We start from the raw sequence: 72,089 nt of genomic DNA on the forward strand, positions 1-72,089 counted from the left end.
GGAAATCCCCACACTTTTCCAGGACAAAGAACCAACAGAAATCTGCCCTATAGATTTCTGTAATGGCTATCATGATGTAAATGATGTTTTCAAGTGTTTCGATGAGGGTGACACATTCTTCTCTGTACAAAAGTAAATATAAGCAAACTTAAAAGCAGCAAAAATAGCAGGGTGCTGGCAGCACCTGCCTTTCATCCTAGCACTCAAGAGGCAGAGGCAGGCAGATCTCTGAGTTTGAAGCCAGCCTGGTCTACAAAAATAGTTCCAGGACAGCCAGGAGTACACAAAGAAATCCTATATCAACCACCTTCTGCCTCCGCCCCCCAAACAGCAAAAAAATAATACAGAATAAATATGTAACTGTCTGATGGCTTGACTTGATCCAAGAATAAACCTTGAATTAAAATGGGCGTGTTCTCTGAGTTTGGACCACACTGAAATTCTCATGAAGTAATATTAGGGATTTGATAAGGGTTGTATACACACACTCACACAAATTTAAAGAGGGCACATGAACTGCAGGTTAAGAACTTTCATTGTTTAATGAAAAACCTCTTAGTCCTTCAAATACTACTTGACAAGTGTTATTTTGTGTAACTAAGTTTTGTGTAATAATATATTAGCTGGGTGGCAAACCGAGCGAGACTGTAGGTCCAATATGTTTTTATGTTAAAAATATTTTGCCCACTAAGGGAGGAACTCTAAGTCTTAAAAATCAGCATAAATTCTTTTTTCTATAGGTAAGCTCAACAGGTATCATAGTTTCCTGTAGGAAACAGTTTAGTGATTTTCATAATCTCTGTGCAAATGATTACAGTTTAATAGTTCAGTGCCATAAAGCACGACTATGTAATTTTGGCCTAAAATTTGTCTGAACAGTTGTCATTAATCACCCATAGTAACTATAAAAATGGTGTTTCATCAGTGATAACCATTTCAGCTTTAATTAATAAAATTAGGGGTTAGCCTTCCAACCTAAATTGACTACAAATGGTCTCCTCATTCTCCTAAATTATCTTCTGCTACACCGTAGGAGCATTTAGGCTGGGGAGATAATTCAGTGGGTAAAAGTGCTTACCACCACGTCCTAGCACTAGGCTCCTCATGGTGGAAGGAGAGATGCCTACAAATTGTCCTTCTGCCCCGTTTGCATGTGAAACACACACACACACACACACACACACACACACATTTTTAAAAAAAAATTAAAAAATAACATTTGCTAACATGAGTATTGTAAGCATTTTTAATTCTTTAGTTATGTTAAAATTTTCTCTCAGTAAATTGCCATGTCCTATATTGCTTGGACCTGGAAACCTGACTGGGGAAATATGGGAATGAAGAAATGACAGACAGACACACAGAAAAGCTAGGACTGGGTGGAGTGTGTTCCCTATGGTAGAACACAGCACAAGGAAGACTCAGCTAGGCTCACTGGAAGGCCTGTGTGCTGGAGCAGCCACAGGCTGGCTTTATCAAGAAGGAGAAAGCCACTGTTGATGCTTTCTGCACGTGGTCAATATGCACCAGCATTTTATCATTTTATCTATCTCTCTATCTCTCTCTCTATCTATCTTGTAGTTTGACTACTGTAGACTCAAAGTCTATTTCATGGGTTTGGGTTTATGCTAAGTTCATTTAACTTAACATAATTGGTGAATTTGCAAAACAAAACAAAACAAAACAAAAAAACCCTTAAGGATATGGAGTCATGGAACAGCTAATCTGATTCCAAAATACATATTTACTTGATTAGTACATATTTGTTTGAAAGCCTGAAATTTTGTCTCAGCTAAATCATGGAATAAAATAGACTGTCCATCTCTCAGAAAGGGCAGCCTAGGCAGCATCCACTAGACCTCAAGAGGAGCTTGTTCGGCATATGGAGAGAGAAAGAACAGCAGAAAAGTGTGATGGCCTCAGAGCGGTGGTGTCACGCTGGATAAACATAAGGTAGGGCTGCTGGAATGCCTACTAACTCAGCTCCAGCCCTTTGATCTAACAGTGCCTACAGTCTAAGTCACTCGTGGTAGGAGAAACAAAGTCCACAAAAATGTCCTTTAGATGTTTGGGGTAATTGATGGAGAGCCAAAAGTCCTAACTGATAAACGAACTTTACAACTTCAGGTAAGGGATAGTGGTGACAGCTTTTCTGATACATATGCTGGTGTTGTCAATAAAAATAAACTATATTATCCTGACTTTGATTTTTATAATATTTTACTAAAACACTTAATCTAAACGTTTGCCTTACATTTGTATATAAATATAAACTTAGCTAGAAAGTTCCAGGTAAGATTTATTTCAGAAGGCCGCAGAGCACATCAGATAGGGATGCTCTTTTTAGACTCATTCAGTGTCTTCACTTTCACCCGCTGCAAGGCTCCTCCACGAACAGGCAGTTTTTTAAGAGCAATGTCTGTGTCAGCCAGAGGTCCTCCCAGTAATCGAACAGGGGTGCTTTCCACTGTCACCACCCGACCCGAAGGTACCTGGAAAAGGAAAAGACAAACATTTAAAGATGAGGGAAGAAGGGGAGGAGGGAGGGTCTGGGAGGCCCTGAGGGGCTGGGCTACAATTGCGATGTAAAGTGAACAAACAAACAAACAAACATAAAATAAAGTATCTTTTTAATAATAGAAAAGTCCACATTTCCTATGCTTTGCTTTGAAAAAGAGGCCAAGCATAAGAGACAGTGTGACCTAGGAGAGTGATAAGGACTTTGGTGGCAGGAAAGTGGTCTTGTGTTCTTCCATTCCCTATCAGTTTGTGGGGGGAGGGGCACACACTGTGAAAAAGAGAGATCACTAGCAACACTGTGGCACTGGTTTACTTACAGGCAAAGGAGAGTTGTGCTTATCCTACAAGTGAGATGCAACCACAGCCTTGAGCAGAGCTGGCAGCGCCTTCAGAGGAAACCTGGGCGGTGGGGGAGGGGCTAGAGGGGATTCTGCTCTAATCTAGCACTAAGAGTGGGGATAAGGGAGGCAAACAAGTATCTTAGAGGTAAATATGCCTTCACGATGGGGAATTTGAACAGCAAAAGGCAAGATACATGAGGCAAACATAACCATAAAAACAACATTTTGGCAGCCCAAATTTTACATTTAAGAGATGTGGGAAAAAAAAATGATCTTACCGTTGTGTTAAGGCCTTTAATAAGTGTTTGGTGATATGTGGCATTATGTGGTCGTTCACTGTATTTAGAGGATTCTATAGCCTTTTCTTGAAGCCTTTTCGCTTTCTGAAATGTTTAAATTAGAAAGAAAAGAACATTAATTGCCAGGACAGCAAGGTCGACGATCTGTACAGAGGCTGTACACTTGTTCTCAACTTCCTCAATCTGCTGCTTATGCAAATGAAGCCCTTCAGTGAGAGGGCTCAGAAGGCAGAGCAGCTCTCCTGGGCTATCATCCTCAAGTTGTTCAAGAACATTTACTTCCCTGGCTTCCTAGTGTTAAGTCAAATGAAATGCAAAGCAGCATTTTTCATTTGTAAGCTGTGCTTTCAGTTGTCAGTCTAAGAAGCCAGCAAGGCTCTAACAGTGGTAGCATCCTACAGAACATTTTAGGAAAAATAGAAATGAATATTCCTTCTTCAAAAAACCTTTGTCCTTATGATTGGCAGGTTGTTGTGCATACTGCTAGGGCTTAGAAAATCCTACCTTTAATGTTTTGGCATTTGATGTTCTAGCCAAGAAGTTTTCCCATGACTTATTAGCCAGCTCTCTTTGCTTATGTGTGGCCTGTATCTGAAACAAATAAGAAAATTAGGAATTTCAGTTCCCATGAAACATACTAAAGGACTCAGAAGTCCCTGTTTTAAAGGAATCACCTCTCTTTGCTAAAGAAAAAATTGAGGCTGACTGGAAAATAAATTAAAACATATAACTTAATTAAAACATCAAGTATTGCTGGGCATGCTTGGGCAAGCCTTTAATCTGAGCACTCTGGAAGCAGAGGTTCACAGAAATGTTTCAGGTCTAGGCTAGCCTGCTCTACAAAGTGAGTTATAGGACAATCAGGGCTATCCAGAAGCCTTGCTTCAAAAGAAAAGTCTTAACATGAAAAAGGCTATCCATTTTGTGGTGAGACTTTGCATTACTTTCTGTGGAATGTAAAGCAAACTACTGAAAACAGTTTAGTAATGTCCAGTGCCAGCCAGACTGAACACTTCCCACAGTTCATGTTCGTGAAGACATACAGTCTAGAGGAAACTAAACGCAGGATGTGAAGAGAAATTCACAGGTGAAAAAAAGAGATTCTCTTGGTCAAATTTAGTTTAGGCAAAATTATGTCAGTAAAATTACTTTTAATCTGTGATTGCAACAAGGTAAGTGTTTCGTGAGACTGCTAAGTCCAGTGTGCTAGTGCTGTCTGTAAGGGGAGCTGCCAACCCACAGCTCTGTATTTCTTAATAGCCTTCCCATGCAATGTATGATCAGAGGCCACGTGCCATAGGTGTGTGTGCGCGCCATATAAATACACAGACACCACTGTAAATACAGTACTCCTAGTACTTAAGAATATGTGATTAAACAATTGCTTCAAAAAGTAGGAACAGAGGCATGCCAGTAACTATTCAGTCAAAATGACAAAGGTTCTGTGATTTAAACAAACTAACGGCCTCGAGGCAGCATAAGCTCCACGTTTTCTTCCTAGCTCTGAGCAGATCAACCGGCTTATGGCAGTATCCATGTCATAAAAACTTTGTGCAACCAGAACTTTGAAACAATTATTGGTGGGGTAGCACTCACAGGTGAATGGCTGCAGATCCTAAGCTATAGAGCCAAACATGCAATAGTCTATGTGGAAATATCAGGCAATAGACAACACTTCGGAGATCATCCCAAGGAGGTACAGTGCTTAGCTGCAGTCATAGAGAACCAAGACAAAGCAGTGATGCCTCCCTGTCGATGGAAAACGTTGTTTAAATGTCTCTTAGCTGGTAAAACAAATGAACAAACAAACTATGCTATAGCTTCTTGTCTGTGCAAAGTTTAAGGGAAATGGCTGTTTTCCTGACTGACTTCTCTGTTTAGCTGAAGTCAGACCAGTTTTCCTGGGCATGTATAAAAGAGATGCTCATAAGTGTTTTGGCATTCAGGTGAGGAAGAAGCAGATGGACACGCCTATAGTTGGCAAACAGTAAAGGTCTGTGACAGAAGGGAGGTGTGAAAGACAACCATATCTCCCTAGGAAGCTGTGCATTCCCTTACAGACAAGCTGTCAGGATGTATTTAAAGTATATATTTAGGGAGGTTACCCTGTTGCACATTTCAAAAACAGAAGTGTGTCAAGTATCTTTTTATCTTTATCTCTTTACCTTCTAAAATAAAGGAGAAAAAAAATCAAATTACAAGGCTGGGAAATAAGTCAGCCAATGAGTTGCTTGTTGTGCAAGCATGAAGCCCTGAGTTCATGTCCCTAGAGCCCACATACAAAGCCTGCTGTGGTGGCCTATGCCAGTTATCCCAGTGGTGGGAGGGAGGCAGGAGGATCTCTGGGACTTTCTGGACTCTCAGTGGAGCTAAATCACAAGATCTGGGCTCAGAAAAACCAACCAACCAACCAACCCATGGAGAGAGATAAGAAAGATACCCAACACCCACCTCTGGCTTCCACCTTTAGGTACACACCTCCATGCACATAAATATGTACACATGCATATACCACATATACACACAGAAAAAAGACACCAAAAAATAAATTGGAATACTAAAAGCAACACTGACAATAGTAATTGGGTTTTAAACTCTTAACTGCGTAGTTTCTTTTAAAATTGCACAATGACATTGACAATAACTATTATAGAAAGGAAAATGATTGAATGTTGACATATTTACAAACAAGACAAATATATTTATAAATAACAACATGTGCCTCAAAGGCTCTCTGGCATCGTTGGCTTACTTTTGCATATACTCTTTGTTCATTTTGCACATCTTGGCGTGCCTGGCTTTCGATCATCTCGTTTTGCAAGGAAGCAACCATCTTTCCAATATTTTCTGTTGCTGCTATAATAGACTGCAAAGATTTCTCATCGGCAGTGACTAACTTTAAGTTTTCCAACTTTACTTCTTCACATATTTCATTCCATATTTCTCCAACCTGTCATGGCAAAGTTTAGGTTGAGAAAGTTAGGCTAACAAAAGTAAGCGAAGCCATCTTACATAATTCTTTATGTGCTGGCCATTTTGCTCTTCTTGGGAATCAGTTAGATAGATGTGCTGAGACTGATAAGGCAGCAGCTACACCTGAGGATTCTGCCTTATAGCTTGTTCCTTTTCATGGCTGCAGATGCTGCAGTTCAAGCCTGGCTTTCCGAAGTCCTCATGCTATTCCTCCTTCCAGCCCTCTAATGAAGGCTAGGCCATGCTGAACTTGAAGGAACAGAGAGCCACATTCTGGGAGCCTGGGACATGGGAGCCCTAGAAAAGGGGTCCTGGTCTTCATCTACTCGCATAGGCATGTAACTAAATCTCAAGGTTTTAACTCATCAGTTTTATCATGCCAAAATCTATGCAGAGAACTAGAGAAACAGCTATGCCATCTAAAACAGAAATGCAACTTGATTTTTTTGTTGTTTGAAAAAAGACTTCTTTGTTAGTGTTAGTTTTAAAATTGCGCATACTGCAGTTTCTCTCTTAAGCCAGCTAGCGCCCAGATAATTGAGACTGGACTATTATTTATTTAACCAGATTTACAGCACAAGAACTGAGCAGAATTAATCTGTTCTCATCTTCTATGCTAATCTGGCTTCCTCTCAGTGTAAATCCTTGAGAATCTTGCACTTTGTGGCTTTCTCTGCTCAGCTGCTCTCTCCTGATGTCTCTCCTGGACATCCGCCTGTAGCTGAACCTCTGCTTCCCCTCTCTTCCCCGCCCTTGGCTGGCAGGGAGTAGAGCTCTATTCTCTCCCCTGCTCAGCAACTGGCTCTAAGCTGCTTTAATGGCATATCAGGGGACAACTGGGGAGCAGTGTTTACACAACACTGAGGCAGGAGGTTTTCAGAATAAGATTGAAGGCAGATATGGGGCACAGAAATCAGCATTTGAATCTTGACACAGTGCGCAATAACATTATGCCTACGCCCCTTCTTTTACAATATCCAAGTATATAATCCGAACATTAACAGAAATAAAATGTTTATTTCAGAGGATTTTCCTGAGATTTCAAAGACGTTCTACTCAGTTCACTTAGCAAAGAGCTAAGCAACCTAATTGCTTTTAAGTGAGATTTGATTTATGACATGAAGAAATGATAAAGAATACATCAGTAAGAATTAATACTTCAATAAGCAATAACTTGCTTCCCTCTAGCTCTACTGCTTTCCAAACAGTAAAGACTCTATTTTTAAAATCCTGCCAGGCTTCAGAATGACTCTGTCATGATATTCATCTTTTCCTACAAGCCAGCAGTTGGACTGACTGAAAATTTCATACATTCATATACTGAATTTATATGAATTTATATGCTCCACTCCCATTTCCTCTCCTCCAATTCCTCTACTACCCCACTCCTGACTTTTCTCTCTCATTTTCCTGTGTCTCTTTTGACAGCAATCCATGAAATCCACTAGTACTGTCAGTGTGCATACAGATGTAGGATCCACTACTGGAGCATGGGTAACCTATCAGGGGAGCAACACTCTAGAAAACAGCCACCTCTCCTAGCAGCTTCAACTGCCCCTAGCTTCTCAGCTAGCCGTGGGATTCCCTGGTCCGAGATGGGATGGCCTGGTTTTCTCTTGTGCAGGCTTTGTGCATGCAGTCACAGCCATTTGTCAGTTTCTATGTACAGCTACTCTGTTGTACTACTGTGAGGTACGTGGCTGTCAGTTATATAAAATCTTGTCTCGTGAAAGAAACCCAAAGAGTGCTATGCTTACTTGATCATAATATGAAAAATATAAAGAGACTACTAGAGTATTTAAACAACTGTCCCAGTTATGGACATATCTTTTATTTCCCAATCTGTTTGTGACACAATAGATTTTAAGTTATTGAAATAGTACTTACTTTAAAATCGAGATATCTGTGTATTATACAGAGGGTGACAAAATCTTCAGCAGACAGGCCAGGTAAATTTTCAAAATCTATCAAAGTTTGTACAGAGAGAATTATTTTAACAGTAGCAAATTATTTGAAGCATCGTATCCCTACAGTAAAAACAAATGCAAATAGATACTCATTCAACAACTTTTCCTGCCAGGTTATGCTTCCACAGTCACTAGCAGAGAACTCGTTCTCTTTCGGTCATAGTCAAAGAGATTTTTACTATCAGAAGCTAAAGAGCAAATGAGAACTCTTCCCTTAATAGGAAGCAAAGACTTTAAACATTGAGATAATTCAGAATGCCAACGTTTAAGCCTACACATCTGAATGAACTGCTCATGGTCCCGCTACACATTGCAAAATTTGAAATTTTGGTTGGTGTTATAACTTGGGCACTGAGGTCATGAGGAAACATGCATTTATTGTAGAAAGAGACTTTATTCCTGTGTGTCAGTGGACTCTGCAGCAAAAGCAAGTGCAGCCATACTCCTCACACCAAAATGCTTGTGAACTTCAGGGGTTTCTTACCTAGTTTGCCCAACACGGCATAAATTTTTGCTCGGATGTTCTCAGCAACCTCCATCACTGCAATTGATGGGCAGTTAGCAGGAAGGGGCATGATCTTTTGCTCTTCTTGAAAACTAGTAAACAGAGGTTTCTTTGTATCTAATCATTGGGTATTAAACATAGAAGGCAGAGATAAAAGCCACAGTGAATATTTGAGATTTTATTCAACATGTAAAAGGGACCAAAATACAAATATATATATTTAAAAATTAGAACAAAAACATAGTAGTGCTTTGCTATTTTTTTTTTTAATTTCTAGGAATCGATCCTAGGACTGGCAAGCAAGCACTGTGCCACTGAGCTCCCTGCAACACTGCCAGCCCATGGCTGCTACACTGCCAGTCCATGGCTGCTACACTGTCAGCCCATGGCTACTACTTTGAAAATATAATCAGTAATTGTTACTATATAGCTTTAATTTTTCTTACTTATGTAAGATAAAATGTTATAGATACATAGGGCATAATGACACACACCTTTAATCCCAGAATGTGGGAGGCAGAAACAATTAGAGCTCTGTGAGTTTGAGGCACTACAAAGAGAGTTCCAGGACAGCAGAGGCTAGAGAGGGGATGCTGTCTCAAAAGAAAAAAAAAGCCCCACAGATACAGTTTAAAATTTTTAAAGAATTTTACTTATGTATGTATGTCCGGGCAAGTGTATGCCTCATGTTTGCAGGTGCTAGGGCAGCCAGAAGAGGGCATTGGCTTCCAGAAGCTGGAGGTACAGGCAGCTGTGAACTATCTCACTTGGATACTGGGATTCAAACTCAGGTCCTCTAAGTGAGTAGGAAGTGCTCTTAATTGCTGAGCCTTCTCTGTAGCCTATAGCTAAACCTTCTCTAAAGGTGATAATTTAATGTAAAAAAGCTTGTCAAATATAAAGTTCTAGATCAATACTGATTCAACAATTTTGATTGGTTTCAATGGATTATGCCATAAAGAAAAAAGATATCTCAGATATTTTAGTTTACAACTCAGAGAACAAAAAGATTAGAGACAGAAATCATCCTAAGTGGTAGTATTTTAATGACTTAATATAGATATTACTAATAGTTTTACTAAACATGATTTGAATGAGAAAGGTTCATAAGACATAACATAGGATCACAGACTCTACAAGTCAATGACACATTCTGATATCATCAATCTTATTAGAATATGGCAGTTAAAACTTGTGAACATTTTACTTGTTTTTAGTAAAGTGCAATCCCGTTTGTGTAAAAAAAGGAAAATACATAAACACCACTACACAAAATACTATAAAGTATGCTGTCAAATATCAAATACCATTTATCTATCAAAAATTAACTGCTAAATGGAACATCATTGAATTTAGCTATAAAAGAAAAGAAAATAAGAAAAAAAAAAGAGAAAAAACCCCACAACTAAATTTATTTAGGAAGTACCATTACTTTCTGAGTTAAAGAATATAGTTAAATACCATGTTTTAAAATAGTCTATGAAAAGTGAACCCACTATTAACTTACTCAATTTTGTTCTAATTTTTCACAACTTATTTGTTTGGGGGAGGGAGAAGAGAGAGAGACAGAGAGGAGAGAGAGAGAGAGAGAGAGAGAGAGAGAGAGAGAGAGAGAGAGAGAGAGAGAGAGAGAGAGAGAGAGAGAGAGAGAGAGATCCGTTTGTTTTTGAGGCAGGGACAGGGTCTGCAGCTGGCCTGGCATACTTGGTCCTACGAGCTCGACAGTGAGCCCTGGAGATGAGCTTGCGTCCCCAAAGCCAGGATGAAACTTGTTTTTGTTCATGTGTTTGCTCTGCTTTTTGAGGTTCTGGGACAGAACTCAGGTCCTTCAAGCCCTTTACTGACGGAGCCATCCCCTCGAGACTCCAGTTACTCACAATTTATGACACAAACTCCCCAGCAGCTTGTTGTAACAACCTCACAAAATGAGGTAAGTAAGCATCCTGACATTCCTGTATTCTTTAAAGCTCTAGAGACATGCCTCTAACTGTTCCTCCTGAAACTTCAGAGCACACTTACCAACGATCCTGCCATTCTCATCACGCTTTACCCCTAGTTCCTTTTCTTCCTTTCTCCACAGTTTAATTAGGAGACTAGCAGCAGTCAGGTCTTTCTTCCCTCGCCAAGCATTAACATGAGCAGAAGTTTTGGGATTGTCACAAAATTCAACCATTATTCCAAGTATCAGATTACAGAATTTTTTTTGGTTCAGCTTTGCAAGGAAACAGAAAATGACAAAAAAATGGTAATGAATACTAAGAATGAGCATTTTATTGAAAGAGAAATTTAGATTACCAGCCAGGTCCTTCTGAGCAATCTGACTGTGACAATGTCCAGTAAGTCATCCAATGAGCATTTGCAAATACTACAAATTAAATCAATAAAGAGATTTATAGGGAGAAGGGAAGGATGACAGGATAAAAAAGAAGTAAGAGAGGGTGAGTGATGAGAGTGAAGAGGTTATATTGTATACATACATGAAATTGTCAAAGAACAAACCTAATAAATAATTATTAAGAAATCCCACCTACAACAGTGCGTTCCACATAGTACATTTTCTATGTAAAGCACTCTTTGTTGATAATTCCTCTGGTACAGAGGACACATAACCTTTTGTTTGAATTGCAAATGTGGTCAGTTTATGTGATTGCTATTCTTGGTTGTCCACTGACTACATCTGGAATTAACTAAAATCCAAATGACTGGATACACTTTCGAGGGATTTTTTTCTTAATTAAATATTTAAAGTGGGAAGATCCACTTAAGCTGGTCCACATCCTCTGCTGGCAGCCTGAGTAAAGGACATGGGAAAGGGAAGCTTGCTCTTTTTGCCCCCTTGCTCTTGCTAGCAAGTGCACTCTTCCTGATATTAGAGCCCATTTCTTCAGGATTCTGGCATACACTGGAAGACCAAAAGAGACAACCAGCCTCATGGGCTGAAAAGACTACAACATTCTTGGGCCTTCTACTGGTAGGCAGCCATTGTTGAACTAGTGGACCAGCCTGTAAACCATTCTAATAAATCTAACAAATCCCCTTTATAACTATATCTATATATCTAGGTAGATTTTTTTTTATTCCTGTGCTTCACTTTCAGGAGAAGCTATTGTAACAACATTCTTACATTTATTGACTAGATCCACACTAAGCACAATTTAGTAGCATAATCCTAGCAAACACATTACAATAATGTGTATAGGCAAATCTAGGCCAACGTAGCTTTGTTCACATATGTACCGCATATCCATGTACATATCACTGAGTTCACACACACACACAAACATACACACACACACACACACACACATACACACACACACACACACACACACACACACACACACACGGTCACTCATTTAACCTTCTTTATACTGGGATGAGACAGATACTTTTGTTATCCTGGTTTATAGAGGAAAACACTATGAATAGAGTAATTTACAAAATTCCCTTTCGAGGACATGGTAGGACACAGATAATTTTGGAATGTTTGTCAAATCAAAGTAGGTTTATTATTCTGTTAATAAAATAAGAAGTGTGGGAATTATATTGACATGGGTATGACTCTGCATGAATTTTTAAATTTTTTTTTCTGAAACAAATCATGACTTCCTTCTGTTATAATACTGACTACACTCCTAATTCAAGTCAATAGAGCTGAGATCTGCTCCCCACAGCTTCATGGTAGAGACTCCTAGCTCCCCCCTGACACACCACGTGGCCCTCATATTATCTCTGGACTGCAAACACTCCTTTAAAAGGGTCATCTTTTTCTAGGGTTACCCATAGCTTCAATATTAGGGGAAAACTGGAAGTTACTGATTGGTTGATAGAGGTTTGATACAGGACACAGAGTAGCTTGTCATAAACTGTTTCTTGGCAGGTAGATGGAACAGAAGAAAAAACATCTGCTTACTCGCCTTTGGGAACACTGACCTACACATACTAATTCCTTAACTGAAAGAATGTTCAGAACCCTTAATATGCTAGGTGTTCTGGGAATATCTAGGAGGGATTTTATTTAAAACAATGTAGCTGGCTGGGCATGATGGCACACACTTTTAATCCTCACACTCAGGAGGTAGAGGCAGGAGGATCTCTGTGAGTTCCAGGCTGGATGATCTACACAGTCAATTCCAGGACAGCTGGTCCTACACAGAGAGACCATGTCTCCTCTCCCCCTCCACCTCTGTCTCCCCAAAAAACCTCAACACAAATAACCCTCACTATATCTGATATGATTTAGGTCACGTTTATTCACAGACCCTGTTTTCTGCTACTTGGTTTGGACATATTTATCTTTCATGTTGGAGCACTGTGGATATTACTTACTGCCAATATATCCAAAAGGAGGAAAATCCCTTCCTCTTCAAGGAAATAATCCTCAGAAGTATAACACCCCAAAATGCAGCACCTTCAATGGAAAAGAGAGCAGTCATTCATCAGACATCTGCTGTTAGACTTAATTTGTTGGCCTTCTTCCTATGACAGCATTGTTAGGCAATGCTTTCACTTTATTCACTAAACCAAGTAGCTAACTCATTTTCACTTTAGACATGGAAACTCTGAAGAAGCTTTGTAAATGTAGTTTAATTTTAACTATTTTTTGTGTGTTTGTGTGTGTGTGTGTGTGTGTGTGTGTGTGTGTGTGTGTGTGTGTATGTGTGTGTGTCTGCACTTGAGGAGGCTAGAGGTTGGCATCAGGAGCTTTGCACCTGGAGTTGCAGGCACTTATGAACTTATGAACTCAGAGCTGGGAAATGAACTCAGGTCCTGTGGAAGAGCAGCATGCACTCTCACAGCCAAGCTGCCTCTCCAACCCTAAACTCGTTAAAAAACCAAAAAACAAAAAACTAATAACAAGTAATTCTTCTCTACAACTTTTTTGTTGCAAGTGGAACTTTCTCCTTTACTTTCATGACACTGACGACTCTTAACGGCCTCTAGTCAGTTGCTGTAGGAACTGTTTCTTCAAGTTCATCTGTTTACCATCTCTGTCATGGTTTGGTGCTGCTAAATTTCATGATGATTCTTGATGACATTCCTCCTTGCACTTAACATTTGCTACAGTGCCTACTATTCAGGTCCACGTGGGCTGCATGCAGAGGGACTGAAACTGCTTCCACGGCTACTGCTACTATTTTCCTCAGGTGGTTTTCTTAGTAAGCTGACAAAGCTATTGTCAATAGTAGTGACAATGATTTGTTGCAGGATATTTGATCCCATTGTGAACCCCAAGTTTGTAAACTGTAAAAAACCAGTTTCTTGTTTGGTGTAGCTCAGCTCTAACACACACCTTTAACCCAAGAACATTCTGTGTACTGTAAAAAAGTAGTGGAGGTGCGGAGCAGCCCTAGAACACACCTTTAATCCAAGAGTTTTCTGTAAACAGGATTGAATAAAGTTAACCCTAGGTCAAGAAGCCAAGCAAGCACCCAGCTGCAGGGATTAAACAAAGAGGAAGGACATTGAGAAAAGGGTATTTAAGGCATGGAGGAGGAGAGGAGGAGGAGGAGGAGGAGGAGGAGCTTTTGGCTTTTGGGCTTTTAAAAAAGATTTATTTATTTATTAATATGTGTACAGTTCTCTACCTGCATGACAAAAGAGGGCATCAGATCACTTTATAGGTGATTGTGAGCCACCATGTGGTTGCTGGGAATTGAACCCAGGACCTCTGGAAGAGCAGTCAGTGCTCTTAATCTCTGAGCCATCTCTCTCCAGGCCCAGCTTTGGGGCTTTTAGCTTTTGACTTTTTGGCTTTTTTCATTTTTGATGTGAGCTGAGTAAGAAAGGCTTTTTCCTCTGGGATGTGAGCTGAATAGGACAGCCAGCTGGCTGCTTTCTCTGCCTCTCTGAGCTACCAAATTTTCACCCCAGAGCCTGGCTTCTGAGTCTTCACTGGTGAAATCAAGTGATTTGGCATTTTTTGTTTTATAACAACAATGATGAGTCATTAGTAACAGACTGTTACCTGTTACTTCAATGCGTTAAAACCACCTAGGGTCAGCTTCCTGTTCCTTGGTTAAAAATGGCTTCCTCTTTAAAACAAGAGACCACCAGTTGGTTTGAGCAATCTGTGGGGGGTTATGTTGATTACATTATCTGTAGTGAGAAGACCCATCCACTGTGGGCAGCTCCATTCCCTGGGCTATCTAAGACTGGAGAAAACAAGATGAGCACAAGCATGCATACATTGATTCTCCCTCTGCTCTCAACTGTGGATGTATGTGACTAGCTGCTTTAAGTTCCTGACAGTTTGACCTTTCCAGTGATGGACTGGAACCTGGAACTGTGAGCTAAAATAAACTCTTTCTACCTTCAGTTCCTTTTGTCAGGGTCTTCTGTCACAGCAATTAGAAAAGAAGCAAAGATAGGTATTTAGCTTGTTTTATTTTTTTCCAGCTTAGAACTTATCAACCTTTATAACTGAGCCAATTCCTACAGTAAATATTCCTTTCCATATAACATGAATTAATTTTGTTTCTCTGGAGAACTCTGACAACACTTAACATATCTAAGTTGTCAACAAAAGCTAAGAAGAAAAAGGAACAAGGAGAAACAATTATTGTACCAAGTGTTCAGGTATATTTAAAAGTCATGATTCTGAAGACAACACAAAGCTACAGAAAGGCTAAATGGATGTCAATGGAACAGAACAGAGTGCCTAAAGGAGCCAACGTAATAGCACCACACCGCATGAGTCAGGATCGCTATGTTTTCCTACATGGCTGGACTGTGAGTACATCAGAACCAACAGCTAGGTTCTGAAACGAGTGGCTTCCCTGCTTGAGTGACAGGCTTCGGTTACTTCTCAAGCTCACATTCAGGCCATCTAACAGAAAAGGCACTGGCTTAGTGCTCTCGTGTGATTTCGAGGGAAGAAAACGGCAGCTGTAAACTCAATTTTCTTATACCGGGGTGTTCACTTGGTCATAGCAATACTCACCAAATGCAGTCTAAAGTACTGAAGAGAAGGACGTTGTGGCCTAGGCCAATCTGTAACTTCTTGTGGTCTGTCTTCATTACATGAAGAACTATGTCAACTCCTTCACTCCCAAACATTTCCTGTTGAATAGAGTTGGTTTTTCTTTAAATGTTTGTTATTTATTTATTTATTTATTTACTTATTGTATATGAGTGCTTTATCTGCAGAAGAGGGCATCAGATCACATTATAGATGGTTGTGAGGCACCATGTAGTTGCTGGGAATTTAACTCAGGACCTCTGAAAGAGTAGATGGCACTTTTAACCACTGAGCCATTTCTCCAGCCCTGAATAGAGTTGTTCAATCACTTCTTGGAATAAATATATAAGTGTTCTCTTCTCTACCTCATCCTATCTCTTAAACCTATTTTTCTACCTGAAAATAATGCTAGCAATGATTTGGTTGTTTTCAAACTACTTTGCTAGTTTCCAAACTAATACTTTTAATATGGTTAAAAATTGATCTCATTCGAAGCTGGAGGGGCGGTTCAGCAGTTCACAACACTTGTCCCAGAACCCACATGGCAGCTCACAGTCACCCGTAACTCCAGCTCCAGGCAATCTGTCACCTTCTGATATCTGAGGGAACCGAGGGCACATGTAGTGAGTGTATATACATGCAGGCAAAACAGTCACCCACATTAAATAAGTAAATCAACCTATCTAAAAAGTAGTTTGTTTTTAAGAAATTGGACTCATGCATCATTAGTTCTTGATGGTAAATTATTATAATGTCGAACACTTTAAGATCAACATGGGAGCTTAGTGATTTTAGGAACTTTTTCTCAGGCATCAGTCTGTACCATGGAAGATGTTATAATGTTCTCAAAAGGGGAATAAGTAGATAAGTGATCATAAACCTTTACTCATTTATATAAAATTACTACCACTCAACCTTTCCCCTTATCAATTATTTTTCTCACTCTCAAGTTGTTTTGTTCTAGTTTCCATTTAGATCATGATTATTCTAGACAAGCAGGCACAAGACAGAAAAGAATAGCACATTATATGTCAAGGTTTGGAACTAAACCAATTTTCCTTCCTATTGCCTCTCCTTAAAAATCTATTTATGGTAGTAGAGTAGTAATTAAGAGCATTAATTTTCTTTCCTAGGACGCATATTTGATTACTAATACCCACGTGGCAGCTTACAACCACCCCTAACTCCAGGGGATCCAATGCCCTCTTCTGACACTGAGTACCAGGCAATCATATGGTACATAGACATCTGGGTGAGCAAAACACATACACATAAAAATAAACAAATCTAAACAATGTTTAGATCTGCCAATTTTTTTCTAATTTTTATTTTTCCCAATTCTATCTCCTCCTATCTAAATCATCACCATATGACACTCCTTAGTTTACTATGGAGCTAGTAAGTATCAAAGGGAAGGAACTAAAGCATTGTTTTAAAGTTCTAGGTTTAGAAACAAAGACAATCCAAACTCCAAGCAATAGTTCAGACTACACAGGCTCCTAGGGATGCTATTTGCTACTGAAGGCCTTGTGATTAGTCTTTTACTGAGATGAACTGAAAGCATTACATGCCCCAAAAGACTGGCTCAAGAATGTCCACTGAAGCTTTAGTTCTAACCAGTCCAAATACAAACAGCCTAAGTGTCTATCAATACACTAAGATAAGCAGACTTTGATAGTTTATAGAGTAGCACTGAGTGAGAAGAAGGAATGATATACACAACAATATGAATGCATTTCAGAAGTACATGCTATTTCTTTCTGGATAACAAAAACACATATAGAAGAGCAAATACTGTGTGATTTTACTCACATAAAGATTGGCAAAACTGAACTATAGGCAAGTAGGGGTATGACTGCAGAGTAGATAAGTAAATGTCATACCGATAAGAGATTGTGGTGTATATTATATGTTCCAATTGGAGTATTGGCAAAATGTGGTATATATATTCAAAAACAGCTATTGAAATATATATATATATTCAAGCCCTGTGCATTTCATTGCATGTAAGTATACTCAGAATATTAAAAAGTATTAAAATTTAGTTAGGTTTTAAATTTTTTCAGTGTGTGTGTGTGTGTGTGTGTGTGTGTGTGTGTGTGTGTGTGTGCAGGTATGTGTCCTGCAGCATGTTTGGATGCCAATTACAAGTTTCTCTTTTTGTCATGTGGATTCCAGAAATGGGACTCAGGTTGCCAGGCTTAGTAGCAAGTGTGTTTACCTGCAGAGTCGTCCTCCCCTCCCTGACCCAAATTCTACAAGATTAGAAAAAAGGGGAAACATTATGGACACTTAAAAGAATGTATAGTATTGGGAGACTAGGAGCCTGATGTTGGGGTTTACATTACATACCTTCCTTTGAATATTGTGTTCACAGAGACCTGACAGGATCAGTAATGTGTCAGACTGGATTTCTAAGGCAATGGCCTCTTCCTTTTCATCAGGTCTGCTTATCATATTTTTAAAGATTCCTGGTATGAGAAAAGTTAAAGAATGTAATTATTAGATGCAATTTTTATTATTTTCTATTAGGACCTCCCCCCCCCTTTAGGAGGATTCTTCACCTTCCAGCCCACAACTGCAGCAGAATCCACCTGCTCTACCCGAGGCCTTAACCATATCCAAAACTGCAGCTAAGACCCCACCTCCAGACATCCAACACTTCCTCAGAACCTTCCCAGCATCTCAGAAGCACACCACCCCCTGCCATCTCCATATCTTGGTCCACAACTCCAGCAGAAGCTCTATGCTTTACCTCAGGCCATGTCAGTACCTGGAACCCCAGAAGCCACCTGGGACCTCAGAACCCCAGAAATCTCTGTTCTACCAGATGCTACACTGGTACCCAGATCCCTAGAGGGCACCCTAGCTCCTATACTAAAACCCCACCCAGAGGTCATGGAGGTCGCCAACCCCAATCAGAGACACCCTACTGGACCTGAGGACTCACCTGTCACCAGAACCCAGGCCTCTCCGGCCAGAAGACCACAAAGGACACAGACATAAAGGGAGAAAAAGCCCATCCAACAAAGGTAAACTCAGGAATTAGCCTATAAACTTATAGTTATCCCAAACCCAGATGACTAAAGGCCAGTAAGAAAATACAATCAACAACAGCCAGGGCAATATGGCGCTGCCAGAGCCCAGCTATCCTACTACACAAGCCCTGCATATTTCAACATAGCCAAAGCACAAGAAAATGATCCTAAAACAAATTTTATGAAGATGATAGAAGCCCTTAAGGAGTACTTAAATAAATCTTGTAAAGAAATCAAGGAAAACAAAATTAAACAACGGGAAGAAAACAAATATATCCCTTAAAAAAAAAAAAACCAAGAGAGCCAGGGAAAGACAAAGAGGTGAAGGAAATGAATAAAATAGTTCAAAACCTGAAAATGGAAATAGAAGGAACAAAGAAAACACAAATTGAGGGAATCCTGAAGATAAAAAACCTCGGTAAGAGAACAGGAACTGCAGGCAAAAAAATCACCAACAGAACACAAGAGACGGAGAGAGAATCTCAGACATAGAAGATACGATAGAAAAAGTTGGTACATTGGTCTAAGGAAATGTTAAATCTAAAAAAAATCCTGACACAAACAGCCAGGAAATCTGGGATACTATGGAAAAAACTAAACCTAGGTATAATAGGAATAGAATGAGAAAAGGCCAAACTTAAAGACCGAGTAAATATTTTTAACAAAACCATAGAAGAATTTTTTCCTAACCTTAAGAAGAACATGCAGCTAGGCTCAGTGGTGCATATCTGTAACCGCAGCACTTGGGAGGCAGAGGCAGGTGGATCTTTGTGAGTTCAAGGCCAGCCTGGTCTGCAAAGCAACGTTATGCAACTTTATCTCATCGCACTTGTCTTTATAAAACTCGGCCTCCACTGATGCCCTTTCTGAACACGTCATCTTGCACATTTCAATACTGTAACCCTGCTCATGATACCACTTTGCTTAAAAGAACAATTTTTCCTCTTCCTAAAACTATCATCCATTAGCGCTCCAAAGCAGGAGGGGGAGGAATGGGAGGACACAAGGGATGGGATAACAATTTAGATGTAATCTGAATAAATTAATTAATATTTTTTTAAAAAAGAAGAGAACAACAACAACAACAGCAACAGAGTGCTCCTGCTTGGCAATAACTAAGTCTCTTTAGCTTTTGTAACATCTACTTTCTATGCTACCCATTAGGTCCCTAGCTGAGGGCACAAGGTAAGGCTGCTTTGTTCTCGTTGTTCTCATCAGGGCAAGGTTCCCCAGCAGTCTCATTGATACAGTTTTTAGTCTGTTTATGGAGAAAGCATATTTACACGGACACTGTATTTGCAATGTGCTTTCTACGTATTTGAGGCTGGAAGTACTACAAAGCCTTGCTAGGCTAAGAGAGAGAAGGTCTCCATATTGTGGGACCCACAAGGAGACTGTGCTGCCTATCTACTACATCTGAGCGGAGGGTCTAGGTCTTCACCGTGCATGGTCCTTGGTTAGTGCATTAATTGAGGGACTACTTCTGTCATGGACTCTGACCTCTACACACTTATCACTTCCCCCTGGTGGGGCGACCATTGCCAAGCCACAGAGGAAGAGGATACAGGCAGTGCAGAGGAGACTTGATAGGCTGAGGTCAGATGTTAGGGAGGAGGGCTTCCCTTTCTGAGGACAAAGGGAGGGGTTAGAGAGTATGAGAGAGGGTGGGTGGATTCGGGAAGAGGAGGGGCCTATAATTGGGATGTAACGTGAACAAATTAAAAATAAAAAAAATTTAAAAAAAAGAAAGAAAGAGATGGTCCCTGCATCTAACAATTATGTAATGAGAGGAAAATGCCCTTAGAGTGCTCTTGCTGTTTGCTTCCTCTGACACATTCCATCAGCTCAGCAGAATCACAATTTCTCCTTGGATATACAAAGACTGCATTTGCAGCTAACATGGGGCATTTGGACTGAATTTTGTGCAATGGAATGCATATAGTTATGATGAAAATGTACGTTGTGTTGAGTCATTGTAAGCCCATTTGGAACAAAGATAAATGTTTTTACATAATGCCACTTTCAGTTTGTTTGTTTCTAAACAGGGCATGTTGGTACACACCTCTAACTCCATGGTTCAGGACACAGAAGCAGAGGGACTGCTGTGAGTGTGAGGCCAGCCTTGTCTACACAGTGAGGTCTTGCCTCAACATATATGCTTTTTTTTTCCTCATGAGTGTTATAATTGGAGGCTCACTATCTCTCTTCTAATTATGGATGAAAAATATTTTAATAAGCAGAGGAGTCTTTTTAAGCAAATTGCAATTAGTGTTTCAATTTAAATCATGAATGTCCCTCGAAGGCCTATGTGCTGGGAAATGGTGCGAAGGTTAAGGGGTGGGGCCTATTGGAAGAGAGGATGATGGGAACCTGGTCCCTTCCCACTTTTCTTTCACTTCCAGGCCACCATGACATAATGCTTTACCACAGGCTCCAAAGCATTAAGCCAAATTACCATGGATGAAGAAGAACTGTGAAACTGAGCCAAACAGTTTCTCCCAGGTATGTGCCACAGCACCAGAGAGCTAGCATGAGCAGAGCACAGGAGATGCCAAAATCCAGGGAGTCTAGCTCTTAGCTGTGTATATAGTCTTGTATACTTTGAATCACCTGCAGATTACCTATTATTCCTAAAACAATGGAAATGCTGTGCTAATATTTGTTATAAACCACAACTTAGAGAGTAATGAGAAGAAAAGTCTTTCTGCACTCAAACAGATAGTTTCCCCGCTTTTCTGTAATGTTGACCCATGGATGGTTGAGCATGTGGCTGCAGAAAGCTAGGCTGTACAGGGCCAACCACATGACATTTACAGGAAGTAATGCCTGAGACAGCACTTGTCAAGACCAGGGAGGAGAGGACTAAGGGACTATGTATTTTCAAATAATAAAGGGCAAAGAAGTGTAAACTGGAAGTTGACATTCATGAATTCATTTTAGAAAAGAGACCGCTGGATACTTTTCTCTATGCACGCATGTGCCTGTTGCTCTGAATGGGAAATGTAACTTTATCTTCTTTGAATATGACTCCACACTGCTCGGCCAGAAGTGGCAATATCAATACAGAAAAATGAGACATAACGACAGTGCACTTAAATTCAAAAGATACTGCTTACTTGTATGGTTTTCAACCAATACATAGTCATAATCAGTATTTTAACTAAATTAGGTAACAGTTTCATCACTCCAAAATATGCTCTTATGCTGTTTCTTCATAACAAACATCTCTTTACTCTTACACTCTGGAAAACAGTAGCTTATTTATTTTCTTTCCTATGCTGCCCTTCCGGCAGAGCTTTATAAATGTAATGTACAAGAATATGCTCTGTGAATCTGATGCTTTTCATTTAGCATAATCCATTTTAGATTGATCCATACTGTTTCAAGTCTCAATACTTGGTTGTTCTTAATTGTTGAATCACCTTCTATCAATGAACATACTCAAAATCTATTTATTCACTGCTCAAAATAAGGGCATTTAGGTGACTTCTACTTTGGGGCCATTATATATAAATAAAGATGCTGTAAACATCCATATACAAGCTTTCATGTGAACTTAAGTTTTTTTTTCAGTTAAAAACCTCAGGTGGGATTTATTTAAACAATTAAAAAAATACTTCTTAATAAACACTTAAAGGATTAATGGTCATGAAAGAGAGCTGATTGATATCAACAGAATGAAACAAAAAACCAGGAATATGCTCATTCATAAAAGCAATTTATAGGATATTTATTTCATATGAAGCTCTTAGAATTATAAACACCTAATTTTCACCACTGAGCTGCCATGTAATATTTTACCTATCAGTTGATGAATAACCCCCTTTTCACAAAGATCTGTGTTCACAGTCTCATCTTCAAGGTGAACCATGGCTCTGAGGAGCCGTAAAGTGTAACGCATCTGGGCAAACTTGTTTCCACGGCCACCTGTACCATGGAAACTGTTACCATGAATGAAGAAGTTATCTGTGGAAAAAAATAAATAATGTAATTTATACTGAGAAATCTAAAGCTTAGGACATTTCAAGTGAATGTTTTCATTTATAAACAAAACAACGATAAGATATTTTAGATATCTATATATTTAAAAAGATGTTAAAATTCAGTCATGTTTGCTTTGTTTTCTTTTTTACAGAAATATTATCCCTTCTCGTTCTCTTTCTAGGCTTGGAATGGAAATGTGCCTCCTAAAGTTTCCCCCAAAGTTATAATTGTTTGTGTCTTTTGCAACATTCTTCTGTTAGTAAATCCCATGTTTTAAAAATTAATCACATTAGGGCCAGAGCAATAAACAATGCATATTGCACTTTCAGGTGACCAAAGTTCTATTCCCAGCACCCACAGTGGGCAGCTCACAGGCACTTGCAATTCTAGCTCCAGGATACCTGAAACCATTGGCTTTTATGGACAACTGTCTGGTACTCAGTGGATGCTCAATAAGTGTTTGTTGAATATATTAAACTATTGAATAAAATATATTAAACAGATTTATTTCCTTTCTAAGTATAATTTTTGTATAGGCCTCATAATATAAGAATTTAAATAAAATCATATATAATTTCTTTTAACTATTTATTAATTATATTTAAGATCTTTATTAATAGCAAACTTTGAAATCTGAATGTTTTAAAAAGATTTGTCTTATTTTTAATTATGCACAAATGTGTGTGTGTGTGTGTGTGTGTGTGTGTGCATGACTGCAGGTATATGAAGAGGCCATTGAATCTCCTGGAGCTGGAGTTACAGGCAGTTGTGAGCTCTCTGGCCTAGGTGTTTGGAGCCCAACTCAGGTCTTCTGCAAGAACAGTATGTGTCATTAACTGCTGAGTTATCTCTCTAGCCCTAAAAATCTCCATGTTTATGAAGTCATATAAATACAATAACAGAATGAATACAATATTTTTATTTTCTTCAATGTAACTATTTATTTCCTATGCAAATACTAAGAGTTCAGGGGAAATAAAGAATCAGATCCTTATAAGGCCCTGAAGAGCACTCACCCTCGTGATCACACCATTCTAGAAATGCAAGGATTCGAACATTGCCCTGGCATGACATATACTCTTCTATTAACAAAGGCGCCACTGAGGACAAGGTGGCAATTGCATGCAGTTGTAGTTCTTCGTACTGTGCTGCAGACCACTCGATAATTTTGAGTCTCTCAGGCTTTTTGACGTAGGTAAGCAAAGCCAAAATAACCTTGCCATCGATTAGTAGCTGTAAGGAAGGGCAAAATATACTTTGTTAGCAGCATAGTTAAAGTACCTTTATTTAACTTAGCAAAATTAAGTGTGATATTTCAAATTTGATGTTTTAGTGATAATTCCAAAATATTTCTCTTCTATCTGTGACAGTACCCCAAACACATGGAAACAAAAAAGACAACACACTACCACCGTCAACAACAGCTTTATAACAGTAAGAGTACTGATTCTCTGTCCTGGGGTGTGGGCTCTTCAGATGACAATAACAGAAAATACACATTAATTAATTTTTGATGCTCATCTATTTGTGAGATGCTTCTTAACAATCTCTGTGTTTTGATTAGACCTTACCTGTACAGTAGTTAGATCTTTACATAGGATTACAATCATGTTGAATAACAATTTCTTCAACTCAAAGTCTTCATAGGAATTAGAAAGCTTAAGATTTTTTACCAAAGGATTTTGACTTTTAACTGTGAGACGAGAGAGAGAGTGAAATGAAAGCTCATACACAAGACTCATTGAGGCACTTACAAAATGCTTAAGATGGTACAATTTTTACCTTCATTAAAAGTTGCAAATAGTATCAAATCCCTGGTAAAGCCACATTCCTATTACAAACACACAAAATAAGCAGAAAGGTGAAATTGGAATGCCAGTTAAGCTACAGGTGCCCATATTTGCCCACTATTCAACTGTTGCTATATAATTTCCCTACTGCAACTCATTTGAATTTAAACATAAAATAATAACAAATAAAAGCAAAGAAGCAACAGCACATGCCTAGTTAGCTCTAATGCACTTACTGTAAATTGCATCCGAAGCTTCTAAGGAGTATTCTACATTAGCCTATGCATATTCAATGTGATATGTAAAGTTAGTGAGAAGTCATATAGTCTACCCAGTTACTGCTGTGATTCATTGTCTATACCTTTAGATGATACCATAGCACGTGAACATCCACGTCTTTTCAATAGCTATTCTTTTCAACGCTCCCTTTATCTCAGTCACTTGCATTAAATCAAAGGACAGCCAGGGGGGAGCAAAACAGTGCAACTTAACAGGACACCCCTGAAGAATGCTCAGACCTGCAAATACCTCAGCTCAGGTGACACGCTCCTCAGAGCCATGCTAATTGGTACCTACATATGGCAGACTTAACTAGGTGCTATCACAGATTGCTCATACATTTTTACAGTATGGATCCCATGACTTTTCTTATGTTGGACCACTTGATGTACACTGACAGGTATAGCTAGTCCTTTGAAACCCAACATATAAAGTAATATGGCTGATGTGTGAATATTGTTGCAAAATCTATTCTAAGATTTCAACCATTCAGGGATTTGTTCACTATATAGTAGAGAAAGGGGCTGGAGAGACTGCTGAGGAGTTAAGAGTGTGCACTGCTCTTTCAGACAGCCTGAGTTCAGTTCCCAGAACCCACTTCAGATGGCTCACGACCACCTGTAACTCCAGCTCCAGGTGTTTCAACTCTCTCTAGTGCCTCCGAGGGCCACTACCCTCACAGACAAACCTATATTCAGTCAGACACATGTACACAAGACTAAAACAGTAAAATAAATGTTTAAATATAGGTAGAGTTAGCTTCTGATATGGCTGGGTATTATGATAGAACAAACCTTTGAAAATAATATAAAAAGCAGCAATCTTGTGCTCAAGAGAAAATAGACATTGGAAGAAAGTTGGAACTCTGATAAAGACCGTGTAAATTCTCTTATCGACTCCTTTTAAAGCTGGCGTTCAGTCTGACAGCAAATCCTACTCTACACCTCGTGGGGATGCTAAACTCAAAGGTAAACCTGTGGTCTAAGTGGGACAGTGACTGAGGCAGCCACAGCCACGAGGATGAAAGGTACAGTCTCATAAGGGAGAATGCCAGAAGGCGAACTCAGATGTTCACACAAATGATTCCCCAGTCTTTCACTGCTGCCTGACTTGTTCAAAGACAGATCTACACATCATAACCAAAGCTAGAAGAATCAATTGAGATTTGAGCTTTATCCACTATAGGGATGAATGCAGACAAGTTCAATATCTACTACTAATAAAACTGAAAAAGTATTCCTCAGAGGCCTATGCCAGAATCCATAGTGAAGACACTCCTAATGAGTGGGAACACAGGAACTCTGAATAATAGTAGAAATGGTAGAAAGGAATCAAAGGGGACTAGATGTGTAGCTCAGTGGTAGAACCCTAGCCTACCATGCAGAAAACCCTGGGTTTGGTCTCCAGAACTGAAGAAAAGAAAAGGAAACTCTAATATCTGAAATACAAACACACTAGAAAGGATGATCAGTACAAGGCACGAGTCAGGAAAAGTCAGTTAGTTTAAATATACAGACCAATACAATCATCCAATCTGAGGACTAGAGAGAAATACTACTAAAAACAGTGACCAGAAGCCTTATGAGACAATGTAAAAACAAAACCAAAGTACGAGCAATGGAATGCGAGAACAAGAGAGGAGAAAGAATTCACTAAAAAGTATTGATGAAAATAATTGCCAAAATAATTGCCCAAATTTGGAGAAACATTATGTATGTAGAGAAGTTTATAAAATATAAACAGAAAAGTGACCATGCCTTGGCACACTGTAGTGAAACTGCTGCCCAGCAATGATGGGTGTGGGGGAAGGGAGTGAGGATCTTTGAAACAGAAGGAAGCAAGAATCCCAATAACAAGTACTTACCAGGGACAGCAGAGGGCAGAAGACAGCAGGGCATTATCTTTCAAGTGCTAATAGAGAAAATTTTTTTTCAACCTAGAATTCTATAGTCAATGAACATAAATTTCAAGAATTAAGGTGAATTAAAAATATTTGTAGATAAAAGAAACCCAAGAGACTTTGTTGAGAGCAGGTACCACAAGAAATGATAAACAACATTCTTTCACTGAAAAAGAAACAAAACTAGATGGACAGGAACAAAAGAAAAACAGCGAATAGGTTAGTGATAAAATACAAAAAAAGATACCCGGTGTGAAGAGGAATGCAACGGAATGGCAGAAGGGAAGTCCAGCAGGGACTCTCATGAATTAAAATGCAGCTCGCCACTGCAGTAAAACACAGAGGTACTAAAACGGAATGTCGAGCACCCCACCACTGAGGTTAATACAGTCTGATGCATACTTACAATCATCGGCGCTCCGGGGTTCTGAGCTATAATTGTGGTGATAACTAAGATGTCATTTCTAAGTTGACGTTCATAATGACTATGGCCCCTTATAAACAGATTTTTAAATACTTCCTTCAAAGCCCTAGAAAATAAAATTTTAAAAATGATAGTTATAGGCAAAAATGTTTGTGCTTCTTTCAAAATTCACTTGCTAAGCCCTTCCCTTCTATGAAGTGTATTGGGAAGGTGTGTTTAGGGGAAGAATATAGACCACAAAGCAGAGCCATCATAAAGGAATCAAAGTCCTCACAACAGGAACCTCTGAGAGCTCTCCTGCCCCTTCCTTCCTGTGAGATCAGAAGTCCGAGTCCTGCTATCTGAAAGAGCATGTTTACCAGAACTCTGCCATGCTGGCACCTTGAGTTGATTTCTAGTCTCTAAGACTGTGAGAAAAAGATTATTGTTGCTTATAAAGTACAGTTCTCTGAATCTTTGTTAGGGAAAGCTGAACTCTGTATTCCATAGAAATATATCTCTATGAAAAAAAAATCCTACTTTCACTTTTAGACTTTTGACCAAAGAATTTCTCATCTTCTTTATCCTTCCGAATATTCTTCTATGTCATGACAATGTGCCAGATAAGAGCCCACTAATTTAAGCATACACAGCTGTCAATGTGATCACTCTACATGATTTAATCATGGCATGCCAGAGCCACTCAAAGCCTCTCCCTATTCTGTGGATAAAGTCCTCTGTTCTTAGCAAGCTTCCAGGGGCTCTGATATGACGGCTCCTGCTCTCACTGTAGCCTCAACTCAACCAGCCTGCCCTCCCGACTCTTCTGCTCTCCTCATACTAAACTTCTTTCATTTTCCCCCCAGTGAATCTGATGTCTACTTCTTTCCCAAGTATAATGTTCTCTGCCAATGGCGTTTCTGTATGACTGGTTCAGGAAGCATAAACCAACCCCTCACTCCCAGAGCAGGTTCCTTCCGTAGTACATAGTCGCTGTTTGTGCCTCTTGGGATCCATTTGCAATTTTCTATATAATAACACTCTTCTTATTTTTTATTTAGGTATTTGCTTTCTTTAGTTTGTGGTTCTACCAGGATGAAGGAGAGCATCAATCAACAGACAGGGAAAAGCCAGGCCCTTGCATTTGCTGAGATCTATATAAAGTGGCTTAGCAAATCAGCTTTTCTTTGTTTTGTTTTGTTTCTTTAGTTGCATGTTCATTAGTCAGTGTTTTAGCTTCCTACTGCTGTGATAGAACCAACAGCCACTTAAAGGAGGAAATGATTTATTTGGCTTACACTTCCAGGTAACAGAAGTGAAGTCAAGGCAAGAACTCAAGCAGAAAATTGATGGCAGAAACCATGAAGGAACTGTGCTGGCTGACTCACTCATAGGCTCTTGCTTAGCTAGCCTTCTTGTACAGTCTAGCACCACTGACCAGGGAACGGCACTGTCCACAGTGGGCTGCAGCATCTCATATTAGTTACAATAAGACAACTACCCAGAGACATGCAGACCAATCTGATTTGACCAATCTTTCAGTGTCAACACTCTTCTAAGTAATTATAGACTGTGATAAGCCAATAGTTAAAGCTAATTAGAGAGTTGGGTTGGTTTTTTGGGTCACTTAAAAACAAAAACATGTTCATCCATCTTATTCTGAAAAAGATGCAATACCTTGCAAAAATCTCCTTATGTTAATTATACTTTCTTTTAATTGCTTATGTACTTGTTTTTCTCTGTAAACATGAGTAGGTCCATGAAATATTCTAGTTTTTAAAATTAAAATTTTATTTTAGAATATATATATATAATTGAATGTTTTGCTCTTGTAAGTCACATGTATGTGTGGTACCCATGAAATTCACAAGAGGGCACTGCATCCCCTGGAAATGGAGTTATGAGCAATTGTTAGTTGCTATGTGCTGAGCCATCTCTTCAGTTCTTTTATTTTATTTTATTGAAATAGGGTCTCACTGTGTAGCTGTTTGGCCTGGAGTTCACTCTTGAACTCACAGAGATCTGTCTTCCTTTGCCTTTAGGTTCTGGGATTAAAGGTCCAGTAGTTACATTTTTAATGATCTTGGACTGACCCTAGCATAACAGACAATAACCACTTATAAAATAAGTGGGTAAGCAACTTGAAAACTTATTCACATTTACTATTTTAAATATAGAACTAGAAAGGTAGGAAGTACTAATCAGAAATCTAATGAATAAATAGTTCTAAAAGTATAGTTTTTACTTTATCTATCTCCTAAGGCATAATTCAGCTATACAGTAAGACACTTTTAGAGCATCCTAAGCAGGCAAGTGTGGTTTCTCCTGGGCGTAGTAGTACACAGTTGTATGTAATTTCACTACTCAGCCATATAGGAAGTTCTAGGCCAGTCTTACTACACAGGACCTATCTCAAAACTCACAAAACAACAAAAAGTATAGCTTCTTATTGTGGAGATTTATTTCTACAATGGCATGAAACAGCCATCAGATGAATCAAAACTTTAACTGAAGACAATTCAAAGTTGTTGGTTATCTATCATTATCTGTGGTTCAAGGTAAAAGACATTGCTATCTATCCACGCACACTTACAGGAGGCATTCCAAGTTACTAAGCTGGTGTATAATTTCAGTTTTTGAAGATCTTTCCAATAAATTCCAAAGTATTTCTGATGAACGAAATAGAAGCTGTCCTGAGGGATCTGGGTCATTGAGGTGAGCACAGATTCTGCTGGCTGCTTGCGCTTTCACCATTAAAGTGCAATTAACTTCTGAAAATTAAAGTTAGCAAACTATTTATATTGCACAGTCTGTTAGAGCACAAGACAAACAGCAGACAATGATATGTTGAAATTCAGCGATACTATACACACCAGAAGTAGAGAGATGCTGCAGAACTTTAAGAACCCAAAGTTTCTCAACAAGCTGATTTTCAAGCAGGAGAACTGACTCAACCACTGCTTTTGCCAATCCTCCGATCTCGGCCATTTTAATCTTGTATGAGGAGCTAACTTGCTGGTAGCCTAACACCATAACAGGGACAGTTATTTCACATAACGATCATTTAACAACAAAAACAACTTCAAAAACACTTTAAAGAACACGTGGCATTTACAACTTGTACAGTACAGGGATGAACAAAGTTTACTATAAAGGGCAAGGTAGTATATATTTAATTTTTCCAGGTTATCAAGGTCTGTGTTTCAATTATTTAGCTCTAGATGTTATAGCATGATACAATAGCAAGAAGAAAGCCATAAGTAATGTGAAAACAAATGGAGATGGTTATTTAATTTCCAGTATCCCAGTTTTTTCCTGGAGGGCCCATAGGTTTTTTTTTTGTTGTTGTTGTTTGTTTTGTTTTGTTTTTTGCCTTGAAATACACAGAATTTTGGAAATGCATCTTAGATTTTAAAAAACAAACCCCAAACAAACAAAAAAAAAGCAAAATCAACAACAAAACAAACAGATCCAACTATCTGTCAATAAGTAGTAACTTTCTGTAAAGCCAAACCGCATGGTTACAAATACTTTACACTTTCACTTCATGGGACAGTGCGCTGAGTCATCTCTTTCAAGAGATAAGAATTACATCTTATCACCAGTAAATGTGGGGGAGTAGTAAATGAGAATATAGGGGTATTTAGGGCAGCTGAATAGCATGCCTTTACAAAAACTTCATTCTTTTATAGGTACTATGAGGCACAGTACCACTTCTGCGGATTGCACAGATGCCTGCTTAATTATGTTTATGCACATGGATTAAAAAAACACCACAGTGAGGTGAAGCTAATTTTCCTCAGTGATCTCACTTGTAACTCCCTGACATCTCAACTCTTGAAAGCAACCAGATTCTTTAACCTTGACATAGTTCTGAGATGTCTATCAGTTTGCCTTAACTTTCTGAGTTTGATGTCTGGGCCATAGACAGTGTCCTGTCCACTCCTGGGATAGGTTATCGGGGGAGTATGCCCTACACATTCACTGTGTAAGTTTCAAAAGTACAAAGAGGGCTGGGGAGATGGCACACCAGGTAAGGGCACCACTGCTCTACAGGCATAAGAGCTTGAGTTTGAATCTTTAGCACCAAGGTAAAAAGCTAGGTGTGGGCTGCGCATGGTGGCACATGCATATCTCCATGAGTTCTCTGCTAATCTGGTCTACACAGAAAGTACCATGAAAGCCAGAGGGACATAGCAACACTATGTCTCAACAACAACAACAACAAACAAATAAAACTTGACAACAAAAATAAACACAAAAATATCATGGCATGGGTACACACTTGCCTGACCCCAGGGCTTGGGGATAGAGTCAAGTTAGTAAGCTCGCTAGGGTTTATTGGCCATCAGATTAACTCTGGGCTCAGTAAGGATTAGTCTCAAAGGATTAGAGAGTGAGAGAGCAGGACAGCCAACATCCTCAGCTACCTATACCCATATATTTATTGCTGCTATTTTTAATGTGTGAATTGTAATAGCACATTCCATATAGAATTTTAATCTCTACCGTAGCGCACTGTTTTTATTGTGTTTTCTTAGGATGAAAAATACTTTCCCAACTCATGATTTTAGTTGCATAACTCTTTCATACAGATGCCCCCAAGTACTTTACACATGGTATTTTTCCCCATTGAGTTTATATCTTTATAGAAGGACACAGTAACACCCAGGCTTATGGACCTGTCTCCAGGACTATATATATTTCGATGCACTCTACTGAGGAATTTCCAGCTCTGGTCCCAGACATCCAGCCATGCCCATCACTTTTAACCAACTGAGCTACACTTAGTAAGGGCATTGTCTACAATTCTCAGTTTCCACAGTTTGATCAAGGTTACACTTCCCTGTACCTCAAAACTTCTCTCTCTTAACTCATGCAACATTGGCTTTCTTTTTGTTTTAAATTAATTCTCTTTCTCTCTCTCTCTCTCTCTCTCTCTCTCTCTCTCTCTCTCTCTCTCTCTCTCTCTCTCTTTTTTTGGTGAAATCCTGTGGCAATATGTGCCATCACCGATGCATGTTATAGCACATGTGTAGAGGTCAGAGGACAACTTGTGAGCCAGTTTTTTTGTTTTTGTTTTTACTTCATGGGTCCTGGGGATTGAACTCAGGTTGCCAGCTTTGGCAGCAGGCATCTTTACCCAATGAGCTATCCGCCTAGGCCTGTCTTTTCTTTAAAAGGTGTCTCTAGTTTGCCGAGTTAAGTCTAAGCTTCTGCTCTTAATTATGACTTCTCATGTATACTTTGAAGATTTTGCTTCTCCATTTCCCACACAGGAGCTTCAAGCTTGTCTGCCTATATATAAACTTTATTTCCATATCCCGAAGCTAATAACAAACCCCAAATAAGCATTCTTTGATTTCCTACCAGTTAAGCTGTTCCCCATTTCTTGACTTCTTTTCTTTCTTTCTTTCTTTCTTTCTTTCTTTCTTTCTTTCTTTCTTTCTTTCTTTCTTTCTTTCTTTCTTCTAAGTACAAGCCTGTATTTATGAACTGCCCTGTTTCATTCTGAAATGACTGCTTCTGTTCTCACAATCCTTTCATATTGCTGTAAGATCATCTTTGTCAATAGATAGCAGACATTAACTACAATTTCCTGGGTATGGCATTAGCTTGAATTTTCCATTCATCCTTACATGAGCTTCTTCAGCACTGACAGACAGCAAGACCACATTTCTTCATTAAGCATTGCATTCATTAATAAATACGTGGTGGGCTTTAGGTTTCTTCCACTGATAAAAACAAATGAAATTATTTCTCACCTTTGAAAATTTCCGTCAGGATGAGTATTTTTTTTTATTTTAATATAAAATGCTACATCAACTACTTTGCTTCAAGCTTTTCCTTGTATATTCTTATTCTTTCTTCACTAAAACTTTTCATGGGATATTGACATGACTTGTGACAACTGACAGTGTTATTTTTTCACACCCACATAAGCCAGAATAGGACATCCTTATACATAGCTCCAAAAACACTGCATATTTCTCCTATCCAAGGCTTCTCACCACAGTATGTTCTATCTGTGAATTAATCATGATAACTAGAGTCGTTACATACAACTATGTTAATACAGGTTCTCTATAGTTTGCATTCTCATGGGTACTGGAAAGTCAGTTATACAATGATGAGCACTTCTTATGCGTGTGGCTAGCGCCCCTCCCAGTGTGAGCTCTTTTAAGTTTGTGACAGTGCTGGGTTGAATAAAGGCTTTTCCACATCGCTTATAACAGTGGGTTTCTCATTTTTGAATCTGCGCATGTCTTCAAAAGTAAGTAGAACAACTGAAGGTTTCACAACAGTGCTTACATATGAAAGAATTCTGTCCTCTATGAATTTTTTCAATTAGGCAAAGGGCCCTGCACCACTCAGGAATCTTCCACATTGCATCTATCTATCTATCTATCTATCTATCTATCTATCTATCTCCAATATGAGTTCTTTCACGTGTTTTATCACAATGCTTACACACATAAGGCTTCTTTCTCTCCAGTGTGTTCTTTCATACATTGAAGGGGACATGAACGATTGAAGATTCTGACATTGCTTACACGCATAATGTTTCTCTTCAGTGTAATTTCATGCATGTCTTTGAATAGAATAAGATAAAACCACATGTTTCCCCACATTGCTTACACTCACAGACTTTCTCCCCAGAACAATTTCTTTTGTTTATTAGAAATAGAGTGGAGCAGCCTAAGGCTGTACCACACATCTGACATTGATAAGGTTTCTGTCTCCTGTGTGTTAGCGTGTGTGTCTGAATGCCTGGCAGAGTCATTGGCTTTCCCATTTTGTTTATCTATATGTTTTCTGATCATCATGTGTCCTTTCATGTTTTGGAAAGTACTGGATATTGTCAGGTTTCTGTGTTCTTCACATTTATTTATACAGCTTCTCTTCTCTCCTGATGCCCACCTGCAGGCAGGCTGAGCTTTGGATGGCACATTTGGAGATGAAAGGTCGAGATCTGTTCCACAATCCAGGTTTCTCATGCCAGGAGAAATTTTCTTGTTCGGAATAAAGCCTAGAGACTGGTTTAACATTTCCGCACATTGGTTATACGTTTATGTTCATAATTCTCTACCGATTGGCCCTTGAGGTTTCCCTTGAGGTTCTTGCTTTCTCTCCAGTGCTCTGGCTTTCGCCCTTTGGTCTGTCAGCTTCCTGGTGTTCTAGGTTCTCGCCACAGCTGCTCTCTCTTGCAGCCTGTTCAGATCACAGCACAACAGAAGCCGGGCATCCCAGGCCTCAGCAGCACACGTGGCATCTCAATGCTACCAGTGCCAGACAAAGCTCGTCCTCTTTTTGAACCTTCCTACTGTTTGGATTCTTTTTGAGCCTCCCTTAATTCTTCAGGTTGTATTTACTAACTCTCATCATGACCACTCTCCACAGTGTTCTTCGTGGTCCTTTGCTGTTCACAAGATTAACTTCCTGCCTAATTCAGCCTCTGACAGTTTCAATTTTCATTTCTCCTCAGCAAATTTCAGGCCTGTTTGTCTGATTCCTGCTGTGTCAGTGTTGAGTATCTACCTTCACTGAGCTCTCCTATCTGTCTGAGACTTTACACATAATAATATCATTATGTACTTCACTAGTTCAGGTATTTTCTCATGTTCTCTTTAGTAATACATTTTTAGACTACCATAGACTTACTTTAACCTATTTAAAAATAGAACTTTAAGATATTGTTTATTTATTTTTTCCTTACAATATTGATTACAAATTATATAATCAATGAAAGTAAGAAATGTCTGAAACATTGTATCCTCACAATGGTAATGTTTAACATAATCTAGTCACCATTTATATATTTCCTAGCTATAACATAGAGAATTCTCCACAACATAATAGAGAATGGCACAATATTACTAATTTAACATCTACTTGGGTGGGCTGATATTACAGTTATAATATTTTATTTATAATGCTAAGCAATACTACTGGCAACAATTAAATTTAGCTATGGCTTTATCAACTGGGCCATAAATACTTACCAGAAGATAAAAATTTGATATAAACCCTCAAACTAAAAAAAAAAAATACAGATTTTAAAGATAACTAAAGAGGTCAAAGATATGCAAAATGTGTGTTTTTATGTATTAAATTCATGAAACCCCGTGTCTTCAAAGTTTAGTGAAATATGAGATGCTTTTTGTTTGTTTCCCAAAGATACAGGTTTTTGCTGAAAGATCAATGAAAACTTTACCTGGAATGTGCTTTTTTGGTGGCTCTGCATGATAGAAGTCAATAATACATTTACAAATTTGTATCCTTAATTTAGAATTTGGTATTTTCATTAATTCACCTGCCAGAAGGATAAAGGAGAACAATGTAATAACATGTTATAAGTTCATTTTAATACATAAGCATATAATACTGATATTATGCTGATTATTTTAAGACACTGGGTCTTTCAATTGCATGTGTGATCACGTGTACATCATCATCACTTCATATGGGATTATTTTCTGAATAATTTTTGTTAGGTGTTATTTTTATATGAACTCTTACCTAAACATGATGTTGAATTAGCAAAGAGACAAAAGAACAACTGAGATACACAGTGAATATAAGATGCAGCAGGTTGCTGCTGGCCAAGAGTATACAGTTTGATAGTTAACTAAAAAAGAGTGACTGGTAAGTACACTTGAAATGATAAAATATAATCAATATGTAACCCAGGAACACAGTGACTTGTCACATACCAAGTGTTATGTGCTGTATATACCTATATTGCTATATTTTCATATAACTAGCAATGAGGAGTTTGCTTATTCCAGCCTCACTAGAATTATGCCATCAATAAGGGATAGAATCTTTGGCTCCACGATACATTTATAGGACCACGATCTTATATACGTTCTATTGTTGGGTGAAGTGAGGCGATACAGTGCATGATAGTGTATGTGAACATACATGCATACATACATACGTGTCTACACAATACTTTGAATCTATCCTTTTATATTCAGCATTTCAATCATTTCAGCCTGTCATTTCCAGAAGGAACATAATTATACTAATAACAAGCATACTGGAGCCAAGCAGTCTAAGATTAAATTCTGGCTCTGCTACATACTCCCTGTGTAATCTATTACCTTGTTTTTTTCATCATGAAACAGGCATAATAGTTATTACATTTAAGATTTCTGTAAAAATTAATGTCATATGAGACAAGGACTGAGAATAATGTTTAGCATACTCTTAAGTGCTACATGCGACAGTTACTGTTTGATAAAACAAGGTTAGTACTCTTCCTAACTAGACTCGAATACTTGTGTTCTATAGCGCATTCTTTCCTTAAAGTTCCATCTTAGCTTTGCTCTCAATTTGCTGGCAGACAGAGAGGAATCTGGGACAGTCTTTGCCTCAAAGGCAATAATTCTATGTTCAAGTTTTCTGGGTGAGGATGAAGGACACAGTGTTCCTTTTCAGCCTTATCTATACCATTATTGAGTTCAATTGGGCTAACTCAATACTTCAAGCTAGACTGCATTCAGTCCTTTGACGTCTAACAAGAATGTTCCCCAGGGATTCTGAAGATAATGTGCAGAGCTCTGCACTGACCTGTGCTGTCTGGATGCCTAAGGACAACGAGAGTCAGTAGAATCAGCTTTGAGATGAACGTGGATCAGGTTAGAGTCTCTGAGCATAAAAGAGCAAAGAGTCCCTTTAAGCCAAGGCTTTAATTTGGGGCCAGTGTCATATTTACTTCCAGTCGAATGGCAATGGTGGTGAAAGTGCAGGGACAAGGAAGAGCACAAGGCAGGCCTCATTTTGATTTAGCACCATCGCATCCAGAAAATAGAGCCGTAATAATGCCAAGAATAAATATCCCCTTACATGTCATTTGGAGTTAGAATGTCACTGTTTGTTAAACAAACAAACAAACAAACAAAAAAGCAAAACAAAAACCCAAAACCCAACAATGACAGGCAAGAGGAACAACTAAACTAGCTAAACATAAAGGATGAGAAACTTTCTCATCTGCTCCTCCACCCTTCCAGCTCCCACAGATTAAGATTATTCCTTATAGCTTCCTGCCTTATTATTGTAAGGCAGAGATCAACTTTTTCTCTTATTTCCAGAGCTCTTCTCTGGAGCTAGAAATATCTGCACAGCATTTGAAGAGGCCATAACAATTACTAATACATGGGAGAACCTGGAGGTAGCAGTAATGGTCACAAAGATATTTTATTCAATACTTCATACTGTGTATTTTCATTTATTTCATGTTTCCCGCAATTTAAAGCAGCAGGATCTGCAGTACTTCATCACTGAAGGGAATTCATAAGCCGTTAGGAGTGCACACTGTCCTCAGTGGCACAGTAATGTACTTTTACTAACAGGCTGCCGGTAAGCAAATAATAATTGGATGATAGATCATGGATTATTCTAGAATGTCTGTCAGTTTCCCAAAAGGCAACATTTTACATACCAGGGCCAAGAGGACATTAAAAATAATGTTACCAACGAAACCTGCATTTTTTTTTAATATTAGCAAGTCATCTTTTAGGGTGGCTTCCTATTTAACTTTTTCACTAATGAAAAAATTGAAATCTCCCATTACTTCCGAATCTCTTTGATTCCTGGTTTTTTGTTTTTTTTGTTTTTGTTTTTTTTGTTTTTGTTTTTGTTTTTGTTTTTTAATTGTCCATGCTTCCTCTAGTCTTTGTGATACTTCCTTTGACTGTTTGAGCTGAAATTTAGTAACTTCTCTCTGTGTAACTACAGTTGAAAAAGATGAAATTTAGACAAAGTAATTATAAGTAATATTTAATATTAAAAAGAAAATGTTTTTATTCACATTAGTTCACCCTCTAAAATCATTTTTCATGGAGTATAGTACTTGGAAAATAAACTAGGCAATTAATTTTACAAGTTTATCAATCATTTATCTATTATTTCAGTTTTACAAATAAAGACATAAATTAGTAACTATGAATTTAACAAAACATTCATTTGGAAAACATCATCAGTCCCACGGGCAGTTTATCAGAAAGCATTTCACATGATCTCATTTCTTAGGAAATTATTTTCTCATTTCTAAAAAAATGAAAAAAAATAACCCAGATATAAATGCATAGTCTCTTATGAAATTTTTCATATTTGATTTGGAGCATGCAGTGAACAAGGAAGTACTCAATGGTTTCAGCAACCCAATATATGAACTCAAATGTGAAAACTTTTTTGTGACTCCGAAAAGAACACCACATATACTAGATGAGAGTTGGGCATGAAATTCCTCCCCTTGCCATGCACCAATAGGCAACTGGGAACTGGTGGCAGAGGAAACACCGGTGGTGAAAGACCAAAAGTTCAAGAACATTTGGGCAGCACAAATTTGTCTTAATGGGGGAAAAAAGGACAATGCAAAGTTGGGGGTAAATCTAGGAAGAGTTTGGTGAGGGATAAATATGGTGTATGAGCCTCTCAAAGAACTAAGGAAAGGTCATCAAACATATACATCAAGTCAAATAAGTTGAAGAAGTAAAATCCAGTTTTTCAACATAAGGAACAGAGACCTTGCTGAAATTATGGAGCATCTCAGGAGCAAACAGCTCCAGAAGTATCATCAAGCACACGATGATAACTCTCAACTAAAAAATAAGGAAGACAGAGCCTCAGTGTGGAAGGTAACATTAAGGAGACAGTGAAAGCGGACACAGATACACGTTCCCCATGTTGGTCAGGCTGTCTTATACTCCCCATCTAATAAAATCTTAACTTACCCAGCAGAGCAAGTGAATTGGCAGTATCTTCAGTATAGGTTATTTCATCTGACACTTCTTTTTCAAAAATGGCAAGCTTCGATAAGAATGAAGAATGTCAGAGTAATTTTTAATGGGTTCCTTGATTGATACATCACTTATAAAAGGGAAAATACTTATTTCCTAATGAGTAAGGGACATTCCCTCCTATCTTACCTTATTCTTCGATGTAGAGAACTAAAAATAATCAAAAGAAAATTGTGTGTCTAACTAATCAACCAGGGGGGGGGGGAAACACATTCATAAGAATAAACATGGAGGGATATAAAAGGCATGAGCTAAAAGAGCAAGCTTACATCACTGTTAAAAATTACTTACAAATCATCTTTCTGAGGGCAAAGTCATAGTGAATTATAGTTGTAATCAAAGTTCAGGGGACTCAGCTAAAACTTAGAAATGTTTAATGGCTTTTCCTGAAGTTTGTAAAGCAGGAGATACCAAATTAATGTTCTATTTCTTTCCGAAGGTCAGTTCCCCCTCCTTATTAATTGGATTAGGAACTATTCACAAAAGAGCAGAATACTTTTGGGAACAATAACTATTTAACTTTAAAAATATTAATTATATTAAAATTGCAATTCACAGTTACTATAATCAAAGTTATCTGAAAATATTCATTTATAAGTCACAAAAGAAGACACTTGTGACTCCTAGGTCATCTTACTAAACTTCGCAGGACAGATAAAAATTACTTCTTTAAGCTGGGTGTGAGGGCTTAGGCCTGTAATCCCAGCACTTAGAGGAGGCAGAGGCAGGTGGATCTCTGTGAGTTCAAGGCCAACCTGGTCTACAAAGGCAGTCCAGGACAGCTAAGGCTACACAGAGAAATCCTGTCTCAAAAAACAAAATGAAACAAAAATTACTTCTTAAAACAAATTGTAAACCATTTGAATACCCTGTGCTGTTTGGTGATGCATGTCTTTTGAAACATTTACCAAATGGTAGGAAAGTGGCATTGAAAATGATCATATGGGCTGGAGAGATGGATCAGAGGTTAAGAGAACTGTCTGCTCCTCCAAAGGTCATGAGTTCAATTCCCAGCAACCACAAGGTGGCTCACAACCATTTATAATGAGACTTGGTGCCCTCTTCTGGTGGACTGGTGTTGCATACAGACAGGGCACTGTATACATAATAAATAAATAATTTTTTAAAAAAGAAAATGATCATATGTGGATATAAAACACACAAGTTAATTTGAATTTAATAGTATATCCAGGAAAGCAAAAAGAGACAATTTTATAATTTCTGGGGGAACTAATTCCTATTCTCTTATAATTAAATTTTAAAAAATCATCTAGTTGCCTGATGGACAGCTAAAGATCTCAAAACTCTAAATATCTTGTCTGTTCCATTTTTATATTTTTTTTTCTACCAAAGGAGACTTTTATAGCAGAAAGTATTGGGGTGAGAGGTTCAAACCAAAAGGTTCTGCAGGAAATAAGAATGTGCTCCTGATATGATGAAAAAGCAACTACAGACCAAAGCAGAAAAGTTTGATGTATTTTCAATGTTTTAATCTCCAAAACTTTATTGAAAAGACAATCAAGTGAGAGCTGGATATACTAAAGTACTGAATATAGATGGAAATTTAAAATGTAAAAAATTTAATAATGTGAATAGTTTCAAAAGGAGGAAAGGGCAATTGAAAAGATTTGGAATGTCACACAGTGAGACATTCCACAGACTGAGAACAAGCTGTATTGAGCAGACACTGGAGCTAAGATTGTGAGCCCAGCTCTTTAGACCCTGACAGCCCAGCCCCCAACTTGAAAGGGCTGTCCATAATACAGTCTCATATCCACGTGAAAACTTAGTTCTCTGAAAGCATTAGAGCAATCATTTCTCTGTTTACAGCATCTCTATTATAAGATAATACCAGATATAAGTATATGGTAAATTATTTTTCATTATGTTAGTATGATAATTATTAGTTTGATAAAAATTAAATGTAAATAGCTATAGAATTTTTTATTTTATTGCTGCTAAATCTAAGAGTTGTAATATATATATTTGTATATATACACATACACATACATAGTCATACTAACAGTGTTACTTTGCTGTTTAAAACATTAAATTAATAGATAGGTTTAGAAGATAATTCTTTCCAACTTTAAGAAGCCTCTTCTACTACAATCTATTAACCTGAAAGTGGCTATTTACATATATCTAGATCAGCCACTATGTGGCAGCAAAGAAGCATTTTATATAATATAAATATTATATGTATATAATTGAAAGATACTCTCAAAATACAGCCCTTTGGCTTCATCTGTTGCTTACCAACACATCAGAGTGCCTACTTCTAAGAAATTATTTTATATATACTTATAACTTCTGCAGCAATCTGAGACTCTAACATTTGAAATAGTAACTGCTCAAATCCTTTCACCAACTTGTTTAAGTTCTGCTTTTTAGCTCTACTATTATTCTGATACACTCTATATCTAACATCTTAGTAAAATAAAATAAAGCAAAAAGCAGTACAAAGTAAGTTAAAGAAGAACAACTTACCCACACAATTTTATGAGGTCAGATGCAGGTTCAACAAAACAGGGCTGCCTTTCAAGTTTTTCTGCACATAGACTCAGAATTTTAAATATCTGTGCCAAATCTCTTAGAGGCTTTAATATTTTTGTTAAGAAATAAAATTATCATTAATTTATAAACATATTTCTTATAGGACTTTACCCCAGAAAGTTTACAAAATTCTGTCTATCTTGTTATATATGGTAATTTTTATTTTAATTATTTTGAATATAATTTACTTTGAAGTCTAAAGAGAAAAGTTTATAACTTTAATTCACCAACATTATTTATATTTTTTATCTCAGTGATCTTTATTTCAACCCACAACACAAACAGACATAGCTCAAATCCTTTTTAATGTAGTACTTTATTTTTTTCAGACACATTTTCTTCTAATTAACATTAACTTGTTTGGGATTTTCTTTTATTTAAATAGCTCACATAAAAGCAAAATGAAAATCTTCTAGAGCTTAAAATAATATTAATTGTATTTTGCCTTAAAAAAAAACACGATTAATACAAAACCAAATTTCACTGATTTTGCGTGATGGCTAAGAGGTCATGGTAATTATGACTCCAGGCTCTTGGTTGTCCTGCTACCTATTGTCTCTAGATTCCCAGTAGGAGCGTCTTAGGCAGGGAGGAGGAGGCACACCTCTGTTAACTTGTTCTGGAGCAATTCCCTCTGAATTGAAGCATCCCATCCTGTAAGAGGCTCATACGCCTCCAGAAGTAAAAAGCCTTACAAGTCCTGGAAAGTTGCCATTTATGACTGGGGGAGCTGCATACAAGTTTCAAGGATGTAGTTTTGTGAGTTCTCATGGCTACTAATGACGGGGTGTGCTTTTTAGTGATGCTTCTTTCTGTGAGTCATCCATGTTCCTGTCAGTAATGTCAATAAAGTCAATGGTTCACTAAACCATTAGACTTAGGTAGAAGTGAAGATGAGTTGGGCCAGGGTGATTACATGGCCCCTGCAGTGTGTGATGGGACATGCATCTATGACTGATCAGAGTCCACGGAGGACAATCCCATACGGGTTCTCTTCTCCAGAAGATAAGGGATGGTGTGCCTCCTTGTTGTATGGAAGTTCCATGCTCCCTGAGACATGTGACAGGTCATGCAGCCAAGGTGGGGGTGGGAGGGTAGGAGCGGGGAGATCCCTGTTTGGTCATCGTCTTTACGTAGTATGAGAATGGTGGAGCTCCTTCATGAGTGAGATTCACTGCATGTGTAGACACTGAAAACAGTTCAAGAGCTAGAGACTGCATGGAAGCCCCCCACGAGTAGCCCACATGGGACAGGACTGTAATCCAGCTGCGGTGCCCTCTGCATGTCCACTGCTATATGAAATAAGATGTGTAAAAGAGGCAGACACGCTGCTTAGAGGAAAGTGCTCGTTTAAAGGAGGCATCACGATGGGAAGGGGCGTACTGCGGTCGCCCTCCATGCGAGCCTCTGACTAGGTGGGCACTTCCCGCAGCACTCCTTCCCAGCAGCTGGAAACGACAGGATTCGACCAAAAGACGCACGTCATGAAGAGGAAGGGGAAGGGAAGGAGCATAGGAGTTAAGAGCTGTACTGGGGGGCGGGGTGTCCAGAAAATTAGAAATTGTGGCAAGAAGCCAACAATGATGAGGACAAGAATGAATCAGAAGTGATAAAGGGTACTTCTCAGGTCTGCGCTGTAATAGAGATGAAGTGGAAAGCCGTGATCCAACATACAGATAGGGGCCTTAAAAATGGACAGTGAGCAAGGACACAGCCGAAGTGATAGAAGACATCCTTTGGGTCTGACCTTCAATAGAGAAGGGAAAATCCTTAACAATGAAGAGCAAGGAAGAGATCATGGTCGACATGATAGAAGACTTCCTCCAGGGTTGACCTTTAATAGAGAAGGAAAAACCCATCACTCAACACGGAGACAGGAGTCTTCACAAAGGCCCAGTAGGAAGAACCTGTGATACCATGTAATTCCCAGCACTTCAACTGCTTCCATTGGGAAACCCTTTTACATAAGCAAAGGCAGCCTGTCACAGTGTGGCTCACAGGATTATGGGATGTGGCATGGATGAGTTCAACCTGAGCAGTGTGGATGTGCAGAAGCTGGGTAATGTAGATATTCTTCTCTGAGAAAAAAGCTGCATCCTCTGAGGCAAGGTGAGAGAACCAGTTCCTGCTGGACTGACTCATGAACTATTAGGGATTAGAGCTGTTTCAAGCGCCCATGAATAGCGGGGATTGGAAGACAACAGACAAGCATTGCTGAGGGAAGTGGGTGTCAAGTGTTATTTGCTGCCTGGTTCACCAGGCCAGATAGAAGTATGTTCAATACTGCTTAGAAAAGGCTGATTTAGTAGGGACCTCATGTGGCTTTCCTGAGCCCTAGGTGAATATGGTCTAGAGGCTCTCGTGAATCTGACTTATGTCAGCACACAGAATGGGATCTGACATGCAGCTCATGTCTGTAAAGTGCAGAACAAAACACCAAAACCTAGAGGAGAAGAAAGCAGACATGGGGTAAAGGGTACACTTGAGACAAGCTAGCATCGCGAGGGATTAAGGAGCCACAACTAAGGAAGTGCCGTCATGAACTGGTCTGCAGGCAAGTCTGGGTGGCATTTTCTTGATTAATGATTGATCTGGGAGGGCATAGGCCACTGTGGGTGATGTGACCTCTAAGCATGTGGTGCTGAGGCATACAAGAAAGGTAACTGAGCAAGGCATGGGGAGCAAGCCAGTAAGCAGCATTCCTTCATGATCTCTGCGCCAGTTTTTCCCTCTAGGTTCCTGCTTTGAGTTGCTGCTTGAATCCTCTCCACGATGGCCTGTAAACTGTAATCTGAAGTGAACCCATTTATCCTCAAGTTGCTTTTGGCTAAGGTGCTTTATCATAGGAAAAAAGTAAACGAAGACAGGAATGTTGTACTAGATTATCCAGACATGTTCAGCTGTAAGTACTAGGATTCTTTAGGCGTGTCGGAAACAAGTGGATGAGGTGCTATACCAGGGACATGATGCCAGTTTACAAACCAATGGCATGCAGGAAGCAGGGTGGAAAGTCAAGGAAATGAGCCCCCTCGCCACCTCCGGACTCTTCAGTTGTACCAGTCCTTGCTGACACCTTGGCATTAGCCAAGTGAGATGAACTAAGCTTTACTCTCTAGAACTATCCAACAATAACCTTACATGGTTTGTGACCCCTTGTTACCATGGCCATAGGAAGGAATCTAGTCTGTTTTCTAGTGTTTACACATGAATGAAATAAACACACACATACAGGAAGGATACAAATCCATTCTGATAACAGTGTACTAGTTTCTTGATGTAATTAAGTTGTTTTTCTTCTGAGTCATCCTAAAACAAATGGTCTATTAATTTCTTTGTTCTATTAAATTGGTTAAGGGTTTTAAAAGTTCATTCTGTGTATTGACACATTAAAAATACTAAGTAATTGTTATATAAAAAACAAATACATACTTGGGTACAGTATCACATAAAGAAAAGAGAACAAAACCAGGCGAGGTGGTGGACATCTGTAATCCCAGCACTCAGGGAGACAGGGGCAGGTAGATCTCTGTGAGTTCAAGGCCAGCCTGTCTACAAAGTGAGTCCAGGCCAGCCAGGGCACCAGAGAAACCTTGTCTCGAAAAACCAAAACCCCAAACCAAACCAAACCAACAAAAAGAAAGAAAAGAGAACAAGAAAGGCCAAATATGAGGGGAGAAGGAAGAACTGAATGCAGTAATGGACATGAGTTATCAAGAGGAAATAAAGCAAATTGTTTTTCTAGTAATAGAGTTTGTTCTTCTGGTGATGGATAAAATATACTGAAAACAGAAACAAAATCCTATGCAAAGCATCACAGCTTCTGTTCTGAATGTCAATTCTGACTGTATAGAAGTTTCCTGAATCATATAGATTTTGAGTACAGTTAATAAACATCTACACAGTAATGTGTTCTTAAAACTCATATATCAACAAAAACAGAAGGCCAAACCATGATATGTTCTTCCATTTCATCTTACTTTCATTTATTTTGTGTGTTTGTGTCTACATTTTAAAATTTCTTTTATATGAGTGTGTGCACACATTTGTGCATTCTATGGCACATGTAAGGACATCAGTGGACAATATTCAGGGGTTTGTCTTCTTCTTCTACCATGTGGTTCTAGAGATTGAACTCAAATAGTCGGGTTTGATAGCAAATGCCTTTACCCAATGCACTATCTCCCCTGACTCTGCCCCATTTCAAATTAAACTGTTCATGAAAAGCACTGGCATCGTCTATATTTTCCACTGCACCTTAAAACAAAAACAAAAACAACTAATAGGAACTACTCATAGTTGTGTTTTGTTTTCCTAATGTGAATATATTTGCAATTTACATATTTAAACATCATAAAAATCAGTCATCAAAAGATACATTATTCTTGATAGTTTTTATTTTTCTTCTGTGCAAAGAAGTAGAGACTGAAGATGTTAAAACAATAGCTAAATGTTTGTGTTTACAGATCATAGGATGCTACTTTTTTTGGTGGCTATCTCTGAGATGATCTATTTTCTATTTATTAAAAATGTGCATTCATCTTTGAAATTGACTATAGGTAATTCTCGAGTGGATGCTATCTCTGAAGTACTTACCAACACCTGGGTAACAGGAGGAGAGTGGTGCGTATGAACATGTGTGTATACGTAGTTATATCTTTTCCCTATGCAGTTTTGAGTCCTTAAATAAGAAATATTACTTTCTTTGTATTCTTGTCATTTTCCTCAGGACAAGTCATCTATGTATGTGCATAACTATGTTACATGTCCTGACTCAGATGAGAAATTTTCTATTAGTTCATTGACGTCCCTTTGCTACTATATCTCTTCTCCAGTCCTATTTGGCAAGAATTATTGGCAGGACAGATGGCTCTCTCTACTCCTGAAGTACTACCTAGACTAGACAGTCCTCTCTCTACTCTCGCAGATCCTTCTGATTACAGTCAACATGGGTGGGTTGACCCTCTTATGAAAACAAACTGGTTTTCATCCTAAATTCAGATTCCTTGAATATAAAACAAACACTGTGGGAAAAGATTTCCACACACAGAGATGAACAGGACTTACATTGGAGGGGATGCCCATCACTGTTCAGGGGAATATGAGTTTCTAAGTGACGTAGCAACAACTTCTTCTCAAGGTTACTCACCTGCTCTTCAAGGAGTTTGATGATACGATTGAGGTCCATTGGCTTGAAAATACCCTGAAAACACACAGCACAGGGGCATCACTCCACAGCATGAGAACAAAGAAATTAAGTTAAGCACACCTCCCCCACCCCTTCCACAACCCCATACATGTCTTTAAATTTTTCATAGATGTATATAAGGCATCTTAATCATATCTGTACTCACTCCCTCTCTCTACCTTCTCAGCCTCCTCTTCTTTTATTATAACACACTGAGTCCAGTTAAAGCCACCCACATGTACATGGCTATGACATTATCAAGTTGGACATGGGCAACCTGCCAGTGGCCACCCCTCAAAGAAAAGTGACTCTCAGGCCCATAGCAGCCATCAATTGCCAAAAGCTCCTCACCCAGTGGTGGGGCCTTGGAGACCCTCCCAACTGATAAACGTAACTATTAAATTGTTAAATTTACCATTAACAAACAGTTTGGTAAACAGAATTTTAATAGTTTTTATATTAATAATTTTAATAGTTTAATAGTGGTTGTCCCCTTTCTCTTTCTCTTTGAAAACTCCTATGTTTTCAGATTTTATGAATACAGATATAAGTGTAGGCAAGGAGAGTAGCCTTTTGTGTTACAATTTGTGAAATACTTTCTTTAAGGGTTAGATGAAGGTATTGAAATGAAAACTTGGCACATGTTATTTTTTTTTAAATCCAGTTTCCCTTCCCCAAATAACCCTTCACAAGAAACAGAAAGCAGTAAGAATCTCTTTTGTATTTATCCCACACTATTGCCTTATGTTGCTCTGTATAAATTACTTTTTCTGAGTTTCCCCTTTCTACTTTGCTAGCCTTCCATGAGTTTTAAATGTCAGGCCCTATGTCTCAGATATGACAGGCTTATTGTCCTGATCTTGGGTAGCCACTGAAGGTTTTGAGACTGAATATATAAATGGACAATGACCAGACTCGTGTGTTGACTATTACTTATAAAGTCCAGCTTGAATTCAGGCCCAACCTGAAAATTCCACAGCAATCCTTGAACATGTACCATAACATCTACAGAAATCTGTTCAAAAAGTCAAAGTGTGGCCAATGACTTCCACCTGATTTCAACTCGGTTCCAATCAGAGAAAAACGAAAAGGAAACATCAGCATAAAGCACACAATCATGGTTCCCACTGCAATTACTTTGGATGTCCAGGCTCTAGCCTAGCTCTTGCTTCTCCATGGCAACCATCTCCAAGCATCACAACACACCCTCCCTATCAAGCTCTTGTGCCAGTCTTGTATTCTCTGCCAAAAGTAAACAATGCTGCATGCCTCCCTCCTAATGGCAAGTTTACATTGAATTGTCTGACTGGAGTAGTCTTCCACACGACTTAGCCAGAAGAATGCAATAATAAAATGATTACTTTTTCTGCAGTGTGGTGACCTAATTAAGAGAGAACTACATTGGAGGTAGAAAACCAGTGTATAACTTTAGCAACTGATACAGACCTCAGTAAATGAACTTAAGACATCCAGAAGGTTGAGTCTGCAGGATCTACTAAGTGACTGGATGCAGAGGGAAAGTAGGGGAAAGATGAGGAGGAGCATCCACCTTGAGAAATCGTATATGCCAGACAGTGCTGACTAGAGGTCCGTGCTGGGGCTGAGGATGAGCTCTTTCACAGGTTTCCAGTGACATCATGCTGCTGACTAAGGACCACATTTTCCATTGTGACTAACAAGGCTTATCATTTTCAGCTGCAGAATGGTGTGAACATCCAGACAGCTGATGGAACCTGGGCACCGGCTTCTGAATCATAGGCTCAAGGTCGTAACCCAAAGTCTGGGGTAAATCAGACAACTAATCACAACCACAATATTGACTGTCCACACGGCATTGCTCTAGATGCTGAAGATTTGAAAATAAAAGACAAAATCCACTGGCATATTTTGCTATGACTTTGCTATGAGAGACATTAAATCAGTAAGTTCTATTGCACAGTGGAAGATGACAATGTTCCGGGGAACATTAAATGGTCATAAAGTAGTGGCTTGCAGAGCCAGCAGTCAGTGAAGGACTGACTCTCCGAGACGGTACCATTTCAGCAGAGTCTTAGAGGAGGCGAGGAATAAGCTGTGGCGAAGGAAGGGCAAAAGCCCATGCAGTGAGCACAGCAAGTGCAAAGGCTGTGGGCTGGAGCACTTCGCAAACTTGAGGAGAAGCCAGAAGGTCAGAGTGACTGGCGCACAGAATTGCTTATAAGCTAGAACTGAGCCCTGAGGAGAGGAGCTCGGGCAAAGGCACAGGAACACAGAATCTAATGGACGCCATCTAAAAATGAAGCAATGACTAACATAAAGTAAGCTATAACTGGGTAAAAAGTTGCATGATTCAAAGCTAAAACTATTCCATTCCTGCAGAGATAGATAGATGAGGGTGAAATTACATGGGAAACACATGCTGTCGGAAGAACGTCAGTGTCTGAAGGAAGGGAGGGTGTGATTAGAGAAATCCACATGAAAAGAGGCCAGGCACTCAAACTAATACCACTTCCTGTGTGCTTAGGCATTGCACTGGGAATTACACTAAAATACTGCAGAAAAGGACTAGGAAGATCTTGTCTTCACTGAGGTGAGGTCAAGCAGAGCATCAGCTCTAGATACAGAGACGGAGCTTAGCCAGCAGCAGCTCGATGATTCTGGTGCTTGAGTGGGGCTTGAGGGGACTTTAAGGCCCACACTGGAGATTATAGCTGATTAAACGTGCAGTGGGGCCCAGCTGTGGCCAGCGTTTCCCAAAAGCTTTCCCAGAAGATGGTGACGGTCATTTAGGACCACTCAGCAAGTACAGGCTGCTTTCATAAGACAGGGGGAAGCTGGAGAAGGTAAGTAACTTTAGAGGCCATTTTCTTAGCTTCAGTAAGCAACAGGACCCTGAAAGGAGCCGAAGGTATGTCTAAGGGAGGAGGAACGAAGTGTGAAATGATACCTAAAGACAACACAGACCTGGGCAGATGTGAATAATGGGTAGGCAAAAAGGCTGACAATCCTGGACTGTTGTGATAAAAGGAGAGCAAGCAGGTCTTCTGAAACCCATTTGGAGCCCCTTACTTTAAAAAAATAATCTAACCCTGCCTGGTCGAGTTGAGGGGAGGGCTGGAAATTTGTCTCATTGCTATTGTTTTGTCATTTTGAAATGCAGGAAACTATTCCTGGCAAGCTTTCCTGGAATTAGTTATGAAAACTGATTTGTTTATACCATCCTGTCACTATGATGCATTAAGAGGTGCTTGCTACTCAAGAGTGGGACATTGGTCCCTCAGCTAACAGCACCAGAGTTCCCTGGTTATCTGCTGAGGAGGAAAACACAAAGGCCCACCCCAGAGGTGCAGAATGCAATCTGCACTTTCATAAGAGCCCTTCTTCTTTATGCACACTGAGTTTGAGAAGCTCTGCTTTGAAGGGCTCTGTGATCCTTTTTTTATTATTAGTTTATTCATATTACATCTAAATTGTTATCCCATCCCTTGTATCCGCCCTCCCACTTCCCCCCTACTCCCCTCCCCTATGTCTGTGATTGAGGGGGACCTCCTCCCCCTGTATATGCTCATAGGTGTGATTCTTTAGAATGAGGAAGGGCAGCACTGAGGTGGATCCGAAAGAGACAAAGGGTAATCGGCTGCTCCTGATTTCCACTCCATCAAGGACTACTGCACTGCTACTCTTATCCCCTTCCTCAGAAAACAAGGACTCACCTGTACTGTCTAAGAGCCCTACCTTCTGATGGATGAACAGAGCTAAGAGCCCTGGGATTGTTTCTAGGAAAGGAACCTCACAGCACCGGACCTCATAAGGGTTTAGTCTCCCTGTAAACATCATCGGAGTTGAAATGGGACAAAAGTGGAAAGGAAAAGCCATGATTAGAGCCATCAATAATAATCGCATGGATCCTTATGGTATGTGTGATGGGCATGGTGCTCAATGCTTCACAAATCTTCCTTAAAATAACTCTAGAAGGTCATGAATCTCTCTCACTTAGAAAAGGAAAGCAACTTCACCAAACAAAAGAAAGAAAACGATCACCAAATTCAAGTAGGAGTCTATTGTTTTGAAATGTTTTTAAAAATTACTGTTTTCTGAAAGCTTTAATAATCATTATTGTGGGCAGAGTTAAAATTCTTATAAAATTAAAATTGGAATATCTATGAAAATCACAACAAGAAAAAAAAGAACACAATTAAAAATCCAAACTCTTAAACAACTATTTTCCATGTTTACTACTGCCTTCAAACTCACAATCTACATTTCCATAATCCAATTTTAAGGTTAGGAAGATATAACATTCTGAAATACATTTTGTGAGGATTTGGTGAATACTTAAATTAACTATTGTCTCCTACAAAGCTTTTTTTTTTTAATTCTGACTAACACTACTCCTTGTATAAGTGAAGTATGCACTTTAAAATGTACAAAATAGAGCTGGAGAGGTGGTTCAATGTGTAAAGGCACTTGTTTCCAAATGATAATACAAGTTCAATGCCTGGGACCAACCTGCTGGCAACTCCTGGGACCAACTCCTTCCTGCAAGTTGTCCTCTGACCTCCACACAGGTGCTGTGGCTGCACACCCTTCCAATGTCTCCAAACACACACACACACACACACACACACACACACGCGCGCGCGCGCGTAAATACATGTACAAAATATCCTGCATATCTTTTCTGTTCCTAAGTAACAACATTCAAAAGCCAAATACTTCAAATTTAGGTCTATAATGAAATAGCCCTTAAAAGCATAGGTAGAAAAAAAAATAGCATCTGCATAGCAGGAAATCTTTAGCTGCTACTTTAAAATGTCATATACTCCATGAGTTTTAATGACAAATAATACTGCAGACTTTAGTTGCCTCCCTGAATAAAGAATGATGGTGAAACTGAGTATTTGGCACTATACAAGTTTTCCATGTACACTATTTGTTTAAGCATTTTTAAGGGTAGTATTATTTATTTATTTAGTATGGGGAGGTGGGTGTGGAGGTGAGAGAAGCTGTGAATTCTCCTTGTAATGTGATTTTGGGTATGGAAGTCAGGCTACCTAGCACCCATATCTGCGGAGCAGTCTCTGAGCCTTCAGCTAAATACAGTGAACATCGGGACTACCATAGTGTCCGTTAGTATCAGCATTTACCTTTGATTTCACAGCTGGCGGAGTGGCTTAGGCTGTCTCAAGTACAAGCAAAAGTGGAATGCTTTGAACGGACTGGGAGCTTTAAGTGTCCAAAGGTCTTTCTCTGCTGAAGTGAGCAGAAGGCTAAAGGTTATCATCTTAAGTATTACTAGGAACACGAGGTCCCACAGTGAGTTAAGAAACTGAGTGGCTCCAGTTAATTCCTGGTGGATTTAAAGTCACTTATTTGTAAAAGCAACCACAAGCAAAACATCCGAGAGATTTTTTTCCTAACTCTGAGATTTCTCCTAACTCGGAATTGTTTTCTATTCCATTTATTTAGGTAGAGATTGCCTTCCCCCCCCCCCGCACCCCCTGCCTCAGTACTTTCTAAAAATGTGAATACGAGAGACATGTACAAACAGAAGACACATACAGCTATGTTACTGCCTATGTTACAGACTTTTTTTTTTTTGCAACGATCCATTGAAAGTATCTCTCAGTAATCCCGTTTGTCTGACTACATCTCATGTAATCTTTGTCCAAATAAAAGAATGAGAGCCAAACTCACCTACTTTTTAGTTCTGCTTACTGCCTAGGAGTATTAGTGGCAGTTCTGAGCTTCCTTGGAGCCCAGGGAGTGGAGAGCTGTGGTTGCTTACACTTTTCTGATCTTGTACAGAAATACCTCCACAAAACTGATTAGGTAAATTCCCCGGGCACCGTGTCTTTATGTAAAAGTGCCGTGTCTCTGCACGCTGTTGCGTAAATGTGTGCCTGCCCTCAGAGAGCTCAACCCAATTCCCACAGAAGGAGTCCCAGTCAACTGGCTGCTCCGAAGTAACTCTCCAAGGCTCCAGGGTGTGAACGCAGGAGACTGAGATCCTGACGCAGCTGGAGACTTGTGAAACCTCAGCAGGAATTCCCACAGTGGCCCCCACACCATTAGTGTGGGGCAAAACAGAGGGGTTCCTCAACCCAACTTTAAAAAAAAATAAGCTTTGCAACCAAAAATAAACACTATAAAGAAAAATCAATTTTGTCCCCAGCTTTCCAATAGCACCTTGCCTACCAGTGAACACAAGCTTTCAAACAGCAGAAAATTCTGCAGGAAATAAACCCAGGGAATGCTACGTTATAACGGATTTATAGACAAAATCTCGTCACAAAAAGTGACCTAGTTATCAAATCAAACGTCACTAAGAACGATTTGTTCCCTTCGTGGCCACTCTACAAAACAGCAGATAGTTTTTTCAGGAGGACCACGCGGTTAGAGTCCCCAGACAGGTTGGTTGACGACATCCAGCCCCCTCGCTGTCCCCCAGGGACCAGCTCGGCTATCGTTATCTCCGTCCCACAGGCTCCCGAATCCTGCTCGGGTTCTCATTCCACGCGGTTGTTCCGGAGCCTCGCGCCCTTCCCCGCTCCCGCGGCAGAGCGCGAAGGTACCTGCATCTCGTCATCCCGGATCACCGGCCCGAACACCGGGATCGTGCCGGGACTGCCGGACTTCGTCCTGCCACTGGGCTCGACGACGTCCGCCACGGCCAAGGCCTCCGCAGTGGACATGGCTGGAGGTGGGAACCTGCGCTCCTAGGTGTGCTTGCAGCCGCAGGACCCACGAGGCCTGGGCAGAAAACACGCAGTGCGACCTGAGCTAGGGAGGAGAAAGACCCCCGAACGTTGGGCTGTGGCCCCGCCACAGCAACATAGCTGACATCCAGCTGCCGCCACTGCCCACGCGCGGACCGAGGCGCCGGGGCGAGCTCCAGTTGTTAACACAAGCCAGAGTGTTGCTAGGGGCGGGGCCTACGGAAGCTGGGAGAGCCAAACTTTCCCAAAGGATGGTCTGCGGGAGTGCAGCAGGGAGACAAAGGAAACTAGTGACTTGAGATCAAGGTATGTATGTACTTAGTGTTTCAATCTTGTACTGACGGCTCTTGCTCAATAAGTGCCTGGGTGGGGCGGAGGAGTATGCACGGAGGGGGGATGCATTCTGAGGGATGTGATTGGCATAGTGTTGAAAGCTGAGCGCTTTTTGCAAAAAAAATAAGACAGGTCAATGTAGCCTAAAGTCCAAGATTTTTACATCTTTTCTTCTACTTCAGTGGTCTAGCTGGAAAGTTACAGAAACAAATAAGGCAACGTGCAGAGTGTTGAAAAGCTTTCGAGCAGGAGAGCATCGGCTGGCTGCCTAGGAATGCTGGCAGCGCTGGCGTTAGGTGTCCAGTGTGGCCTAGGGTGGGGAGTTCACATTTCACAACCAGAGAGAAACGTTGCAATTCCTCACAGGACAGGTTCTTCTACTTGACAAACTAACAGTCCAACTAAGCAATTTTTTTCCCCCACGATGACACATATTTTATTCATTGGTAGACTGAGAAGCAACGGGAAAGGAACTTCTCAAACACTTGGTGCTCAGTCACCTTGGGGATCTCTGGCGAGTACTGACTATGCAAGCCACCACCTTCAGAGAGCTAACTCCCTATGAAATTGGGCCTACCTGATCTTTGCTAGGACACCTGTGTTTTGTTTTGTTTTGTTTTTGTGTGTGTTGGATGCCACGCTGTGTGGCATGCTTCCGCCCCCCCCCCCCGCCTCCTTCCCCCCGCCCCTCGGTGATATTTACTGATGAAGCGGCCCAATTATACTATACTATAAATCAAGGACAACTAACTAAGATTTGTACCCAACCACTCACGCCCGGAGAACGCTGAGCAAGGGTGTAGCTACGTATCCTCGGCCTGTGAGGTGCTGGCGATGTAGGCATGGTGTGGACACCCCATCTGGCTCAGATTCGCATTTATAGAGAGTTCCCAGGTGATGCTGATCAGTTGGTCTAAAGACCATACTCTTGGTCCTTTTAGCTAAGACCATCATGAAAACCTCGAGGGTTATGAATTACTTTTAGATTTTGGTTGAAGGTAAAACTAAAGAATTTTGTAAATTATTCAGAGTAAACATTCTAGATCCTTGCTGCTCAAGAGTGCTTTCCATGGACTGACATAGAGACTTGTCAGGAATGCAGAATTTTGGACCTCCTGGTGTAAATACTGAACATAATTTCCATTTTCAACAAGTATACACATAAAAATTGAGAAGCTCATGATGTCTGTGTGTTCATCATTATTGCTTTGGAGTTTTATCAGTCATAGCCAGCCATAGTCCCTCCAAGGGAGGGAAAAAGAAACAATTGGCTTGGACTATTCTATTTGCCAATGGTCTTGGTGACCATATTTGTTTTATTTCGTTTTCTTTCTAGAAGTGCACCAAGATTTGAGTTTTAAAGAGCTTCAACGGTTTGAATGTATAATTTAATTTTCATTATTATTAATTGATCCTTGTTTATGATAATGCAGGTGCACACAGATGATGAAAGGATTGATCACTATTGAGATGTTCAATTATCAACAAAAGATAAACAATAGCAAAAGGTGTGAAATAAGAATAAAAATATTTCGATATGTTAGCAGTCCTGCAGAATGTAACATCATGAAGATATAGTTTCTCAGGAGTACTTGTAGATGTAATACAAAGTTTTGATATATCAGTCTACATACAATTTGTACATTTACATGTCATGAAAAAGGTTAAGTATACTCTTAAATAAATGTTATTAATGCAGTTCTTCCTATTTTGTTTGCACCCTGCCTATTAGTAAGTTAGAAAAGTTGCAATTATTCATTATCATGAAGTAATGCTGTATGTCCTAAATGTTCAAGCAAAGATTATTACTAGCTGAGACAAAGAAGTTTGTTTTAGACAACTTGTATAGCATAAATAAAATATTATTAATATAGTGAGATAACTTTGGGAGAAATTTATAACAGAATAATAAAATGCTGGAATTTAACTTAATTGTGTGTTTTAAAAAGTCTTTCATATTGACTCCCAGTTGCCAGCCTACAAACTAATCACTTCTGACAGAACCATTCATGCAAATAAATTAATAGAGCATTAGGCAAATAAAATAGTAGAACAGCCACCCCCAAAGTCAAGTTACTCAAATAAAAACTGTATCAATGGTAATCCAGATTGCAAGTAGAAGTCGGGGGAACGGTTGATGTGTGGTGGCTAAATGGAGTGGCCAAGGAAGAAATGAACTTACAAAAAACAAAAAGAACAACAACAACAACAACAACAAAAACCCACCTGCTTCCATCCGATCAAGACACAGGAGTACCACTATGAAATGAAAACAGTCCTGGGAGCATTCCTGACCAGAACTGTCAACTATGTATTGTGTGTACATGGTGAAGGCCTCTATGATTTGCCTGACACGTTTATTTCAGTGGCATTAGTTACTCAAGTTGTATAAATAAGTTCACTTATTTTGATTCCATGCTCCTTGTATGTGTTATTTAAGTATGGAGTCACTAATACCATGGATCAGGTGGCTTAAAAACAGATTTTTCTTACATTCTGGAAGCTGGAAGATCAAGACCAAAGTTTAGTGTAGAATTCTCTTCTTGGCTTGCTCTTTTCTCCCTTTTTCTTCCCATGGTTTTTCCCTCTGCCCATGTCTGTATTGTAATCCCAGCAGAGGCAGAGGCAAACCTGTGAGTTCAAGGCCAGCCTGGTCTACAAAAGTGAGTCCAGGATAGTCAAGGCTACACAGAGAAACAAAAGCAAACAAACAAACAAAACTTCACCTATTTGATCTCACCCTAGTTATCTCTTTAAAGCCCAGTCTCCAAGTACAATCATATTTTGAGGTGGTGGTCGTTAGGACTTCACCATGCAAATTCATAATAAACCTCACCATCTTTTAAGTGAAAATATGGATTCTTATGAACATACTGAAGAATACAGTGTCTTGCTCAAGCCATGCTGGTATCGTCACTCGTAGAACACTGATATCCTTCAGCATCAGTAAATTGCTGCTAATTTAACATTGACTGCTATATATTTGATCACTATGACTCTGTTGCTGGACCACTCAACACATCTGGATTTTGAGCTTGCAGGGTCTTATGCCTAAAACTGCAAGAACAATTTATTCCACACGCTACTTGCTATTCAACACAATCCACTCGTGCTAATCCGTTTCCTGAGCCCTCCGTGCACTCAGCAGCCATCACTTTATCTGGGCCTGTTATTCCCGGGAAGGGGAAAGGGAAAAAAATAGATGTTGATAAACTTGACTTTTGAACAACAGGTATAGTTATAATTGCTTGGTTTCATAGGATATCGCCATGAAGGTCTGCTGAATTGCGTTCTGGAACATTCCATCTGGAGGAAATGAATGGAGAATATATCTACTAGCTCAATTTTATGTTCTATCTCCTTGGTCACAGCTTACCCTTCATTCGAGTTGCCACATTAAGGGGCGGGGGGCGGGGGGGGGGGAAGGCCGTGTAGTACTTGTACCATACTTAAAATACCCACAGTAAAAGGTTACTTATTATTAGTCTGTAATTCAAATTTAACGAAGACTCCTCTTCTGCTAGTCCTGCCAGCGTACACACTCAAGCCTCTTCATGCAGATGTCAGTTTCTCCTGATGTGCTGCATGTATGGGACTCCTCAACATGAAGCAGTGTGGCAGTGTTGGTGGTGGCAGCACCCTAGCAACTCCTCTTCCCTGGGAGGACCCAGCAGATCTGGGCCACAGGCCGGAGGCAAGCCAAGAGGGGAGGCAGCGATAGGGATGTAGGGTCCAGGCAGGAAGAAATAGTCACAGAGGAGATGAATAGCATAATTTTCTACAAAAATGAGTCATGTCTCTTTATATATCTGCTATAGAACATACTGTGTCAGACACCGAAGATGGAGACTTAGCAATCTCTATATTCCCGGCTTACAGAATAGCTCAAATACTGTGGGTATCCTGACATAAAACTGCTCAGTAAAATGAAATGATCTTCTTTAAGTAGAGGCTTTTCTAAATGACTACGTGTGTAATATCAAATAGTCCCCTACCCAAGCCAAACTGCCAGTTGGGTTGCTTTATGGATGTCTTTTTAAAAACAAAGACCAAAACATTAGACAAACTCACCCATCAAATTATCTGGTAAGGTAAAAAAGCCAAGTGGAAACATTAAGTAATACTTTTATTGTAATGTTTATAAAGCAGATCTATGAGAATGACATAAAATTATGTGTGCAATTTGTTAACAATATTTTACAGGACATAGGCCTTTAGCAAAAGTGAATACACACTTACAAGGAAAATTTGTACAAAGAAAATCATACAAGTCAATACAAAATAGCTAATGAAAGATGGAGGCAAACTCCAGTATAATTAATTAACAATTTATTAATCTTAATGTAAATTGTATATTATCCTTTAAAGTCTTTTTAAAGTAAGAATTATTACAGTCTAACCTATTAAAGAATGTTCAACCAGTGACTGGGAAGGGAAAACTTAGAATTTACAGAACACAGAAACCCAAATTTAGACACAGGAAGAGCAGCGGTTTGTCTGTTTTCCAATAGCCTCGGCTCTGCCTTCTCAGAGTGTTCCCTTGACCCTCTTGGGACAGTTGTTTATCCACAGTCTTGTCAGCCAGACAGAGGGCCCATCAAGAATACATGCCAAGTTCCTTGGAGCACAGTCCTCAGAGGCCAGGACTCCCCTCAGGGTCACCTATCAGTTGGTGACAGAGAGCAGTCACAAGGACACCTAACTCCAAGAGCAGATGTGAACGGCAGTCCTCGCTCAGCAGCTCCAGGGTGAGGAAAACAGACCTTGGAGAAAGAATGTTCCTGTCACTGTGAAAGTCCCCGGAAGGAGAGCTCTGTGAGAGTAATTCCTTCAAGTTGGCAATATGGATATCGTACAGAGCACCTGCTTTTGTGAGTTACTCAGATCACCTAGGTAACAGGGGTGACCCTAAGCTAGCAGGAAAAGCTCCATTCTACCTTCTCTGTGGACCAGTGCATGATGGAAATTCAGTGACTTGTAAAGTTAAAAACCCAACAGTTCCTAGCGTGTGTCTTGGGCTAAACAAAAACACTTTTATCATATGGCTAGAGCTCCACCCCCGCCCCCGAAAAACTAAGCACTTTATAACACTCAAAGATATTGAAGAACCTGTTCAGTCCTGTGATTCACAAGAACAGACTGCTGTCACCAAGATTGGAACACTTTTATTTAGCATTCATTACAAAGACTGAATAAATGCAGAATTTGTCCCACTGAATTCTGAACAGTAGAGGGTTGAGCACCTCGTTTTCCTGGTATTGCACAGAACGGTAACACTGGACTAAAATGCGTTAAGTGTAATGTGTGGCACTGCTTTTTTAGGAATTTATAAAACAATCTCTTAGATTTCAGTCTGCTTGCACATTTCAACGCAGGATTTTATAGGCTGATACAAGCAGTATACAGTATGCTGTTGTTTACAGTATAGTTATGAATTACATTTATGGTACTTATATCTTAAATGCCATATGACATAATTATAAGGAAGCCTTATCTGGGGAGGGAATATTATAGAATATATTACTAAATAGCTTCTTGGGATAAAAATTATAAAGTAACACTTTTGTCATATTACATAGGAGATAAATAATAGAAAAACTGAATATATTCTTTTTGTTTGTTTTGAGACAGGGTCTCTCTACACAGCCATGGCTCTCCTAGAACTCACTGTGTAGATCAAGTTGAATACACTCTTGAAGGCCCTTTAAAAATAATTGTTTAAAACAATTTGACTGTAAGTAGAAACATATTATCATTATCAAATTAGCAATTAATTTTGAACTTAAAATTATTCAGTCAGCTTGAAGTTATGCTAATTTATAAGAAAAGAACCAGATGGTTTAACATGAACTAATAAACTACCCCCTAATGTACAAAATAACTAGCTCTGATGGCTAATCATAATTTACTTATGCTTTCTAATGTGTTACATTTTAAATAAAAATCTCACATAGATTACCTGAGCTAAATATCAGTGTATCTTCTTAAAAACAGATGATAATATGAATACACTTATATTTAAATGTGGTTTTTAAATATTCCTAATAAAGGAGACATGGGATCTGCACAAAAGCTAAGTAGCATGATACATGTTATATGGTTTTCTTTTCCTCATAGGAAAAACTACTTGGCTGTCTTGACAAAAGATGAAGACAGGCTTTGTTTTCTACACTCTCATCATTTCCTCACTCATAGGTCTCAAAACACACATCAGGGAACAAAAGTTCACTCCTCTTAAAACCTGCCCTGCCCCCCCCCTCCACCCCTAAAGCTTTTTAATTGTTCCTCACTTACGTTGTGTGTTTTTGTGTGTGAGAGACAGAGTTGGAGGGAGGGAGGAGAGAGATCGTGCGTGTGCAGGTCAGAGGATAGCTTGCAGGAGCCACACTCATCCAGGGCCCAGGCTCGATTCACCATGCTTGTCCACAGGCACGCGTGCTCTCTGAGGCACCTCACCTGTCCCCCTCTTTAAAGGCTAAGCTCTTACACCTACACTCTCTCATTTGCCAACAATGAAATTCAGTCTACCTCTGAAGCCAGAAAAAAATGCCTCTAAAAACAGAGGGAATTAATAAAAAGAAAAATTATAGAAGTAGTAAAATAAAGCAACTGACAGTCAAGAAATAGATCTGCACCGAGTCCCTTCAACAGTTAGAATTATAATGACTTTATTACATTTATTTTATAACTAAAATATCCTTTTATAGCATTCTAAAGAAATGTGTCATTAGAAATCATATTCATAGCTTTTATGTACGTTCATATTTTCAAAAGTTCCATGTATGTATAATAGTAGTAACTTTATAGTATGGGCTAGCTAACACAAACACACACACACACGCACAACTTTAATCATCTAACTTTTAGAAATATATTGTTGTATTTTCACACTAAATTGTCTTAGAGTGAACTTTAAGAAGCAAGTGTTAAAAACACATTGCTATTTTCACTACTTCCTGACAGTATCAGTATGTATGTATGTATGTATGTATGTATGTATGTATGTATGTATGTATGTTTGCATGTATGTACTTAGACACGGTCTTACTGTGTACTTCTGGCTGTCCTAGAACTCACTATGTAGACCAGGCTAGTCTCTAACTCACAGATATCCTCCTGCATCTGCCTCCTGAGTGCTGGGATGAAAGCTGTGCGCTGCCACACCCAGCTTGTAGGTATTTACTTTTAATTGTTGTACTGAATTCTTAGTAAAAATTAATGATGATGATCAATATAATGAAAATGGGGTGTTCAACATTACAGTTCACCAAGAAGAAAACACCAAAGATTTCCCAGACCAACAATGCAGTAAGAGTAAAAGACACTGAAGGGAAAGATGGGTCCCACAAAAGTAAGAGTTCTTTTATTTTCGATGGTTGGATTCAAGTCAGTAGGTAACTTTACAAATGATACAATTTTAGGAAGAGTACATGTAATTATATCTTGTCTATAACTTTTCCTATAATAAGTAAGGAACAAATGGAGGAAATGTAGTATATCCTAAGGTTTGAACAAAATGCAATTTACACACGGAAGACCAAGACTGAGAAATAGAATAGACTGAAATGAAACACTTGTCCCAATATCTTTCATGGTGACAAAGATAAACTGCTTCCTAATGAACAGTAGTGAAGGCAGGAAGGCTTCTCAGGAAGAGGAAAGGGCATGGCCATCTCATGGGAATTTGTAAGGAGATACAGGATCTCAACAGTCTGTCCACACTGCTATGGACTTGCTCGGTCCTTGGCTGCATAGGGAGGCTTTGTGCTACTGTGGGGTTCCAGGCAACTATGAACTACCCACAGGCAATAATAAAATTATGATTAAGACATTCTTATACATCCTTCAATGCACACAACATACTCTAAAGATGGTCAGTGATTGTACAGGAAAGGAAACATATAGGTTGGCACCACGAATGTGACACACGAACGTTTAATAGAACCATGGCTTCTGAAGGAGGACTCCTGGCCATGACTGCCAGATTTAACTTTTCTGCCCTTCAGTTTTTCCATATGTGGAATGAAAATAATTAACTGCCTTATAGATTTGTTGTAAGTATTCAGTCAGACAGGAAGAGTGTTTAGAGCCATTCCATCCTCCCTCAGTGGACGTCAGTGAAGTCCCACACAGGGCGGGTGGAGATTAGTCAAAGTAACAAACACAGTGATAGGGAACAAAGTGCAAACCTGACACTCTCACTGTAATGAACGATGGTTCTATGATTCCTGGGGTTGGAACTCTACTGAAAAGAACAGCTTCAGAGGTCAAGTGTCACCGAGTTCTTTCCTTGATTGACATAACTATAAAAACGAAACTGCTTTGTAACATGACAGAGAATAAAGCGCTCGTGAGTTGTGCATTAGCTGTATTCATGTCATGTCTGCAGTGCATCCTAAATACTTTCAGGGTCATCTTTAATTTGTGCTCATATACTCACACTCTTGTGTAATTAATGACATTCTTCTGGTCCCATTGTATGAATGTGTAAGATGGTTCCTGTGCACCCTAGACACTAGTGTGTGTGTCCCTTCTCGGTAATATATGATTATGCATTTCTTCTTCTGAAGTTGGATAATAATTAAAATCTTTAGCTTCAAGGAAAAAGCGTATCCACTGAGCAATGCCAAAAGCTTCAAATTTTGCTGGTTTGCCAAGTGTTTTAAACATGTATCTCACCTATACTGTTAACTACAAATACGTCTGCCTGGTTATGCAATGGAGTTAAAAATAACAATACTGTTACAGTTTCACAAAGGAAACTACTCCTAGATCGTAACAATATACGCGGACTACAAAATTTCATGTTGGCAAAACATGACACTTGTAAAAATTAAATTCAAGCAAATCCTATTGCTATTTCAGCTGAACTCTCGTTGCCAGGTTTCAGACTGCAGCAAACTGGCAGTCCACTTACAGGGAGCGTGGCGGGAGTCCTAACGTCACGGCATGAGTGGAAGTGGGTGTGGCACCAGCGAGCATCTCTCTTCATCACATCACTGTGACCCTCTCTGGGGACAGATGAGGAACTGCTCCTCCCAAGCCTTCTTCTAGAAACTGGCTCTTTTCCCAGCCCTTTTTAATTCTTCTTAGCTTTCGGCTTATGCATGGGAGGAGTAAGATCACCTTACCCAGAATTACAATTGAGGGCAAAACGAGTGCAAGAACAAAGTTTGGTGGTGTGTAAAACCGGTAGTATTCTTCCACAAAAGCATGTTTCCATCCGTAAATTAACACGTGGAAAGTACTTATGAGTAGGGCAACGTAGCCAAGCGTAGACTAGAGACAGGAGAGGAAGGAAAAAGACATACGTTACTCACCCACGTAACAGCCTGTGCGGGTGTCCTGTTTATGTTTTTAACTTTAAGTGACTGACGTAGTACCTTCTGAATTAAGCAACTTAAGACAGTTTCATACATTTCCATAGATACTTACAAACAGTGCATCCATCCTGCACAAATCAGGCCATACTGCATAAACTGAGTATCTTCATTACTTAATTTAATATACCACAAGCAGTTCCATGCCATGTCAAAACACACCATGAGTGTTGTGTCCTGTTTCATTGAATGGATACGTATAGCTTAATCATTCTGACCTCAAATTTCTTCAGCTGTAAATGACACCACTTTAGACGGTTCATATTTTGTTTTGTGTCCTTGGGAACTGATTCTACTGGGATTAGTGATCAGAATGTGCAGCTTTTCTCTGATGTAGATTTGCATGGTGTCCATGTGCTTTATAAAGGCTGTACAGCTGTCACTGTGGCACATGCCTGGGGTCCCAGTACCAAGAAGGAGGAGGAAAAGGGCCTACAAGTTCAAAGCCAGCCTGATCTACATCGTGAGTCTGAGGCCAGCCTGGGCTATATAGTGAAACTCTGTCTCAACAAACAAGCAAAGCTGTGGTGGGAGTAATGCAAATTGCTACACGTTATGTACAAAACTGTGTAGCAGTGTGTATTCAGATACATACAGGTATGTGCATAAACATGTACAGCATTAAATTCCAAAGAGTAATCTCATGTATACATATATACATAATGTACACACATAGGTACTAGTTAATAAGAAAATATGGTAAGACAGAGTTTTACTATGTAATATAACTAATAATTCAAATGTGGTTTATTGACCACAATAAATGAGATAACTAAAAATACCTTAATCATTTATCTTATATGTTCAAAAGTTAACATTTTTTCAGTTATCTAAATTATTACATTAAGCCTGCTTACTTTGACAACTAGCTTATATTACATGAAAGTTAACGTATCAGTATAGTGACGTAATGTCTAAGTTCACTAGGAAAATGTCAGCTCTCTAGCAGGCAAGATGTTTTCAATTACTCGTCTACCTTTATGATGATAGGTGTCTGTCTATCAGAAGGCCTTCATTTCCTTTCAGGTGTGATCAAGGGGAGAAAATGAATGTAGACATGGGTTGTCCTTAATTTGAGTAAGATTTTTTTGCATGACTTTAAAGGGGTGAGTTGAGCCGGGCATGGTACTGCATACCTGTGATCCCAGCACTCAGGGAGGCAGAGGCAGGTGGATCTCTATGAGTTAAAGGCTAGCCTGGTCTACAAAGCAAGTCTGGGACAGCCAGAGCTACACAGAGAAATCCTGTCCCAAACCCCCTCCCAAATATATGTATGTGCATGCATGTGTGTCTCTCTGTGTGTGTGTGTGTGTCTGTTTATGTATGTATAAAGGGATGAGTTGGGGAAAGTAATGCAGAGTGGATATAATAGAAGCACATTATATACATGTATGGCATTTTGAAAGAATAAAAATATTATTTAAAATTTCCCGAAAGCAGCTGGGCATGTGGTGTACACCTTTAATCCCAGCACTGGGGAGGGAGAGGCAGGTGGAGCTCTCTAAGTTTCAGGCCAACCTCATCTACGTAGGAAATTCCAGGACAGTTAGCGCCACATGAAAAAACCCTATCATAATACACTCTCCCCTCCCCCCAAAAAAACCCTTAATAGACAAGGGACAAAATAAAGCTTAGTGTACTACCAAGTGACTCTACTGTGTATGTTGTATATACTGTATATATTGTACCGTACACATTTGGATCAGAAAATACAGCCTGTGACCATATAATTAGAATCCAAATTGTATATATATATATATATATATTCAAAATATGTAAATGTTATACAGATATTAATGTAGGTAAATGTCTAACTTTTTAATGAACACAAGTTTCCTTTACTTTCTTACAGAAATTCTTGTGTATTAGTTTGTGATTGACATGTTAAAACATGTTAACAAGAAGCACAAATCCAGTTGGTTGTCGCAAACATTAGCATAGTTACCTAGTGTGACAACGCTTATAATTGTGTATGTTCATTTGCCTAGTAATAAATTGACGCTGGAGAGATGGCTCAGTGGTTAAGGACCACTTCTTCTTGCAGAGGACCTACGTTTGATTTTTAACACCCGCAAGATGGCTCACAATTAGGTTCAAAACTTCATTTCCAGTGGATCTCACTCCTTCTGAGCTCTGTGAGCACCAGGCATGTACACGGTACACAGATATACATGTGAACAGAACACTCATAAGAGTAAATATTTTTTAAAGTAAAAATAAATTGACCTTCAACATTAAATTTGACCTAGGCCACTTCTCCCTTTATTCTTTTTTTTTTTTTTTTCTGAGACAGAGTTTCTCTGTGTAGCCTTGCCTGTCCTGGACTCGTTTTGTAGACCAGGCTGGTCTTGAACTCACAGAGATCATCGTGCCTCTGCCTCCCCAAGTGCTGGGATTACAGGCATGCGCCATTGCACCTGGCCTGTCTTTATTCTTAACAGGATAGGCAATGCTATGGCCTCCACCTATATGCGTTGCCTGAACTGGACGCGCAGTTATGGCCTCAAAGGCCCTCTTATCAGATGGAGCATATTTAACATTGAACTTAACAGTGAAATTCTATGCTGCGCACTGCGTTAGCAAACAACACCCCACATACCTGGATAAAACTGAATTCCCTCCAGTTTAAAGCGTTGCTCACTGAAGGGATTGAAGTGATTGCCAGGAGGGACAGTAAGCCCAGGCTCATGATGCCAAAGGAGATGTACATTTCAATTCTCCAAACCTCCTCCTCATTCCAAGCATTTTCAATATTTGCATGAACCTAACAAGAAAACAAAGATGGATTTCCTTTACTTAGAAAACCATTAGCTGACTCTGTACATAGTTTACTCTTGGTTGAAGAAGAACCAGGGCATTTATGATCAATCATTAAGATTAATCATAGGAATTCAGCATAATGAACTATTGTGGATAACCTGTTCTTAGTATTATTCCAGATGTAGGGAAAAGGGGGAGAGTGTTGAATCAAAGCAGGACTAAGACACCTCGTTTTCCAGCATGTAAAGAGGGTAGGGTGAGCCTATGTTATCATGTGTACAGTGAGTCACTTTTGCAAAGGCTCTGCAGTCCAAGACAATGAAATGACAACTGACTGGTCCCCAAGTGACAAAAAGAAGTATCTGTATTCAGATTCAGTTCCGAGGTCCTTTTATGGGTTGGTATACATGGGACTGAACACTTCAGGGATATTCTGCCAAGTTTAATTTAGAAGCCAAGCAGGGACTTCAAAGTTACCTTCTTCCTCACCCAGTGTCAATGTCTCTTTCTTACCTGGAAACCAAAATATCCTCAGGATAAGGATAAGAAGCTGAAATATCTGTCCACTTGAATTATCTTATTAATATACCTTCCAAACTCCCAACTGCTTCTCTCATTTGTAGTGTTTAAAAAAAAATCTTCCATTATATTGCTAATACATACCAATCAGGTCTGGTTTAACTGTGAATTTATGGCTCGCAATATGCACAGAGGATTCTTCTAGAATGATTTGTTTATCCACAAACAATATAATTAGAGCATAAGACAAGAGTTGGACTTTTCAGCTGAAAATTTGACTATGTATCTATAGGTGGAAGGAAACACATTCTTAATACCACCTTAACTTTGTCCCGTTTCAGTTAACAAAGCATATGAAAGAAGCCACTCCTACCAACACCCTGAAAGAGCCTTTGGGGCTCCCGTGCTGAAAAAAGCTCTAACCAAATTCCTGTCCACTGGGTGTGGTGGCTCAAGCCTTTAATCACAGCACTCGCAAGGCAGAGGCAGGCAGGTTTCTTTGAGTTCAAAGCCAGCCTGGTTTACATAGAAAGTTCCAGGCCCGTGAGGGCTACATAGGGAGGCCCTGTCTCCACCAATACAAAACAAAACACCTCCTCCACCACCACCACCACCACCACCACCACCACCACCATCACCACCTCCACCATCACCACCACCTCCACCACCACCACCATCACCACCTCCACCACCTCCACCACCACCACCACCACCATCACCACCTCCACCATCTCCACCACCACCACCACTACCACCACCTCCACCCCTTCCTCACCCCCTCCACCCCTGCACAAACATTCCTCTCCAGTATCTACACAGCTATACAGAAGAGCAACATACACTGATGCACTGAGACTCAGTCTTGAAAAAACAAAACAGCACCATACTCTCCCTGCCTAAATACGCCAAAGGAAAGATGCCATTTTGAAGTCTATGTAAACCTCCACTACTTTATCTCAGATTTCACAATCCCCACGGGGGTACCGCACGAGAGCCAGATGAAGAGCAAGCATGCTCAGTACCTGCTGGTAAGCCATGTTGAGAAACAAGTACCGCTCTGACCTTCTCATTGGTAAGCAGAGGCTGTAGGCAACGTGGACAACAGCAAAAAAAAAGCTGAGCAGCCCCAGCTGCTTCCGGCACTGTAACCAGGTATCCAGCCACGGTGGGAATCTGCGATACTTGGTGCCATAATAAAGCTGATATGCAGCTGCCAGGAGGCCTGCAAGGTAGGCCAGCGACAGCAAAGTAATGGCCACTATAGGCAAGGTCTTGTTCACAATCTCAATGGGGATCTTGTAAAAGTCACTCTGCTGGTTTCTGGCGTATGGATGTATCACATCTCTGACAAAGGAATAAAGAAAGAAAAATGTGGCCAGGCTTATGGCTACCACCACTGGCCCCCTCCAGAGAGTAAACAGTCGCAGGGGCAAATTCTCAATCTCCTTGGCCGATGATAACGATCCCAAGTCAACGGGAATAAAATTCAACTGACGGGCAAGTTCAATAACCTGTTGTCGAGCTTGGATATTGTTGCTGCATATATAAACCTGTAAGAAAAGCCAAGAGCCTCGTTAGCACTGCTGGTCAATCACAAACTCTGCTGAACCTATGGCACACTGTTTAACAAGTAACGCTAGTGACTTAAGATGAGAAAAGGTAATGACTAGCTTCATCAACAGACTTAAATACTATCACAGGCATTATAATCAGGTTCAAAACAGTACCAGAACAAAGATTAATCAATCAAGTGTCACATTATAACTAGATTTATTAGTATCTTAAAAGACTTAAAGTACTGCAATAAAAATTTTTTTAAAAGGTCTTTGCCACCTATGATGAAAGTAAAGAGAATCTAGCTGCAACCTGGAAAGCTCAAAGAGGTCCTCGTGAGAGGGAGGCTGCTGGAAGAGGAGGGGGGCACACTCTTCTGTGGCACCAGGGTCAGCAGCAGCCACAAGGGAGGCCACATCCCTCCCCAGCGGTGTATGTGGCCATATCCTCCTAAGCCAGCTTCCTAAGGGCGAGGCTGGGGCTCCTTGCTTCCCTGGACAGCTCTTAGTCCCAGGAATGTAGAGGTTCTGCCTGGCGGACACTGCCCTTCACTCCTTATCCAGCAGGAGCGCAGCTGAGCACAGAGTCTTGGCAATGGCCTTTGCACGTAAAATGTACAAACTGTGTCATGATGCCAGACTCCCTATAAAATTTAGATTTAGAGCCAATTTACTAAGCACCTGTAAAGCACCTGAATAACTCCAGGTGAAATAATAACTATTTCATTAGTGAGCATGTAAAATTTCTTCATTTTTTGATGATTATATTCCTTACAAGTAAAGTGATGATTCTATATGGCTTAGTTAATTTGAACAGAACGGCAACTGCCGTTTTCTAAAACTAAACATATCTTTGTAGGAACCCTAATGATGTGACAGGTGGGGTGAGGAAGCTTAAGACCCCTTTGATGCTATAAAATAGTCAAAAATTCAACAAGTACCTGTTGGGCCCTGAGTTCACTGCTAGAGCAAGCCAGTTCTAGGAATAGGTAGGTCATCTCACTCAGGACTAGAAAAAATATTGGTACAAAGTCTCCAGTAATACTCGAGGAAAATAAATTTCCAAATATCTCTCTGGAGATGTTTGTACACAGGCTGTAAAAGAGGCCGTGCTGAAGTGTTTGCATGCAGTACCTATTCACACAAAGGTGACAACACAGAGCTCAGCGCTAGAGTTTGGCATCGCAGCTCATGGTAGTCAGATCAACTCTACGCTGCTAAACGAATAATGGATTTCTAAAATGGATACTTTTTTTGCAGAAAAGAAATACGGAAAACATTCACATTAATCCACTGCAGGTGTGAAGTGGGGAAGCCAACTCTTCTTTCTTACCTGGAGGGAGTCTATGTATGAGAGCATATAATCTGGACCTGTGAGTGAAATATTCAACACTAAGGGCACAAGCATTACGCAGTACCACTTATATGGCTCTTGCCATGATGGAGCTCGTTTCTCATTTTGAATTTGAATTTAATCACTATTATTCCATGGGGTTTTAATTAAAAATTAAAAAGGTCATAAATATGAGCAAGTGGTTATGTCAACTTTGTCTCCTGGTCCCTGGCTTGAATTTGCCAAACACCACAGGATCTGTTTTTTAAGAAGTAAAGAAAGGACAGTCTCTAGAACGAGTACAGCTCATGATCAAGCACTTGCCTAGCCCATGCAAGGTCGAGTCTGATCACTAGCACAGAGCAGTGAGAGAAACCCTGGGGATGGCACACACTTGAGCCAGGTATGGTGGCTTAGGCCTATAATTCCAGTACTTGGGAGGCCAACTGCAATAAAGTTAAGGCCAGCGTGGACTATAGTGTAAAACTACCTCAAAAAACTTGAAAGCAAGAAGAGGGCAAGGAGAGAGAAACAGACAGACTTGGAAGTGGACGGTCACTGTGTCGATGTGACTGAGTGTGAAGTCACCTAAGGGAAGGTGTGGCACACTCCTGGGTGTGTCTGTGATGGCATTTTCAATGCGGAGGAACCAGGGAGGAAAGGCTCACCCTGAAGGTGGGCCAATTACCCCATGGGCCGGGGGCCTGGACTGAATAAATGATAAGAGAGCCCGCAGAACGGTGCTTTGTCTATCTTGGTTTGCTGCCCTCTATGACGTCAACGGCACGGCTCCATCATTCTGCCCCACCATGACGGACTGAACCCTCTGAGACCTGGAGCAAAGTAACTCCAGCTCCCTTAAGTCCAGGCACTGGAGTCGCAGTGATGGAAAGTACCCGCGATAGACACACATCATAAACTTACACAGTGTTTATTATATCAGCGATGTAATTAATTAACTGTCGTTTAAAAAGGTCCATTGTGTGAGTGTGTGCACTTGAGTGTGGGTGCCCCTCAGAGGCCTGGAGTTGGGGCTACAGGTGGTCATGAGCTCCCCAGTATGAGTGCTAAGAACCAAACGCCCATCCTCTCCAAGAACAGTGTGTACTCTCAACTGCTGAGCCATTTCTCCAGCCCCATAATTACCCATCTTTATGAACGAAAATGAGAAGGGCCTTTTAACACAAGCCTCAGATTTAACGCCTAACACCCCACTGCTGACCTGGCCTACCTATGTGCCTTCTTATACATGCTCTTCTTCCTGAAGCATGAACAGAACCTGCCACCTGCTTCGCTCAAAAGCTGACCTAGACCTGTATGCTGAGAGTAAGTCTGAGGAGCTCCTTCTGCCTCTGCCTACCTGCCCTACATCTTAAAATCTGAGCTTAAAACAGACTTTCCATTTTATATGCTATAAAAACTTATTCTGTGAAAAATACAAAACTTGAGTGGAGAGTGGGGATATGACTTTCACATGAACTCTGGTGCCCCATATTTGACCACGTCCCCTGCATGGGGAGACCTGGTGGCACTCAGAGGAAGGATAGCAGGCTACCAAGAAGAGACTTGATACCCTATGAGCATATACAGGGGGAGAAGGTCCCCCTCAGTCACAGTCATAGGGGAGGGGAGTAGGGAGAAAGCAGGAGGGAGGGAGGAATGGGAGGATACAAGGGATGGGATAACTACTGAGATGTAATATGAATGAATTAATTAAAAAAGGGGGGGATACAAAGGTTACTCTCAAAAGACTGTATTACCAAGTAGCTGCCAAAGGGCAGAAAGGGGAAAAGAGGAGGAAAGGAAGGGTGGAAGGAAGAAAAAAAAAACCATAAAAACCCTTGCTTTCTTTTCTAAAACTTCTGGAGGATTAATATAATGGGTTACGTGTCACGTCCGTTAATATCACCCTTTAATTAACTGATTATGGGAAAATCCATGTCATTTTATTACATTTTCACATCATTTTGTGAAGACAAATGTGCCTTTACAAGCTTGGAATGTCGTCTCCGTGCGATCTTACATAGTTTTCAACCACTATGATGCCTTAGAACTTGTTTCACTTGACTGCAAAACCCCAGACAAACAATAAAAGAAAGGCCTCACATACCTGGCGGCTGGCATCCTTGGGTCCTAACTGAAGTGCCCAAGCTGAGATGACGTTAAACCCTTTGACAATCAAGGAATCCGGGAATAACGAAGCCAGATACTCCGCATTGGATTCTGGGTACTGGTTTACCCTCATGTTGTTGCTCACGTCAATCAGGATTTTGCCCACGAGCAGATGTCTCAGGTCCCACAGGGAGGTGTAATGTTCTCTATGGATAGCCACGAATATTATATTCGTTTTTGTTAAAGCATCTTCGTGGTGGGTGACATCTACCACGTGCGGAAAAAATTCAGACGCAAACTTAGGATTTCTGCTCCCTATGACCACGTGATAGCCACACCTAATAAGCCGAATGGTCAGAGACTTGGCAAAATCCCCACTCCCTATGACGCCCACCGTGACCTTCCTCGCGTCTTTGATACCATTTATGCCGTTAGGCAAAAAAGTCTCTAGGCTCTTGGGGCTTCCTATCATAGAGATAGATTCCATGGTCGAAACTCTTCTTAGACCACCAGGAACGTCCTAGAGGAGAGAGAAGGAAACGCTCACCAATTAAACTTATTGACAAACATTAAAAAACTTTGAGACACTATAATTATGTCCTGCATCTCTAAAGGCAAAATATTTTGACATGCTATGTAACCCAGAACACAGCAAGCACGATTTGTAAGCTAAAGATCTCTAAATAGAAACATTAACACAAAGGTGATGAGCTGAATGGGGCTTCTCAAGTACACACAAATAACCTGGGGATCTCAAGATGCAGCAGCTCACCCAGCCAGTCTGGAGGCAGGCTCCAGGGGCTGCCTGGCTAAAAGAGCCAGCAGATGCTGCTGGAACAGCCTATGTGTAGCAAGGCCTTAGGGCAAGAAGGAATTTCACTCAGAATGTTTGT

At 39.8% G+C, this 72,089-nt stretch overlaps 3 protein-coding genes and 1 long non-coding RNA gene across 12 annotated transcripts in view; 1 reads left to right on the plus strand and 3 right to left on the minus strand.

Annotated features, from left to right (window-relative positions):
• FAM237B (family with sequence similarity 237 member B) overlaps positions 1-651 on the plus strand; it is a 3,430-nt gene extending 2,779 nt beyond the window's left edge. Inside the window, 1 exon segment of the mRNA XM_084785731.1 lies at positions 1-651. This exon segment is cut by the window's left edge and continues 2,098 nt beyond it. The gene's annotated coding sequence lies outside the window, so the exon portion shown is untranslated.
• A 1,628-nt stretch (positions 652-2,279) lies between these two features.
• Positions 2,280-53,377, minus strand: CFAP69 (cilia and flagella associated protein 69). The gene is given in 24 exon segments (XM_084786931.1): positions 2,280-2,492; positions 3,140-3,244; positions 3,665-3,751; positions 5,913-6,110; positions 8,021-8,097; positions 8,585-8,722; positions 10,625-10,817; positions 12,935-13,016; positions 15,549-15,667; positions 17,919-18,037; positions 22,406-22,570; positions 23,605-23,821; positions 24,160-24,281; positions 24,371-24,419; positions 26,964-27,087; positions 29,554-29,731; positions 29,834-29,983; positions 35,176-35,274; positions 38,702-38,755; positions 38,758-38,777; positions 41,258-41,367; positions 44,564-44,629; positions 46,470-46,523; positions 53,063-53,377. Coding segments are annotated over 24 exon segments (2,814 nt in total). The 5' UTR covers positions 53,183-53,377; the 3' UTR covers positions 2,280-2,324.
• LOC311600368 lies at positions 50,732-53,048 on the minus strand. The gene is made up of 3 exons (XR_014780223.1): positions 52,185-53,048; positions 51,635-51,740; positions 50,732-51,083 (listed from the first exon to the last, which is right to left on the minus strand). It is a non-coding gene; the product is annotated as an uncharacterized lncRNA (long non-coding RNA).
• Positions 53,378-60,876: 7,499 nt separating the features above from the next.
• Positions 60,877-72,089, minus strand: part of STEAP2 (STEAP2 metalloreductase) — a 22,541-nt gene continuing 11,328 nt past the window's right edge. For all 9 annotated transcript variants that reach the window (XM_084786950.1, XM_084786946.1, XM_084786951.1 and 6 more), the window contains 4 exons: positions 71,195-71,716; positions 67,221-67,748; positions 65,519-65,683; positions 60,877-62,818 (listed from right to left, as the gene is read on the minus strand). In XM_084786950.1, coding sequence (XP_084643076.1) covers positions 62,531-62,818; positions 65,519-65,683; positions 67,221-67,748; positions 71,195-71,683 — 1,470 coding nt within the window. In that variant the 5' untranslated portion in view covers positions 71,684-71,716 and the 3' untranslated portion in view covers positions 60,877-62,530. The remainder of the gene's footprint in view (positions 62,819-65,518; positions 65,684-67,220; positions 67,749-71,194; positions 71,717-72,089) is intronic.

This window comes from Acomys minous (genome assembly GCF_964271855.1).
Source record: "Acomys minous genome assembly, chromosome: 6".
Taxonomy (NCBI): domain Eukaryota; kingdom Metazoa; phylum Chordata; class Mammalia; order Rodentia; family Muridae; genus Acomys; species Acomys minous.